Source organism: Anarhichas minor, unplaced genomic scaffold, assembly GCF_050575085.1.
Source record: "Anarhichas minor isolate MPS153535 unplaced genomic scaffold, ASM5057508v1 ptg000027l, whole genome shotgun sequence".
NCBI classification, from domain to species: Eukaryota; Metazoa; Chordata; class Actinopteri; order Perciformes; family Anarhichadidae; genus Anarhichas; species Anarhichas minor.
Genome location: NW_027466473.1, coordinates 2,113,438 through 2,185,526, shown reverse-complemented (window position 1 = coordinate 2,185,526; position 72,089 = coordinate 2,113,438). Strand labels below are relative to the sequence as shown.

Genomic DNA, 72,089 nt, shown 5'->3' with positions numbered 1-72,089 from the left:
AATTCGACAACAAGGCAATTTAAAGTGTTTTACAGAAGACAAAAGGCATTAAGACAACACATGACAATACAAAATGACACATTGAAATAGATTTTTAAAAGCGGAAAGTGAAATACAAAATACAATGTGCTAAAATAGAATAAGATATTAAGGGTGTCAATGGAGCATGTAGCAATACAACATTATGATGGTCCTTGATTCCCCTATGATGCCCTAGGCTTTCATATTCAGATTACTCAGAGGATTTACCATATGCCCAAAAAACAGTACTACGGTCCTGGAAGAATACTACCTGGCCTGTCTTAGTTGATATTGTGCTTATTTGGAGCAAATTTACAACATGTGTAACAAAGTTGTAAAAACCAAAAGCCAAATTAGACGCTGTGAATATTGGGTTCAGTCTTGGAAGCACAAATTCCCACTTTGCCTCGTCAGTAACTTATATATAATGCTAATGCACACTGTATGTTTTCACTCTGCCAGTAAAATGTATATTCGGAAAATATACAAACACTGACACAAATATTTGCATGAAGTACTGTTCTCACCATACATTCGAGTAGATTGGCCTACTTTTATTTTCATAACGTAAACCGGAAGTCATCTTAGTTATTCTGTGTACTTTGACAGTGGTACAGAAACGCAGTACTTCGCTTGATGATGAATTTTACTGTCGGCGAAGGCGATACATTAAACGACCTCAGCCCACTAAAGTACCACCACGAAGCGCTAACTATGGCATAAATACACACTTGTTCAGTCATAGAATGTGAGATAAAGCACTTTCGTTTTCCTCGAGGTGGGCGAAGATTCTCCTCTCAGCTCCATTCCCTCCCCTCCCCCGGTTCGCAAAGTGCTCTTAGCCTGACTAGCCTGTACTTGCTAACAACATCCCTGATTTAACTTCACCTTCCAGCATAGTCCGGTGACAAAGGTCCCAGAGAAGCTGCCGGCTGCTACAGAAAAGCCCAAGAAGGGTTTCCTAAACGGTGCTTACAATCTATCTCAGTTTAGTAACTACTTGTTTCCTGGGTGTTTGTGCGCGTGATAACTGATACAAATGGTTAGAGAAATGTGTACCGGTAGTTCAACAGTACCTACCTGTCAGCAGCAATGGAGGAAACGAGCAGCTTGCTGCTTAAATCTCCCGAAAAAGCTTTAGCCGAGAAATTATCAACAGTTTTGCAGCATACTGTACACATTGAACACATCCACCCCAAAATGTAATGCTGTCTGTGAGTGGATACTTCATTTGACGGACACTTTGACTTCACCAATGGAAAGCGACGTTATATTCTGCTGTTTTGAGATCAGTATAACGTACTCAAATGTAATGTTTAGGACACGTGTAGAAGATTTAGGCCTAAATAATAAAAAAATAAGGATAATATAAACTGAATGTTTGTCTGTAGAATTCGGCAGTGGAACTACATTGTGGTATTTCACGGTGTATTTTTAATCTCCTAAAGAATGCTACAATTGCCTGTCCAATCTCTTGAGCACGAGGGACTTAGGTTTTCTTTAGAAGATATAGTAAAGGGGACTTATTAACTAGTGACTGTCTTTGTACGTTTGATAGGCCTGAATGTCGTCAAAGTGCCTCTGAGCAGCCTGCTTGTTGATTGTATCAGTTAATAATCAGGAAGAGGTGATCAGCTGACTACCCTAAATGGAAAACGACTAGATGGTTACAATAAAGTGATATACTCAGAATATCCATGGCTACATAGGGTGCAGAACTTAAGTTAATACTGAATCTGCAGTAATAAAACAAACACTATATGTACACGAACAGCTCTGACTGACATTCAATTATTTAATACATTATTCTTCAGTTAGCACTCTAGCACAGTTACAATGTGCTTAATAGACAAAACAAAACTCTTTAGTACAATAAAATTAAATAACATCAGGATGAGGGGTCCTGACTTCAAAAGGCCGGTCACATTTAGTCTTAAATCGGGATTTAGGAACACAAGAGGGGCTCTGCTTGAGGATCTGAGGCTGTGCTCTGCTCAATGGTCCACTGAGCCACAGAGTCATATATATAAACACATACATACATACATATACACACACACATATATATATATATATATATATATATATATATATATATATAAAAGTGATCAGCAAAACCTTAAAATCTCTATTAGTTGACTGAGATAATACATCATTTGCAAATATCTTTTTTTCAATGCCGTTATCTTCAGCCCCATTGCAAAAATCATGAACAACTGAATATGTTTGACGTTAATCTTATCTGTTGCACCACTGTCAGCTGTACTTCAAATGGAATAAATATGGGTGTTAAGCACAACCTCATGATTACAACAATTTGCATTGTGACACCATGAACCTTCTTCATTACAGATATTCTGTCGTGTCCCTGGAGGAAAAGCACAGGTGAAAATAATGACTCTAATGATAACTGAATTCCATTTAGCTGCTTCAGTTTCAGGGTCCAGGTATTATGCTGGCCCACTGTCATGGCTTACTGGGACCCTTGAATAGAACATTGCTCTTCCCACAACAAGTCAAAATGTGTGCTGTTTGAGCCTAACAGTATAGCGACAGGACCTTAGTGAATACAGTGCATTAATTCACCAGCAGATGGCAAACAATGCACATGAAAAAGATGCAAACATGAATATTTCAGGTGAGACAGGAACTGTCAGTAGTCAACTGCCAGAGAAACAACACAGTTACATGAATGGGTTTTTGGAAAAGAGGAAATGAGGTTAAAGTGTAACATTCCAGAGGCTCTCTCACATCTTTCAGAGGCCATGGTTGTATGCTCCTGTTGGTCCAAAAAAGAGACACAGCAAGTAAGGCTTTAAAGGTGCAATCCTGCATTTCACAATTCTGAGAACAAAAGTGTGAAAAAACCTGAGTTGGGCACCCTGGTGTTCTTTCTAGCAGTCATTTCAAGCCTCTGCAGGCCTTTGTGTTCCACGGCGGTGCCGTTTCCAAAACACACAGTGGTGTAGCTGGTCGAGATGCAACCGTAGAAGCTGCTGAAAATCCTCTGTGATATGCTGGATTTCCTCAGTCTCCTTATAAAGTACAGCAGCTGTTGTGCTTTCTTGACCAGCTGGGTGATGTCACATGTCCAGGTGAGTTCCTCACTGAAGTGGACACCCAGGAATTTAAAACTGCTGACCCTCTCCACCTCAGACTTGCAGATTGTCAGAGGTTGATGTCGTCTCCTCTCCCTCCTCATGTACATCATCATCTCTTTGGTCTTAACTTTGTTGAGAGAGAGGTTGTTGTTTTCACACCATTTCACCGGACTTGTATGCTGTATACCTTAAATAATGTTTTGAAAATGTATAAAAAGGTACACAGATTTGTTTCTGAGCCAAGACAGAGTGGTATTTTCAAATTGAACCAAAGGTTTTATAATAGTAATCAAAATAATCAAATACGCAGAGAGGAGCTGCTTTAGAGGAAAGGATATTAATGGCCAAATGTAAATGAATTGGAATAACAATTATTTATTACAATCTTAACTAAAAGGCCTTACTTAACTTACTAAACACATCAAAACTTTTAATCCTCTAAAATTTCCTGTCCAATTAAAAGGCCACTGGTGGGGAGTGCCCAGGGGTGCTACTGCTTATTCACCTCAGGTGCAACAGGTGCAACTGGTGCCGTCTACACTCAAAACCCAGTATTTGTACATGCATGCATAAAGTGTAGGAACCTCACCACGGGTGCTAAACCTTCCAACAATGGCACTCTACTTCCCCTAAAGAAAAGGGAATTAGTGCAAAAAGAAGCAAAAACAAACAAACCCAGTTGGTTGAACAATATAACGCAAACAAAGCAATAGAAAAGTATTTTCAACTACATACCCGTAACACAAACACCACCAGCCACCACAGAGACAGCGAACAGGGGCCAAAAGAATGAACTTAGGCCAACAGGTACCTTTAATATTCTGGCCCTTATTAGGGAATTGGTTGGAGGAGGAGCCAGGCTTGGGCCTGAGTTCACCAACACTCATTACACCCTGCTGCATTCACTAGAGGAGCATTTTCTCCACCACATTTACAAAGTCCGTATGTACTGTTTGTCTAGTGGTGACTGTGATTATGTTTTGATGAATCTATTTGTATATCTAACTATCTACCTATCCACCTATCTATCCATCTATCCATCTATTTATTCATTCATTTATTTATTTAACTGGGCCTAAATAAATGAAATGTATTTGTTTGTTCAGGTAGGGAGATGGTGGTTTTGGTATAATGTCCGTGGTGGTGCCCTGTTAGTCAGTGATCTATTGTGGGCCCTGCCTGCCATCAGCAGTGGAGTAGTAGCCCTCCTGCTTCCGTTTGTATTGCCATTCTAAATAATTTCTGCAGTCTGTACTTTACTGTTTTGTATTCCAGCTCATTGCCTGATCCAAACACAAGAGAGCGAGCATCCAGCGTTTGTCGTATTGGCTGTTTATCCAGGGCTTCTGGTTTGGGCATTTTCTGACCTGTATCGTGGGTACTATAGTGTCAATGTAGGTGCTGACGTAGCCAGTTACACATCCAGCATCTCCTCTGTTTGTAGAAGAATCTTCTTTTGTGGCTGCAGCTTTAAGCACATCCCAGTCGGTGTGTGTGCAAATCAGTCCTGTATTCTGCTCTCAGTATCTGGACACCAAAGTTTGACTTGTTTCCTCACAGGGGTGGTCTGCTTGAATCTTTGGAGCTTTTAAGTCTCTGTACAGTAACAGTAGAAGTTAATATTAAACCATACAGTAACAGGGTTCAATGAAAACTAATCACTTCATTTTGTATAGGCGATGGGTCTCGCTACTCTTGCCATCTTTGTTTTTATATGACTAAAAAATGAGACCTCGGTCTCAATGGATTTTGTCTAAATAAAGGTTAATAGTAATAGAGCTGAAATACTGATAAATAAATTCGTTTTTTGCTTAAAGGGTTTCGGGTTCAGGTGCTTGTCACCTTTTTCACCTCTTATGAGTTTGCAGGTATGCCTTTCATTAGGGCCCGAGCAACCGACGTCGGGCCAGCGAAGGCCCTATTGAAATTGTACCCGTTTAGGTAAACATACGCATGGTTGGAGGACTTGCCATGCATGAAAACTCACCAAATTGTGGGGACTTGTCAGGCCTGGTAAAAGTAGCCATCTGAAGAAGAATGCATCTTTCTGTGTAAAAAAATGGCTCTCTAGCGCCCCCTACAAGTCGGACTGGCGACGCCCCTCGGCCAGTATGTCCGATTTACTTGAAATTTGACACACATGTCCACTTGAGCTAGATCTACAAAAAAGCCAATCAGACCTCTAAGCTCCGCCTACTTAGATTTTCCGCCATATTGAATTTAGTGTAAAACACATTTTTGCAAACTCCTCCTACATGCTGGGTCCGATTACTACCAAATTGGCTGTGGATCATTACTGAATATACGTCATGAAAAGTCATCAAAAGCTTTTTGATAACTCTTTTCGTTTACACGATATGGACCAATAAACTTCTTAGGGGCGTGGCTTAATATCAATACACATAACTTCTCAACCGTTTGTCCTAAAATTACAAAACCTGCAGCATATGTGCACGTCGTATCCTGTAACATACCCTGATCATTTTCTTATAAGTTGTTATAACTCCAAGGTACATTATCCAATCCGCACAAAACTTCTTATCCATGATGCTACTTCAAGCCTAAACATACTTCAATTGAAAACAATTCAATAACTCATAGTGCCGCCTACTGGCTAAAGGAAATGTCATATTCTATACTTTTATTTATACCTCCTAGCCAGGTGACTTGATGAGTCTCCAATTTGTTAAGGATAGCCTTAAGACATTGATGCATCATCATGAATATTTTGAGTTTTTGTTGAACGCTGTTGCCGTGGCGACGCATCGTTCGCCATGAAAAAGGAAGCTGATGGTTTAGTGGGTTGGGATGCTCAAAACTCATGGAACTTTGTACATGTGTCATAGGATCATTGGAAGAAATAGTTTATATGTTTTTTATTGGCCGTTTTAAATTTCCTCTATAGCGCCCCCTTCAATATTTCAAAAGAGCAGCCCCAGCGCTACGTTTAGGCTACATGTATGGAACTTGGTAGGCACATGTATCCCATGGAGACTTAAAAAAATGTCTCTTGGGACCATGCTCTAAACCCCACCGGAAGTTAGTCATTTTCAATTTTGTATGAATTTATACAATATTTCGACGATGCAGCCCTCGCAGTACATTTCACCTAGATATATAACATCTTAGATGTATATCATTTGGTAAACAGATGTATCACATGTAGACTTACAAAAAAGCCCCCGGAGCTCTAAGCTCTAAACCCAACCGGAAGTCAGCCATTTTGAATTTAGTGAAAAAAAACACATTTTTGTGAACTCCTACACGCTGGGTCCGATGTCTACGAAATTTGCTGTGGATCATAAGTGGATCTAGATCATCAAAGGTTATCAAAATCTTTTTGATATCTCTTTGCGTTTACAAGATATGGACCAATACACTTCTTAGGTGCGTGGCAAAATATCAATACATATAACTTCTCAATCATTTGTTCTAAATTCCCAAAATATTCAGCATATGTGCACATCGCATCCAGTAACATACCCTGAGAATTGTTTTGCATTCGACCACTAGGGGGTGCTACAGTAAACCCGTGAAGCCTACTGGCTAAAGGAAATGTTTGATGTAACTCAGCTGGACTTGTTCCAAATGGTCCCAAACTTCACATGCTTGATAACAGTCATGGCCTGAGGATGTCTACAAGCTGATTTTCAATAATACTCACAGCGCCACCTGCTGGCAAAAGGAAATCTGGATTTTGTGATAAACACCTCCGATTTACATGACTTTTACACGATGTGGTTTACATTTGACACAGAGCTACATGATGCATGTTTGCACGTGTTCTGTAGCGCCAGGCAGCGGATACAGGAAGCATCGGACTATTTGCAAAGCATCATTTCCAGCATCAGGCGGTCCACGCGGGATTAAAAACGCCTCGCTCGCGGACGCGCTGTCCGACGGTCGTGGACGTTCTCGGACGCACAGGACGGAGTCCCGCCGGCACCCCCGACGCGCTGCAGATTGCGAGGGCCCGTTCATCGCAGCTTTAATTGTGTTTTGTATGTCCTATACTAGGTACAACATGATTAAAGGTAACAAAATCAATAAATATGATAAGTTACGATTGTAAAAAAGAAAGAAAAAAGTTATAATTGTTAATAGTTGTAATGTAATAACAATAAATAACCACAAAGAAATAAGAATACAATTGAATATGATTGATTTGTTTTGTGTTTGTTTTTTGTTCAAAGAAACTAAGAAAACACTTTGAATCTATAGACTACTGCCTAATAGTCTTATTATTGTTTATTATTATTGTCACGGGGTGTGGAGGTGGACCCAAACGCAGGCACAGACCAGGGAGTATGGGTGTAAAGGTTTATTAACCAGGAAACCAAGGGGGGAAACAACCAGAGCACAGTGGGAAAATCCAGGGAGGGCGAGGGTGGAATCCAGGCAGGAGGAGGTAGGGCAGGGCAGGCAGACTGGGGAACCAGGAGGATGAACAAAACTGCGGGAACAGGGAGACAGGGTCAATGCAATGAAAAACACTTGGGAAAAAACTGAATTATTCTCAAAACAGAGCGGCCAAGAACGACTAACTACCACGTGAGCTGTAACAACGATCTGGCGAAGAGTCGATGAAGAACCAGGGTAGATCTACTGTCGAGTGATGAGTTGATGGAATGCAGCTGGTTTGACTGGGCAGGTGAGGTGAATTGTAATCAGGAAGCCGGGAGGAGACCAGATCGGAGCCCTGCCCATACCCCACACACACACACACAGGACAAGCAGGGGGCACGGCCTGGCCGTGACAATTATTGCCATTTGATGACAATTGCTCATATACTGTAAGCCTAAATAAGTATTTATTATTTTGAACAAAGGTTAGATGTTATTTCACAAGTTTCAAAAAGTGCCCCCAATTTTTTTTTAAATGCCCCTGGATTTCAGTTAGTGGGGGCAAAAATTGCCCCCTTAAAAATACGTAAATTTCCTACCCTATCCCCAGTTGTATTTTGCCGGTCTACGGCGGTCGGTTCGCAGCGGGGCTGGGATCCCACCTCCGCCGGCGCGGCCGCCGACCTGTTGTGGAGCTTCGTTTCCCTGCCAACATGTTCGTTGATCTGTAGATCCACTCGGGTTTCTCCAAAAGCCAGTGCTTTAGTGTCCTGCCGTGCTATGGCATCCTCAGGTTAGCATAGCATAGCTCCAAACACCAAGACGCTCAGTTTAAATGAAACACATTCCCAGCTATAAAATGTGCGACGTTGTCAGCCAGGAACACAGTTCATAAAAATCCTTTTCCTGGCTGAGTCAGGGCTGCTGTTATAATTTCTTCCATATCTTTCAATTTGAACTCTTACTACTCCAACTTTTCACGGGGCATGGTGGAGGACTCAAACGCAGACCAGGCAGAGTAGTGTGAAGCAGACGTTTTATTAAACACAAAAGGAATAATTACCAACACAACAGGGAATCCAAGCACAAGACGAGACGAGGGGGAAAATCCAGTGGGAAACGAGGCAGGGCAGGCAGACGGGGAAACCGGGAACAGGACGAGCAAACACGGGCAGGTAGACATGAACACAAACAATGACCTGGCAGTAAGTGACTGAGAGACAGGGGTTTATAAGGAGACTTGAACAGGTGAGGAGAGTTGTGCTGATGACGGAGTGCTTAATTACTGATCAGGGACAGGTGAAGGGAGTTGGACTGGTGCTGAGGGAGTGGCTGAGAGATAGGCCAAATCCCAATGTCCCCCCTTACGGACTCACGGACTTCGAGGCGCGCTCCCGCGAAGTCCGTGAGGGTTTAGGGCTGTCCCACTGTCAAATCATCAAGTGCTTGAGGGCTCTCTCGCAGACATTTTGAGCCCTTTATGAACCCTTTCCGTAAGTCAGCATGGTATGCTGACTTAGCCTTAGGGAATTACCCACAAATCATTGCAATGTGACGTTAAACACGGGGTAACCAGTGGACGCATGGAGACGTAAAAAAAAAAGGTAAACAAAGAGGACGGATCACGTGTGTTCAGCCTGTCATAATAAATTTACTCAGAAACATTAAGGGTTAAAGATGGAACAAAAAATAAACATGAAATCAGAAGATATTTATTTATTTATTCATCAAATATTTGATTTAGTCATTGAAGCTGTTTTGACAAAACGAGTAAATAAATTATATGAAATGACCTCATCTTGTGAGGAAAGAGCCTGAAGACATTCAAATCAAGGAGTACAAAGTATAAAATAAATACCCACAATTATACATCATATTTCTTGTCGTTTTCGTGGTAACGTGATATGTTGCAGTAAAGTGCTGTCCCATTCCTATTTACACCATTTCAAGCCCCCACAGTCTCTCACACTCAACCACTTACCAGGTGACGTCAGTAAGTCCTTGAGGGTTCAGGGTTTGAGGGTTTAGGGGGGACATTGGGATTTGGCCTAACTTCTGCCAGCTTCCTTAAATTTCACATTAGTCACGTGCTCGCCCACTGACCAATCACGGCGTACGTTAATGCAGACGTACTTAGCAGGCTACCTCGGTGCCAAAGGCACGTCAAAGAATACACCCAACATGTCAAACTAAAGATCTGATTGGTTGAAGACTATGACAATCAACAATATCGGCCCCATTTACTTTAAACTGCAAAGGCTTCCTAGAGGACCTCGGGCCTCTCTCCTTACATAGAGAAATAGGGGCTGAATCTGATTGGATAAAAGCTCTCCTTAAAACAAGCTGTGCTGGAAGCAGAGCAACAGAGGAAGACAGGAGCTGTGCAATGAGAAAATAAGCTAATGGGGAAAAAAAATTATAATACATGTAGTGTATTTATGAAAAATTATTAAATTATAGTATAGCTAGAACTTTGTGATTCTGTTTTGGCCAGCAGAGAAGGCTTAGCTGGCCCTGACGGCCCACCACTGCATTTTATACTACGTTATACTTCTAGTCCACTACATCTCAGAGGGAAATATTGTACTTTTAACTTCACTACATTTATTTGACTAAAGCGATGATGTATTATCAAGAGGTATACAGCCTAGTTATTAAATATATTAAGGAGTTAAACTGAGCTCCACCTTTACCAGCTGTAACATAAAAGTGATGAACACATTACTGCAGCAATAAGGATATACCAACGATATAGACCTACTGTAAGTATATTATTTGATGCTTGGTTGAATAAACATGAATGGTGATGACACAGCAAAAAAGTCACACTAACAAAGCAAAGCATTGTCAATGAGACGAACTAGAGCCAGTGGCTGCGCACCGCTGCGGAGGAAATGTTCATGGAGAGAGCCAGCCTCCCGTTGAGAAATGTAAAAACATTTTTGGTTAATTATAAAACTATGGCGGAGTAAAATCTCTCGAGTAAAACGACGGCCCGCCAAATTCTAGGTTATTAATGGGAAACACGGAAAGTGTCATATTTTGGTAGGGAAGAGGTGGTGCAATACCGACCATGTGTGTGTGAAGGAACATTTCTGTAGCCCGGACATTGAACTTCTAGCCGTGGATGCGTCCGTATCATTTGCAGAGGGAGTTCTCATCCGCAATTGTTGTCGCTGTGTACGTACCTCCATCAGCTGACGCAGAGGCAGTAGTGGACACCATCCACTTCACTGTGTCTAAACTGCAGATTCAACATCCTGGTGTATTTTTGGCAATTACTGGAGACTTTAACCACACCACACAGCACTGCCAACTTTTCACTGTTAACTGCCCCACACGCAGAGATGGGCAAAAATACATCAAAATGTATTTTGATACAAAATACAAAATACCCATCAAATAAATGTATTAAAATAAAATACAAAATACTGGTGCCAGAAAATGTAACAAAATACAATACATGTATTTCGTATTTAAAATATAGGAAATACTTTTGGGCTACATAATGTACACAAAGCTCTGGTGAAGCCCACAAAAAGGAAGAACAGTCACAGACATGTTGTCCACCTGGCCAACTGTAGAATGTATGAAATTATAAAACTAAGAATACTTTCATAATATGCCTTTTAAATAAAATAGATTTGATATTTAATGTTTTTTTTAGTTTTTTTTAAACAAATGGACATCTACTGTCATAGCCTGGCTAACTGTGAACTATATTATCTGCCAGTAATTGATATGGCATTATGACATTCACATTGAGAAGATACTCAATGTAGCATACAGCAATACTTGTATGCTACAAGTTATGCTGTAGATGGTCAGACGTTTCTTGATAAGGTTATCATGAACATACAAGCTCCCAATCTCCCTCTTCCTATAGCTAGCTACTCCACTGATAAGTTAGCTTGCTAAACACTGGCTATGCACTAGCCTAGACAGCTAGTTGACATCTGTCACACTCAGATAAAATATTTACCTTGACAGACAATCCGTTGAACTTGAAGATCTGAAGACTGAACTCGTGAACTGTTTTTTGATTCGTGGACAAAGTATTTTGAGTATTTTAAATACAAAACTACTCCACTCTAAAGTATTTTGTTACAAATTACGTTCGATTTTTTTGTCAGCCCTATCAAATACAAATGACAAAATACTCAAAAGTAATTGAAATATGTATTTCAAATACAAGTAATAGAAATACTGCCCATCTCTGCCCACATGGCACAATAAAACTCTGGACCTACTGCATGATATGATGTTTTCTCGCGGGCCGGATATAATTGTACAGATGGCCGCTGACAATTTAATGACGTCTCTCAATTTGTTGATCCTTACTAGGCTTTGAATCTGTATAATATATATCATATAATAATATTCAGTATAATATAAAACAAACACATAGCTACATATATAGATATATAGAAATAAGCTATGATGAGTTTTCACTGTTAATTTACCATCTCAATTAAATGTTGATGCCTCCATGAACAAGTTAAGCAGATGAGACTGAGGACAACTATGTAGAAGAAAAGATGTTCACTTTGCCTAATATGTAGCTTGACAGAGTTCTCCATGTGTGTCCTGGTGTTCTCATGTTTCCTTACCTCCTCATCCCTCACTCCCGTAACTGTCCATGCTGGATCTGTCCCCGTTGTTTTAAAAAGCTAAATACGTTATTAGCATGACTGCATCCAGCTAACCCAACCTGTCTGGTACAGCTAGAAGAGAAGCTTCGCATGTACTGCTTCCCTTTCCCGCTAGTCTGCTGTCTGATTGTGAGGTCAGGCTGATCTGGGATCAGCTCTTTGGCCTGCAGAATCTCCGCCAAAGTTCTCCTCTGAAGCGGGTCTTGGAGGAGTAGTGCTCGCGCTCGCCTGTAGAGACTTCTCCTGACGAGAACGCGCAGCTTGGGGCCAAACGACTTTGGCCCCAAGCTGAATCTATTTGAGGACGCTGATTGGCTAAGTTGTATGTCACTCATTTATATCTTTAATCAGCAATTGGCTAAACTGCTTCATAGACATTCTTTTGGGCCAAATTCGTTTGGCCCCAGTGGCGGGCCGTGCATTTTATACATGGGCCTTAGCTTCTGTCCTGCAGCTGAAACACAGCTACGGTTCTTATTTGTTTTGTGTAAAAGTGAAGCCAACACCTACAGATACACTAACTGCAGAGAATACGTTGAGAGTGCGTCTCCTCTCTGCTCTGACTGCAGCGCGAGGCTTCTCTGAGACTACCCGCCCGTGTGTGCTTTGGAGCGGCGGAGGGGCTCACGGCAGCACCCGCTGCTCGTTCACGACAGTCAAAACACCAGAAAAGTCTCCAACAACACCAGAAAAAGTCGCTAGATTTGTCGCTTGTAGCTTTTGACAAAAAAAGTCGCCATGAGGGTTTGGAAAGGCGCCAGATTTAGCGAGCAAGTTGCCAACACTGGCACCGGCTAAATATGTCCCCAGAGCAACAGTGGACGTAACAACAGTTCCTATCACAAATAAAACCAAACAAAAATCTATTAAAAACAAGTTGTACAAATAATGATCTATAAACAAGCATATTAAAGCTACTGCAGATGTAAAAACAAAAGCAGTTCACTTACCAGAGCTGCTGTTCACTATTTAAAGACAAAGTCTATCCTCCTTTCTATGTTAATAAAGAGTTTAATCTTACGGTTGTTCAGTACATCCGTGCGTTTGAGTTCCAGTAGGAAGTCCTTCTCTATTCATGGATGCCAGTGAAGACAGTCGAGCCTCCCCAGTTGTATTTCTTGAATACGTTTTAATGCGTTTGAGGGCTGAAAATGTCCCAGCAGATATTGGGATTGTCACCGCCCAACATGTCAGGGTAGCCCACTGACCAATCAGGCCAGCTAGCAGGCTCTGGCACGTCAAAAGAATACGCCCAAATCTGATTGGATAAAAGCTCTACTTAAAACAAGCTGCACTGGAAGCAGAGCAACTGAGGAAGACAGTAGCTGTGCAATGAGAAAATAAGATAATGGGAAAAATATTTTGATAAATTATAATACATTTAGTGTATTTAAGAAAAATTATTAAATTATGAAATAGCTATAACTTTGTGATTCTGTTTAGGCCAGCAGAGAAGGCTTTGCTGGCCCTGACGCCCCACCACTGGAAGTTTCAGGCTGGGAAGAGTTCAAAAGTGGATTTTGTGAAAGCAAACAGTTTCAGAGATTTTCTTCAAAAAAGTGGCTTAGGACAGTTGATTTCATAGTTTCATGTCACTTTCATGAAAGCACTTTACTGCCTAGAGATGCATTTTCACTTTTTATGCTCTTAAAAGACGTTTCAGGTTTGGAAGAGGCCAAAAGTGGATCTTGTGAAAGTAAACAGTTTAAAAGATTTTCTTCAAAAAAGTGGATTTTGTGAAAGTAAACATAGTTTCAAAGAATTTCTTCAAAAAAGTGGATTTTGTGAAAGTAAACAGTTTCAAAGATTTTCTTCAAAAAAGTGGATTTTGTGAAAGTAGGTGTGGCACCCTGGACATTTTAATGGCTAGTTATTTACAGGATTGTTATTGTATTAGTTTGTGTCATTACCTTGCCCCCTTACTATTATTTTCTGGTTATTATTATTTAAAACGCTTTTTGTGACTTATAAATTCACCTACTAAAATAGCTGCAGGGCGATGCTCATGTTTCGCCAATAGGTGGCAGTAGCGGGTTTTGGTTTGACTGGCACTGTAATATTATTGTCAAAGACAAGCGAGCTAGACCAGCAACTGACAGTTGAGATCGTAGATGCTGACATTCATCTGATACTGTCTGGTTGTTATTCACAGAATAAACTCATCTGGAAAAAACTGAATGGGCATTCATAATCATTCAGTGTGTAACAATTTGGCGAGCTAGCCAGGAGGACTGTATTGGACAACAGAGAGATGCAGTTCCTTCTTGAGAGACAAACCTAGATAAACCGAGATCAGCACAAGGTAAAGATGGAGCAACTCCAGGATGAGATCAATGCAGCGTTGTGGACACTTGAGAAACCAGAACTCATCAAGGTGTGTCAGAATCTGAAGTGCAGTGAACCAACAGGGGAGGGATTTAGAGGACAGTCCCATTGGGCCCTGATTCGGTTAACAGAGAGCACTTTGGAGGAAATTGAAGAGGGTGTGTTCCGGCAGTTTATCAGTCATCTCCATCTATTCAAACAGTCTTTACAAGAACATGTTATTGACAAAGCAGAAATACCTCAAACTGATCCTAGAGAAATAGAGAGACTGAAACAAGAGTATACACAGCTTCAACAGGCTCAGGCAGAGGCATGTCGTGTTCTAGAAGAGAAGATTGAAGCTTTGGGGACACAGTTTAGCACAACAGGGGTAAGAGAGAGGGAAGTCAAGCAGCTTGCAGCCCTCACAGCACCAGAAGTCATTCTGAGAAAAGATTTTCGGATCTGGGGTCAGATAGTTGAGGCCGGACAGAAGGACAAATTATCTTTCACTAGCCTGACAAATCAAATCGAGTCTGGGCTGAAGAAGGGCTACTCAGAGACTGAAATCATAGAGGCTGTGATTAAAGCAGTAAGCCCTGGCCTTCACCTTCGAGACTTGCTGGAAGTCAAGCGAGACCTCACACTTCCGCCATTAAGAACCATACTCAGAGGACATTATAGAGTGGACTCATCATCTGATATGCTCCATAGACTCATGAACATATTCCAAGATACTAAAGGAATCTGCTCAAGGTTTTTTGTTCAGGACAATGGAGCTCAGAGAGAAACTGCTCTGGAAGTCTAGTGACGAGGATGAAGGGAAACAGTTCAACCCAGATTTAATCCAGCGTAAATTCCTGCGCTCATTAGAGACTGGTTTGCTTGATGACGCAGTGAAGTTTGAGTTGAAACCTCACCTTAGCAACCCCAGAGTCACAGATGAGGTTCTGATAGAAAAGATAAATGAGGCTGCCAGTCTTGAGATAGAACGTCAAAACAAATTTAGGAGACACATTTCAGTTAATCCACCAAGAGTAAATGAGATACAATCCAACACCAGTCAGTTGCCTCTGAATAGTGAAAGAGAAATAGATGATGAAACACAGACGAAAGGGAGTGTGGCAGTCTCCACCAAGAAAAAACAAGGACAGGGTAAAGTACCTGATCCTGAAACTGTTAAGCTTATTGAAAGCCTCAAGGCTGATGTTCTCGAAGTGAAGAAAATGTTTGATAGAACATTAGAAGCAACCAAGTCAAGGCCCAGTACAGATCCCCGGCCATCACCAGCAGCAAGAATGGCTAGAGGATGCCAGGTATGCAGAGAGGCTCACATCGGTGACACATGTAGACACTGCTATCGCTGTGGGCAGGAAGGCCATCTTTCTCGTGGCTGTAGACAAAACAGATTCACGCCGGGAAATGGGAGGGGGCTGCTGAGCCAGGACCCACAGTAGCCCACCCACTCTCTAGGTCCCAAGTAAATTCAGTTTCTCTGCAAAACACCCCCTCACCTTCACAAAACCCATCAAGTGATCACACAGACACTCTCTCTGCCACCCCACAGCCAGACAGCAGCAAATCCAGAAGTGAACATCTACTGGCTATGTGCCCTCAAAACGCCAAACCAAGCTCATCAGTCTCATCGGGAGAAGATGTATGGTCCAATGCCACCTAGACAATGTTCCAGTTGAGGCTCTGTGGGACACGGGAGCTCAGGCAAGTCTCATCAATAATGACTGGCGGAAACAACATCTTCCACACAGCAAAGTCAGGCCACTAGTAGCACTAGCTGCAAATGGGAGTGAGATTCCATTTGATGGATGGGTAGAGATAGTTTTATTTGGACTGTGACACTCACCCAGAAAAGATACTCCTAGTCCCCATGTTAGTATCCAGTGATCATAACGTTGCAGAACATTATTGGATTCAATGTGATTGAAGAAGTAGTGGGTAAGTGGAACAAGCGGCAGCCAAAATCACACAACATACAGAAAATCAGCAGAATCTTCTCAGTGTCAGTGAAAACAGCCAAATCGATGCTAACATTACTACAAACACCAGACCCAAGCCAAAGTGTGGGGACAGTGCTGACAGGAAAGAGGGGGATACGCTTGGCTGCTGAACAGATAACCACAGCATATGTCCGTGCACATGTTGGAGACCAGTTTGCAGGACAAAGCCTTCTGTTTGTTCCAGATAAACTGTCGCAGCTACCAGAAGGTCTGGTCATCCAAGAGGGACTGGTTACTGTCAGTGAGGGAAGGTCAGTGTACATACCAGTCTCAGTTGCAAACACCAGCAAACTTGATGTCACTTTAATCCCTCGCACCATTCTGGGACACTTGGAAGAAATAAAAGCAGTGTATCCCATCACAGTGGAGTCCTCTGACGGGACACCAGGTACAGCTGGACAAAACACCTCGCAGCCTCCAATCCAGCTAAATGAGGTCACCAGCAACCCACAACACAGTCAAAAGCCATCTCAGTGGGATCCTCCTGTTAACCTAGACCATCTCAGCAAAGACCAGCAGCAAATGGTAAAACATCTGTTACGAGAGGAATGTCATGCTTTTTGTTATGATGACAAGGACATTGGATGCATTCCCACGTTAAGTATGCACATCACACTGCATGACAGTACACCAGTTCGAAAGACCTACATATCAGTACCAAAACTATTGCACCAAGAGGTAAAGGATTACCTTCAAGACCTGCTAAATCGTGGATGGATTTCAGAGTCACGGTCACCTTACTCCTCCCCGATTATCTGCGTGCAGAAAAAGTCTGGTGAATTGAGGCTGTCTATAGGACCTATATCCCAAACTTTTCAAAGGTTGCAAAACCGCTGTACCAGCTACTGACCCTGCCTCCAGACAGAGCACCACCACCTGTGTCCAGAACAAAAGGAAAAAAGGTTAGTTCAAAGCAAAAGGCCCGACCACCACCCAACACACCTATTAGTTGGACTCAGAGTCATCAGGATGCTTTAAATATGTTGACTGACTGCCGAACAGAGGCACCTATTTTAGGCTACCCTGATTTTGCAGAGCCATTCAGCAGAAACAAGCAGGCGAGATAAAGGTGATTGCATATGGTTCACGGACATTAACACCCCCAGAGAAAAATTATCATATGCATTCCGGAAAATTGGAATTTTTGGCCTTAAAGTGGTCAATTTGTGAGCGCTTTCGGGACTACCTTTATTATGCCCCACATTTTGTTGTCTACACAGACAATAACCCCCTAACCTATGTCCTCACAACAGCAAAACTGAATGCAACAGGTCATCGGTGGGTGGGTGAACTGTCTGACTTTAACTTCACAATCAGATACCGTCCAGGCAAGAGTAATGCAGATGCTGATGGGCTATCCAGGTTACCACTCAACATAAACCAGTACATGGCCCAGTGCACAGCGGAGGTAAAGCAGGATGTTATCAGTGCTGCTGTGGAGAGTGCAGTGCTACAGAAGGGGAGCACTTTCCATGAGACAACTGTAGTCAGCCAGAGTGCTATCAGGCTAGTGCAAGACACTACACCCCTGTCAGTTGGAAAGTTTCTCTCGCAAGAAACATCAGGGTGAGTCAGGAGCAAGATGCTGTGATTGGTCGCTTCCTAAAATACAAAACCAGAGACTATCTGCCAAAAGGTCGCGCCCTGAAAACAGAACCATCTGATGTCAACATCTTGCTGAGACAATGGCGAAAACTCCATTGTTTGTTAGCAAATCGAATTTGCTAACAAACTTTGCAGACCCCACCTGATCTATACAATCATCCATACATGGCAAAGGAAAAGAATCCGATTTTTTCACAGAATTCACTTTCCTCATCAGTACCGAATCTATGCGTGGCTCTCATACCACCCCATACCACCCACAGGGAAATGGACAGGTGGAGCGTTTCAATAGAACTCTCCTATCCATGCTGAGGATGCTGACTGACACTGAAAAGACAGATTGGAAGAACTCACTAGCAAAAGTGGTTCACGCCTACAACTGCACTAGGAGCGAGGCTTCTGGGTTCGCTCCCTACTATCTGATGTTCGGCCGCACTCCTCGACTCCCTGTAGATATTTTGTTCAACTTACCATTACAGGAGCAGCAAGTAAGCTATGAGGAGTATGTGGAAAAATGGCAGTCACGAATGAAAGAGGCTTATGAGATTGCTTCAACAACAGCTCAGAAAGAAGCCTCGAGAGGCAAAAGATACTATGACCAAAAGAGCTACGGAGCGCAACTCCACCCGGGCAACAGGCTCCTGCTCCGCAATCTCAAAGAAAGAGGAGGGCCTGGCAAGCTTCGTTCATACTGGGAAGATGCAGTGTATGTAGTGGTGAGTCAAAAGAGCCCTAACATTCCTGTTTTTGAGGTCAAACCAGAAAGAGGAGGCAAAAGCCGCACAGTACACAGAAATCTTTTGCTTCCATGTGACAACCTACCTGTGGAAGAACCAGAAAGAAAGGAGCAGGACAAAAGAAAGAGAAGTACGAGACAAAACAGAGGAAAATCCCCACAACAGCTACTACCTCAGGACTCAGATATGGAGAGTGACGATGAAGGTGAACTGGTGTGGAGGTTTTCACACCGAGGCAACCTTGACAGCAGGGTTACAACTCCTGACGCTGAGACCTGTAAACAACAGGTGTGGGAACGTCAATCAAGAGACTGTGAACCAGATCTACAGGATGTGGAAGCTGAGGAAGAACTGGAGCTGCGGACAACACATGATCATCACGACCCACAAGAGCAACAGAATGAGCAAACATCTGATGAAGAAGAACAACACGAACAAGGAGACAGAAACTCTGACACAGAACTGGCGTCATCATCTCTGGCAATGAATAATCACCCTCAGAGAGAGGCGATGGCCAACGAGGCTGATGTATGATGCACTGGGACAACCTACTGTCAGACAAGTTGGTATGAACAATATCGAGTGTGCAACCCAGCACTTTGCATTCAGAGACTGTGGAGATCTTGGGCTTCCACAGAGGTACAGACAATCTGCTAGAGACTATAACGAACTGATTAAGATAGAGGTTAAGGACAATTAAGATTCCAAAGGTGAAAAAAGGAAAACGTTTTTTTTCGTTACTGAACAGTTACTTGAAGAACATACTTTAGTGTCACAAATGGAAATTGGAGTGTGACAAACACATGCTATGGTGTCTTAATGTGTAAACAATGGAAGAGTGGTAACAGACTAAAGTGTTGGCTGACTTTTGAGTCTAGTTACAGTTGAGAATTCATCCTAGTGGGGTGAACAGGTTTATGAATCTTGAAGGTAAAATAACGGATACTCTCCACAAGACTTGGTATTGTGTATCAATTGAGCAGTACTAATTTATACTATGGGTTTAAATGTATGTAACCTAACATAGTGTAATGAATGTTTTTATTGGACAAGTAAATGCCATTAGTGATTGTAACCATGGCGATTATTCAAGTACAGACACCATCAGTACAGTAATAAGTGTTTATGGAGTTAGGAAAAAAAAAAAGTAACAGCATTTTTATTTTTATTGTAGGGGAGGGTGTGGCACCCTGGACATTTTAATGGATAGTTATTTGCAGGATTGTTATTGTATTAGTTTGTGTCATTACCTTGCCCCCTTACTATTATTTTCTGGTTATTATAATTTAAAACGCTTTGTGTGACTTATAAATTCACCTACTTTAACCTAAAATAGCTGCAGGGCGATGCACATAGTTTCAAAGATTTTCTTCAACAAAGTGGATCTTGTCAAAGTAAACAGTTTCAAAGATTGTCTTCAAAAAAGTGGATTTTGTGAAAGTAAACGGTTTCAAAGATTTTCTTTAAAAAAGTGGATTTTGTGAAAGTAAACGTAGTTTCAAAGATTTTCTTCTAAAAAGTGGCTCAGGACAGTTGATTTCACTGTTTTATGATGTTTTCAATAGAAATGTACCTGTTAAATGTACCACCTATTATATGTTTACCATATAATAGAGTTAAAAGATTGGTCATGTTGTAAAATGTGCTTCAAATGTGTGTTTTTGCCCTTTGAAGACAAAGGCTCCTCTATTCTGTCCTGCTATTGGATAATTATTGGTTGACTTAAGTGAGTTTTCAGTGCAAGTTACGCTTTGATGGACCAGGATGTGGAGCAACAATTTTTCTGATCGCAGATTATAGACTTTTTAGTTATAGCCAGCTTAAGTCAATGTTTTAGTACTCCAGTTATTACAAAAGGATTTTGTCTATTTTTTTACATGGAATAAAACTACTTTTAACTACGAGCTACGAGCCTCATCATTGGACAACTAGCCAGAAAAGTTTAGCCTGCAAGAGCACGTAAATTGGACATGGTAATCTACGCGAGTCAGAACCCTTTACATCCTGCAAGAAGTGGCCAAGAAGGACGGTAAAATAAGCTGCCACTACAACAAGTGAATATTTAACAGCACATTGAATTTGGCTCTTACACACCGGCCCCTAATTGTTCTCAAGATTTAACATTTGAAACAATTACCTAACTTAAATTAAGAGAGCCATGTACTGTAAAGGAACATTCTCACAAAATAACGATATAAGAGCCGGAGGCAGATAACAGACTCCTCACTGTTGCTCAGTCTTTAGCACTGTTCGTCTTCCAAAAGCAACACAGCTTTGTAATGGGCCTGTGTAAAACACTAGTCTTCGTCTTTATGTAGACCTGACGAACAAGTCCTTTGTGGTCTGGAAGTGCCTTAATGACCTTCCCCATGACCCAAGAGTTTCTCGGAGCAGAGTCATCCACTAGAAGAACGATGTCTCCCAGAGTGAAGTTTCTCGATGCTCTTGACCATCTTTGCCGTTCCTGGAGCTGTGGCAAGTATTCCCTGGTCCAACGTTTCCAAAATATATCGGACGTGTTTCCATCTCCATCGAGTGTAGAGGTCATCATGGTCGAATAGTCCAGGTGGTAATGCTGGTTTAGCCTTCATCAGTAAGAGATGATTTGGTGTCAAGGCTTCTAAATCGTTCACATCATTAGATGCTCTTGTGATTGGTCGGCTGTTTACTATTGCCTCCACTTCACAAAGTACAGTCTGAAGACTTTCCTCATCCAGAACTTGTTCCTTAACTGTAGAATTTAGAGCCTTTCTCACTGATCTGATGAGTCTTTCCCAAACTCCCCCATGGTGAGAGCCTGTCGGAGGGTTAAAGGTCCATTTGATTCCACGTTGATGAAGATAACCTTGAACCTTTGAGTGATTAATTTCATCAATAGCTGTTCTCAGCTCACGTTCCGTCCCAATGAAGTTTGTCCCGTTATCTGAGCGGATCTCCATCACTTGTCCTCTCCTGGCAATGAATCGACGTATAGCGTTGATACATGAGTTGGTATCCAAGGAAGAAGCAACTTCAAGGTGCACTGCCCGGATGACTAGGCAAGTAAAGATTACTCCATATCTCTTAACCAAGCTTCTTCCTCGTTTTACCTCGAATGGTCCAAAATAGTCAAAAACAACTCTGGAAAAGGGTGGATCATCAGGAAACACTATCCTGAGGAAGGTCTGCCATTTGTTGCTGTCCTGTGGACCCATGCAGTCGGCGACAGGTGACACATTCTGAGATGATTTTCCTAATTGCTGTGATGGCACTGAGAATCCAATACTTTTGGTGCACTTTAGAAAGCATGTGGTTCCTTCCAGCGTGCCCAATATCCTCGTGAATCTTGCGCAGGAGTATGTTGGTAACATGGTGGTCTTTGGGCAAGATGGCGGGCTGCTTACATTCTTCTGGCAAAGCAGCTCGACTGAGTCTTCCTCCAACACGCAAGACTCCATCCTGAAGCACAGGGTTTAGCTTAAGCAAATGACTGCTCTGTTTTACATTTTGCCCTTTGCTCAGAGATGAAATCTCTTCAGAAAATGTTGCCCTTTGACAGAGTCTGACGATTTCCAGCTCAGACCTTGCAAGATCCTCAACTGAGCAGGAAGATCCTTTTAATCCTGCTTTGAATTTCTTCATGGCTGTGTTCACTTGTTGAACCTGCTGACTGTTATCCAAGTCAGATTGACTGAAGGCTGCATAAAGCTGTTTTCTCTTCTGTGAGAAAGTCAACAGTAAGGTTTTGAACTTCAGGAACCACGCCACTGTGTATCCTAGCTTTGTCCATGAGGAGAAATGGTTCATCAGTTGGCTGATTGTGTTTCTGTCCTCATCCACGTTCACAAGGTTTGCTTTTACTTAATTTATCTCGGGATCATTTGACATAATCCTGTAGCCTTCAGGGTTTTTAGGCCACTCTTCTGTTGGTCCTTGGAGAAAGGCTGGGCCAGAGATCCATGTGTCGTTTTTCATAAAAGCCTCCACGCTTTGTCCTCTTGATGCACAATCTGCTATATTTGTGGCAGTGTTCACATATCTCCATTGATCTATGGTTGAGTGTTTCAGGATAGCAAAGATCCGATTAGCCACAAACGTACGGAATCTGGTGGTTTCATTTTGAAGATATCCAACCACAGCAGTGCTATCGATCCTAAATACAGAATCGGATAACTCCAACTGTAGCTCTTTTCTCAGCAGCTTGTCCATTTTCACAGCGACTGTTGCTGCCGTCAGCTCCATCCGTGGGATCGTAGGTTGCTTTAAAGGCGCCACTCTGGCCTTCCCCATCATGAATGTGCAGTGAACTTGATTTCTCTCGTTCCTTAACAGTAAGTAGCTAGCCGTGCCGTAAGCTTCCTCACTTGCATCCGCAAAGTGGTGCAACTGTGCGTATGTAAGATTTCCAAATCCTGGTGGCTTGATGCACCGGTTGACTTTGAAGTCCTTTAGATTGGTTGACAAAACTTCCCAACCAATCTGTCCACTGTTGTTTGACCTTTTCTGGTAAGTCCTCATCCCAGCCCACTTTCATCCGACTCAGTTCCTGAAGGATTTTCTTTGCTGGCAACACCACTGGTGTGAGAACTCCTAAGCGGTCATAGATTGAACTAACAACCGAAAGGAGACCTCTTCTGGTATAAGGACAGTCTTTGACAGTAATCTTAAACTGAAAGGTATCTGACTCAACACACCAGTGTGCACCCAGGGCTCTCTCAATTGGGAGTTTGTCTTGTTCGAGATCCAGGTTCTTCACCTCTTTGGCCAACTCACCACCTGGAATTGAGTTTAGGACTTTACAGCTGTTGCTGACCCATTTTGTGAGATGGAAACCTCCCTTGGAACAGATTGCTCTCAGATCCTGACACAGCACAACTGCCTTCTCTTCTGTTGCCACAGACTTGAGACAATCATCCACATAAACATTCTGAAGCACTGTGTCGGCCACTTCTGGGTCAAACTCTTTCCTATCCTCAGCACACTTCCTCAAGGCAAAACTGGCGCAGCTAGGTGAAGAAGTAGTGCCAAATATGTGCACCACCATTTTGTGTTCCACCAAACCTTGCGTGAGGTCTCCCCCAGGCCACCACAGGAACCTAAGAAGGTCAGAATCCTCTTCTGCCACCTTGACTTGGTGGAACATCAACTCCACATCTGCCATAAGTGCCACCGGTTCTTGTCTGAATCGTATTATGACACCTACAAGACTGCTGGTTAAGTCTGGTCCCTGTAGAAGTTGTTCGTTCAATGACGTGCCTTGGTATGATGCACCACAGTCGAACACCACCCTTAACTTCCGCTTCACAGGATGGTATACACCGTGGTGGGGTATATACCAGACTTTATCCATATTGCATTGAAGCTCATCATCTGATAGTTGCACAGCGTAGTCTTTTTCCATGAGGTTAGTCATGAAGGCAGTGTACTCTAGTTGATAGCTCGGATTTCTGTTGAACTTCCTCCGTAAGTTAAGTGCTCTCTGTTCAGCAACTTTACGGTTGTTTGGCATGCTCACCATCAATTTTTTTAGTGGTAGACACAGGCTGTAATGCCCATCCAGAAGCTTTGCTGATCTGGTGACCATGTCCATGAAGCAATGATCATCTCTGGACATCTCGACCTGTTCATCTTTTTCCCTCTCAGGGAAATCCACCTTAAATTGCTGCTGCCACAAGTCATCAAGTCTTGTTACTGAGATGCGGTTTGATGAAACCTTGCATTGTTTTCCCTGCTGGTGAGTGGTACTTTCTCTTAATGGTCCATTTACAGTCCATCCTAGCCTAGTTCTTGTGGCGTAGGGTCCGTCGTTGACGCTGTTCACAACCTGCCATGGCTCCATGGCCTTGTGGGCATTAGCTCCGATGAGCAGTCCCACGTCTGCATTGATTACAGGAATGCACACGTCTTTAAGGTGAGACCATCCTTTCAAATCCTCTTGACGTGGAATGTTCTCTTTGTTTACAGGAATGTTTTTCTACTGAAGGCAAACGCCTTCCAAACGGGAGCTCAAAGAAATTGTCCTCAGCCAGATCACTGACTTCTATGCCGGACACCTCATAAGTGTCAACAGGTCTTTCATCACCCATCGTTCTCAGTAAGATGCTTGTTCTCCTTCCACTGACTTTAAGTTGGTTCATTAACTTTTCTGTGCAGAAGCAGTCCGTACTTCCTGGATCAAGGAAGGCATACGTTTCCACTGTTTTATTTCCTTTTGTTGTTTTGACTCGGACAGGAACTATTGAGAGTATGCAGTCTTCTTCGCCGGCCCCAGTGACTCCACATACTTTATTTCCAGCACATACCATTGCACTAGTGACTGGAAGACCACCACTTCTCTCTGTATTGTCAATAGCTTTGCTTTCCTGTTTGGTTGCTTCATCTCGTCTTTTATGCAGGAGTGTGGGATGTGTTAAAGAACACACCTGACAGCAAAGCTTTTCGCTGCAGCTCCTGCTCATATGTCCATGCCTTAAACAGCTGAAACACAGTCCTTTGCCACGCAAACATTCAATTTTTTCTTTGTGTGGCTTCCCTCTCATCTTTTTACATGAGTCTATGCTGTGTTGTCCTTTACAAAACATCCATGAGTTTGTTGCTACAATGTCTGAGGGACCCTTTTGCATGCTTTGTTCAAAGTCTTTAACCTTGTGGTCAATGTGCATTGTGCTTGTAGTGAATGTTTTCTTGCTTCTCCAATCCTGTGTCTTTGCCTCTGCATGCACCTTTGTAGCTGATTTAACTGATTGGCTATCCCTTATATCGCCAAATATTGGATGCGTAGCGATTTTGGCTTGTCTATGTCACGGGGCATGATGAGGACTCAAGCGCAGACAGTCAGAGTAGGGGAAAAAAGGTATTTAATAGCTCACAAACAAAAACAGTTAATCCAAGGACAAGACAAAAGACGAGGGGGAAAATCCGGCAGGACAAGGCAGGGCAGACAGACTGGGAAACCGGGAACAGGATGAGCAAAACGGGCGGGTAGGTAGGAAACAAACAAAATGATCTGGCAGTGAGTGAGTGAAAGACAGGGGTTTAAATAGTGAACTAGGCAGAGTGAACAGGTGAGACTAATGAGCTGATGAGGTGAGTGTGACTGGCAGGTGCACTGAATGAACTGATTAGGTGAGTGAGGAGCTACAGAAAGAAACAAAGACACAGAACACACAGGGCAAAGCCTGATCGTGACAGTCTACAGATAAAGTCATCAAGGTCTTTAAAGTTAACTTTCCTGTCCTGCCGTTCCTGGATGTCACATGCGATTCCCCTCCATCTTTCTCTCAACTTGTAAGGTAGCTTTGTGACAACAGCTTTCATGTTGGCAGCATTGTTCATTTCTTCCAGGTAGCTAATGTCCATCATGGCATTGCAGCATCCAGTAAGGAAAAGTGAGTAGGCGTTTAAAGTCTCACCATCCTCAGGTTTGATGGGAGCCCAATTTAAGGCTTTATCAATGTAGGCCACAGCAAGTTTGTGCTCATTTCCGAACTGTTCCTTGAGAAGCTGCTTGGCTTTGTTGTATCCTCTCTCAGGATCCATGTGGAGGCAGCTTCTAATTAGCTCTCGGGGCTGACCACTAGTAAACTGCTCCATATGGTAGAGCCTATCCTTGGAATAACAGTGCGGTCCTCTACTCCATGCTCGAAGGCCCTTATGCACAGATGGTAATCAAGCAGGTCTCCTTTAAAGATGGGAATGTCCAACGGCGGCAAAGTCGATCCTTTTTGCTGCTTCATCATTAGCTCTGAGATATTAGCTTGCTGCTGCATAACACTGCACAATGTCTCCGCAACATTGCCACTGATTTCAGCGTTCCTGGGTGGCTGCACTGAACGACCGTAATCTCTTGGCTGTGGGTTAGGAAGATGAACTGGACCAGTTTCCACTTGGCTGCGATGCTCGTGCTTTTCTCTTGATGCTAAGTTTTCTCTTACATTGTTTATTCCTGGCGTTGAATGTACTATCGACATGCGTCCAATGCCAAAATCTTCCAACACTTTAAGCTTAGCATCTGAAGTTGCTAAAGCAATGTTCAACTCCAACTCCTCTATTTTAGCCTTTAATTCAGCTTCCTGCCTTTCCAATTCTTGTTTTCGTTTTAATGTGGCAGCCTTAGCTAGCAATGTAGCTCTCTCCACTTCTGCTTTAAGGGTTCAAACCAACAAAGCTGGTCATTCATATATTCCTCCTCAGTAAGGAACTGTTTCAAAGCATAGTTTTTCTCTTCAAAGTCTCTGAGTAACCCTTCATAGTCAACTCTCAGTTTTCATTTTATAGTGCTAACATCAGGATCCTCCTCCCGTAGTCACTCTATTTGCCTCAGTTTGCTCGTTAGCTGAACTAGCTTACTCCGTCTTTGCTGAAATAGCTTATTCCTTGTTTCATCTACAGCCTTCTCTGTCATTTTCACTTGCCTTTTCCCTATGACAAACTCTTATTCTTCCATGATAGCGGTTCAATCAGGTTCCTTTTGCTTCACAGTAATACTGTTAATGGTTTTTGTGTTAATATAAGAGCAGTTAAAACAGACCAGTCAAATTTGACCGGGAACACTAAAGTAAGGGGGAGAAACGAACACGACAGGAGGGTTTAGTAAGTTAGATCTCTTAAAATAGTTTGCTAACTGTCTAACATTAGCTATCAGCTCATATTAAGCTAGTTAGCTGAAGAACTGAGTTAGTGGTTAATGAGTCTGCTAGCTGATGTCGGATAGCTAACGTTAGCTAGCTTCTTTGTTTAACTGCCTGGGTTCTTAAATTATGTTCTGGCCATCATGATGAGCATTATGTCTTGTCAAGTTAGTTGATGTTAGCATTTGTGATCTAGCAAACACTCGGTTGGTCAAGTCTAGCTACCTATCGTTGTTATATTTAATTCATTGTTCCGTCAGAAGTGGCACGAAAGTGCGTAACGTTAACGTCAGTGTGTACGTGTTGAGGTATACGATAGAGAGAGTTAGATGCGCTTAGAGCAGACAGGTGTTAGCAATGTGCAGAGGAAAAGTAAGTGGTTAAGCTTAAGTGGTTATGTGACGGTTCACGGTTTACCGTGTGGGTTTAAGAGTGGATAAGAGACTCAGGCGCAGACTAAAACACAGGACACAAGGTGAGGAGAAAAACAAGGCTCTTTACTGGGCACTTAGACAAAAACAGAAACCAAAATCTACTCCAACCGGGAGCGAGGAAAATCCAGACTGAAAATAAAAAGGCAGTCACAAACCGTGGAACGCAGAGGGTCAACACGAGAGATGACCACAGGAGAGCAAAGTGTCCACGGGGAGGAAAAAGTCAAATGATAATCCGGCAACTGGAACACGGCAAGCAGGGGAGTATAAGTATGTGAGGGGTGATGAGCGGATTGCCGGCAGGTGAGTGGAAATGAGTGGGGTTTACAGAGGAAAAAACCAGGGGCAGGTGATTTGGCACAGGTGGAGAGAATGAGCATGATCAGGAGAGAGAGACACACACACACACACACAAACACCACACTCACACATAGCAAAACCCAACCGTGACAGGTTAAGCGGTAACATTATTAAATGTAAAGTTTGGGTTAACTGTGTTTGATTAGTTAAAGAAACTAAGTGTGCCATTAACCTACATGGAACTAATATTAGCTAGCTGTTTATAATTGGCTTGAACAGGGACTACAACAGGTTCTTTAATCACAGTTGACTTTGTAGCAGGGCTTTCCCTGCCGTTATATGGCTATAGGGTGAAGGACCTTTCTGCACATGGAGATAAAATCAATGTGGAGAGCTTCAAGGCTGTGAAAGTCCTCGCAACCACATTTAAGGATGATAGATGGTAAAGAATTGAAAATGAATATTGACAGTGTCCAAAGCACAAACCAATTTCTGGAAAAGACGAGCGAATTGGGATTTGTCCTTGAAAGGATTTTAAAATTTAACACAGATTTCCAAGAGTTTACTGATGTTGATAGTAGTGTACAGATAAGGAACCTTGACAGATTCCAAGTGCCCATTTTCAACCTGTTACAAGAGAAGTCTGTCTAACTCGGGTACATTTTCATTTATATTTTTTGGGGTTATGTGTACATCTTGTCAAATTTTGTTCCAAAAAATCTCATGGAAATTAGTCTAAATTTCGGCTTTGCTCTTAGATTCTCTTGTCCACAGAATGCTGTGTGGTAATCACATATTTACCTCCCATGCCAGATTTCACAACTGCCCTGGCCCTTGAGTATCAGGTGGAAGCAGCCACAACATATACAAAGGTTTTGTTAAAAATTCTTATGTACATCACGTTTCCTCGCATTACCTGCATTTCTACATTAAAGTCTGCGTGTAGCATTGACCAGGTAAAAATCACCGTACTTGCATTTAGGTGGCATTTGCCGACAATACAAGAATAGGACTTCTTACAATCAGCATCTATTTGATTTTGCTGTAAAAACAGTTTGCCCAATTATTATCTAAAAAGAGTTTGATCGTTGTATTACCTCGTAAATATGACCTGAAAAGACTGATGAGCTTGGTGGTTAACTAAATATTAACTTCCATTTGGTTGCTTTTCAGGGTTAATCCAGCAAATGCAGTGCCAAGGTCAAGAAAATAATGGAAAGTGGAAGACCAGTAAAGCGCAAGACATCAGATATGAACCAATGCGTCAAATCCTTCATGAGGGACTTCACTGCATTTGACTGGCAAAATAACCAGATGGAGGTGAGGCTCTTATAATAACGTGGCCTTTAATTAAAGAGTTCCCTCTTGTGGTATTTATCCATGAAGGTTTGGTTTATATTTGTCAAAGTTTTGAAATATTAGTCAATGTAATGTCAATTTCAAACTTCATAGCAGTAGGACCTGGGAATATTTTTGAACTGTGTGCAGGTATAGTAGATGTCTCTGTTTTCTGCCCTTCTAGTCACAAAAAATAACCAATATGGTATGAACGCAATCTGGCATTCAACAAAAACAATATCAAATGGACGTAAAACTTTTAGTGCTAATATATCACTTCAGATAGGAGGAGACGACAGGAATTTCCATCAACTCTCGTGGTACTGATCCACAGAAACTAAACGGACATGACATTCGACGGGATGGGGCTATGCTGCAAATTGCTTTCACAATAAATCCCTCTTGTTTTTCACATGCAGTCTAGTCTTGAAGAATTGAGTAACAACAATATGATTTAGTAGAACAAATTACATTTAACTGATCTATTCAGGTCTGATGTTGACCATCTGGGGTAGGATTGAAATTTTGATTGAAGTTTTCTTCCAAGTGTGGTTCTGAAAATACACAAGTTGATTCCAAAATCAAAAGATTTCAAAATGATGGCCATTCGTACAGTTTTTTAACCATGTATTTTGTATGTATATGTAGAGACATTATACCTAGCCCTAAAAAAACTAAAACTAGTCATTTCTGACAAACTGAAACTAAGCTAGAACCAGAAAATACTCTGAATGCTAACTAAAACTATGAAATTGAAAAGTCAAAACTAATATAAAATATACTTAATTAAAAAACTAAAAACTATTGCAACCTTGCTCCAGTTTTATTCTGTAACCTAAACATTTAAAACAAAACTATCGACCCTCACATTTCTCTGGCGTTCTTTATATATCCCCTCTCTTCTCTCTCATCCCTTCTTCGCGGTTCCCCTTTCTTCCCGCTTCTTTTCCGTTCTTTCTCTTAACCCCGCCCTCTCTTTCACCTACGACCAATTAACGTAGGTGGGGCTGAATGACACCCAGAGCAACCAATCAAAACACATTGCTCAAACTGAAAACACTATCAGTGGGTTTTTCCTTTTTATCTCTGGTTTAACCCATGGTTTGCCGTTAATATTGTTTTAAGTTGTTTTCTTCAAAACCTAACTTATTAACCCCAGGGCTACACTCTCCCTCTTCTAAAATATTTGATGTCCTCATCAAACTACAAGGTTTAGAGAAACATAATCTGTTCGTACGGACTACAGGGATTGAAACTAAAACACTCTGGACACAATGTCATAGGTGCACCACCATTTTGTGTTCCACCAAACCTTGCGTGAGGTCTCCCCAGGCCACCACAGGAACCTAAGAAGGTCAGAATCCTCTTCTGCCACCTTGACTTGGTGGAACATCGACTCCACATCTGCCATAAGTGCTACCGGTTCTTGTCTGAATCGTATTATGACACCTTCTTGTCTTGTCAGTCTTGTGACTGCTGGTTAAGTCTGGTCGCTGTAGAAGTTGTTGATTTCACTGTTTCATTATGTTTTCATTAGAATCTGATGCTTACACACCTTTACTGGTTTAAAGGTACATTTTCAGCTTTTTATGCTCTAAAAAGACGTGTCAGGCCTGGAAGAGGCCGAAAGTGAATATTGTGAAAGTAAACATAGTTTCAAAGATTTTCTTCAAAAAAGTGGGTTTTGTGAAAGTAAACAGTTTCAAAGAAGACATTTTGGTGACCTCGCCTGACCTCTAAAACCTCTAATTTTGTTCTGCTTCACTTTATCAAAGTCAAAATTTGCAGAGACAGTTCACATGAGCTATGATTTGGGAGAGGTTTAAACTTTCAGATGCATCACTCAAAAGGAGATAATCAGCTTTTCAATTTGAGCTGTGTGCCATCTTCATTTACTCCTAACCAGTAACATATACACTGATATTTACACATCTGAACAAATCTCACAACCTTTATTATAACATCAAAATTATTCAAATAGACCTTGTAGTTCCAGAAATACACTCTTTTTAGTATGGGTATGCAATTTTCGAGCAGAGGCCTACACATCTTGATATACACAGGATACTAATATTGGTATTGTGTATAGTTTATTTTTGTGTAACTTTTTCCAACTAATTTCAGCCCACACGGACACTGCTGATGAACACCTAACGTCTTCTGTTTCTGGGAACTCCTCTCCCCCTCCACCAATTGATCCTGCTGAGTGGTCATCAAATCTGTCTGACCAAGTAAGGACTGACTTGGTTTGCAGGTGTCCTGCACAGGTAGAGAGAGAATTCCCCAAGTCCCATTTAAATAGAAGCTTTCATACCATTACATCCTTAGAAACAACACAAATGGAGAGAAGTGATATGTAATTGGTTGACATACTCAAAGCAGAATGATGCAGTCTACTGCTTTTGCTGGAAGTTGCTTTCAAAAAAGTCCTCAAAACTCACCACAGAGGGACAGAATGACTGGGTCAATATCGGTGCAATATTAAAGTCTAATGGCATGGAGGAATTTGAACTTTGACTTAAAATGGGGTTAACAATTGACTAGACGGAGATGGCTCTCTTGAAAGCAGAACAGAATCGATGGAAAGAGATGCTCGCTTGTTTGATCGCCATAATTCAGTCATTAGCAGAGAGGAACCTTGCACTGAGAGGATCAGTAGACACCATCAACAACCCAAACAATGACATTTTTCTGAAAGAGGTAGAAAATTACACTACCTGCTTAGATAAAATGAACTCATTGCCTTGTATTACTGGGGAAATACTTAGCTCTATGGTGACTGAAATAAAACACAAAGTATTTTGCAATTATTTTAGACTGCACCCCAGGCATCAGCCACCAAGACCAAATGTCAACTGTTCTCAGAATTGTCAGCCTGACAAAACCCCCAGAGATTAAAGAGCACTTTATTGGGTTCCGACATGCCCCTGACTCCACTGGCCTTGGCTTGTCTTCAGTGATATTGAAAAAGCTGGAGAAGATGGGCATCCGTTTTCAAGACTGCAGGGGTCAGTCTTGGGACAATGACTGAAACATAAAGGGGAAAAATAAAGGAGTGCATGCCAGGCTGATTGAAAAAAATCGGCTTGCTCTTTATGTGCCATATGGAACACACACTGGTTGCAGACTAGGCAAAGCAGTGAGTAGATGCCATCAGCTTCTTTAGCAAAGTCCATAAGCTGTACAACTTGTTCTCTGCTGCTCCTCTGAGGTGGGCCATTCTAAAACAGCATGTGAATCTCAGCTCAAGTCATGGAGTGTGACAAGAGAGGAGAGCAGAATCAACAGCATTGAGCCTTTACGGTACCAAACTGACAAAGTCAGAGAGGCCTTGATTGATGACACGCCCCTCTCAGTTGATACCACGCCCCCCACGTTAGATCAGGGTCAAAAGTCTGAACTGAAAAAAAGATTTGAAACTGAAAAAAAAAAGATTTGAATCTGAAAATATAAAATCTGAAACTGAAAAATATAAGAACTCAAATATCAAAATATATATGAAAGTGAAAAATGAAAAAAAAAAAATGTATTCTGAATCAAAATTATATTCAACCCCAAAAAAACTTTTCATTCACTTATTTTTATTTTGAATACATTGCTGTATTTTTCAATGTTCAAGACCACAACTTGAACTTTCAGGTTCAAATTGTTTTTTCAAATGAACAAAACTTTTGACTTGGATTTAGCTCCATATTGACTGAGGTCAGAGACAAGGCAAATTATCCTACTCTGTTTGATATCTGTGACTGTTGTATTAAAGAAATGGAGGTAACTTTGGAGGTAAACATTTAATGTTGTAGTTGACACCCCCATCCAGTCTTTGGAGAATCGTTTCACGTTACTGAAGGGTGTAATGGACACATTTGGTGTTCTGCTCAGTTTCACTGACATGGATGACAAGTCACTCAGAGTGCACTGTGAGCTACTTGGGAGCACACTCACTAATGGATAGGACTGAAACAGAAATCCCTGGCTGGAAATTTGTGGTTTTGGTTTAAATTAAATTAATTTAATCTGTTAAAGATTCTTTCTTGATGATATGTTAGGGTTAATGTTAAAATCACCCATAATAATGACCTCTTCATTGAAATTACATTATTTTAATAGTTTCTCAAATTCCTCATGGAAACTAATATTGGAAGAGGGAGGCTGATAAATTAAATAAGTAAGAATGACATTTATGGTGATAAAATTGTATCTAGACCTATGCATTCCAATTCTTTACTGACAGTCCACTGGATTTCATTACACCGGATATTATCTCTCACAAAGATCATGACTCCGCCACCCTTTGAGCCTACCCTATCGCTCCTGTATATGTTAAAACCTGGCACTTTGCTGCTGATGGGTCATTTTTGTGAAGTCTCTAGATTGGAGTCAAGCAAAATATGATGGACTTGATCAGTTTTAGATGGAATACTTCTTATGTTCAGATGCCCACCTAAGAGACCTTTTTGGCTTAACTTTAGGATCCCACCTATTGTTGAATGATTGACAGTCCGGAAGACATCCCACTTCCTGTTCTTTGAGATCGCGGGATTACCAGTTTACATTTTGAGTATTCTTTTCGATTACACATGGACTACCTGAACAGATGTCAACAATGGTCGTACAACTCTGTGGCTCAGTCAGTGCAGTGACCACCTCGCTTCTTGATAATGTTGAGACAACCCCTGCGGTGCTCCTGGCTGTCACTCTGGTTTCAAGGCTCGCTTCCAATGCCGGTTGTCCGCCCAGGGCATGCTGCGGCTTGGCCTGCTGTCATCTGTAAAACCCTGTCTGGAAAGCTGGCGGTGGCTCGCAGGCCGTTGCACCAGCCGCACCATTTCATGGGGGAAGGACTATGTAACCAAACCAAAACAAATCAAAGGCAGTGAATGCATGTGTGTGTGTGTGTGTGATTGCGTGAGATACACAGACAAAATGGCGTTCTGGGTTAAAAATGGTGCCTGAGGCCGCATGGCCTACAAAATAAAATTATTGAAAACTACAGAGATGGCAGAAAACTACAGAGATGGCCACCTATTCTGGGATACCAGGCAGTTTTATTATGCTTATGCTTACTAGTTATTTTATTATAGTTTGTTTTAACTATGTTTTAACTCTGTTTTTTGCTATGTTTTTTACTATGTACTGGCTCTGTGGCACTCTGAGATTTTTTTTAATGAAAAGTGTGTTACAAATAAAATGCATTATTATTATTATTATTATAGTTCTGGCCATTGGATTAAGGATGGTAACCAGAGAAGAGACGGCTGGTGGCACCTAGCAAGAAGCAGAACGCCTTCCAAAACTGGGACACAAGCAAGCAACTGTTGTCCCCTCTTCCCTGTACTGCGTACCAGGATGGAATCTTTTAATGGTATGGAGTACTTGACTGTACCAGCCTACTTTCACGCCTGCCTGTTTCTTCCCTCACATCTCATTGCTTCTACTTTCCTTTGAAAACCCATCCTTTTCTGTCTTCCTCCCATTGCTTCTGCAACCTTTCCTTCAACCTATGTTTAATAATAATCTCTTTTTTCTTTCTGTTTTACTAAAGCTGACAGCCACATTAGTGAAGTTATTTTTTGCAGCCTTTTTATCAACTTTATCTGCCATTTCATCTCCTTTGACACCAATGTGCGCTGGTTCCCATAAAAATACTACTGTCAGACCCATCATTTGGATTCTGTATAATGTTTGTTGTATTTCAATCAGAATTTCTGGTCTACTGTCTAAAAGGCTTTCTTGTTATTTGGCTAATGATTAACTTGAATCTGAACTTAAACAGATGATTGCTCTTAATGATCTTGTGTCCTCTATCCCTTTGATGTCCTTGATGAGAGAGTGCAGTCACTTTGCTGCTTGCTCTTGCCTCTGCTTGCATTTTCTTGCATTTTCTTGCTTCAATTTGCCAGATATATCACATACAGGTGCTGGTCATATAATTAGAATATCATCAAAAAGTTGATTTATTTCACTAATTCCATTCAAAAAGTGAAACTTGTCTATTATATTCATTCATTACACACAAACTGATATATTTCAAATGTTTATTTCTTTTAATTTTGAAGATTATAACTTACAACTAAGGAAAATCCCAAATTCAGTATCTCAGAAAATTTGAATATTACTTAAGAAAGAAAGAAAGGATTTTTAGAAATCTTGGCCAACTGAAAAGTATGAACATGAAAAGTATGAGCATGTACAGCACTCAATACTTAGTTGGGGCTCCTTTTGCCTGAATTACTGCAGCAATGCGGCGTGGCATGGAGTCGATCAGTCTGTGGCACTGCTCAGGTGTTATGAGAGCCCAGGTTGCTCTGATAGTGGCCTTCAGCTCTTCTGCATTGTTGGGTCTGGCATTTCGCATCATCCTCTTCACAATACCCCATAGATTTTCTATGGGGTTAAGGTCAGGCGAGTTTGCTGGCCAATTAAGAACAGGGATACCATGGTCCTTAAACCAGGTACTGGTTGCTTTGGCACTGTGTGCAGGTGCCAAGTCCTGTTGGAAAATGAAATCTGCATCTCCATAAAGTTGGTCAGCAGCAGGAAGCATGAAGTGCTCTAAAACTTCCTGGTATACGGCTGCGTTGACCTTGGACCTCAGAAAACACAGTGGACCAACACCAGCAGATGACATGGCACCCCAAACCATCACTGACTGTGGAAACTTTACACTGGACCTCAAGCAACGTGGATTGTGTGTCTCTCCTCTCTTCCTCCAGACTCTGGGACCCTGATTTCCAAAGGAAATGCAAAATTTACTTTCATCAGAGAACATAACTTTGGACCACTCAGCAGCAGTCCAGTCCTTTTTGTCTTTAGCCCAGGCGAGACGCTTCTGACGCTGTCTGTTGCTCAAGAGTGGCTTGACACAAGGAATGCGACAGCTGAAACCCATGTCTTGCATACGTCTGTGCGTAGTGGTTCTTGAAGCACTGACTCCAGCTGCAGTCCACTCTTTCTGAATCTCCCCCACATTTTTGAATCGGTTTTGTTTCACAATCCTCTCCAGGGTGCGGTTATCCCAATTGCTTGTACACTTTTTTCTACCACATCTTTTCCTTCCCTTCGCCTCTCTATTAGTGTGCTTGGACACAGAGCTCTGTGAACAGCCAGCCTCTTTTGCAATGACCTTTTGTGTCTTGCCCTCCTTGTGCAAGGTGTCAATGGTCGTCTTTTGGACAACTGTCAAGTCAGCAGTCTTCCCCATGATTGTGTAGCCTACAGAACTAGACTGAGAGACCATTTAAAGGCCTTTGCAGGTGTTTTGAGTTCATTAGCTGATTAGAGTGTGGCACCAGGTCTCTTCAATATTGAACCTTTTCACAATATTCTAATTTTCTGAGATACTGAATTTGGGATTTTCCTTAGTTGTCAGTTATAATCATCAAAATTAAAAGAAATAAACATTTGAAATATATCAGTCTGTGTGTAATGAATGAATATAATAGACAAGTTTCACTTTTTGAATGGAATTAGTGAAATAAATCAACTTTTTGATGATATTCTAATTATATGACCAGCACCTGTATATCCTTTACTTTCTACACAATATATTAACCTTTCATTTATCATTGTTTTCATTATTTTGCAGATGTCAAAGCAATTGGTCTATAGTTCCATGAGTTTATGCAATATGTTTTGGGTTTTCAAATTGGGACTACAACAGCCTCCTTTCCAAACTTTAATTATATAGTTTGAGGAATAACACTTGTATGATTTACTTGTATGAGATTGTTTATCATTATATAGCTAATGTGATCCTTGCCTGATGTAACACATTTTGGTTTCCTTGAGACAGCGGCTCAGTTCTGTTTTTGTAAAAGACTTGTTTAGCAGATCATTGATCTTGCTGTAATAAATCTTAATCCTCGTCCGTTGTAGTTTTCCTTCCTCTTTTCCTGTCTTCACTAAAATTGTCATTGCTATGAATTTCAACAAAGGTTTTTGCTTGTTTCACCATCATTTAGGACTGGAGGCGCATACTAACTCTGGCATGTGTAGCAGAAAAACGGGGGAGGTATATAGGGCCTCACCGGAGAACTCATACATCTGAATTTGACTCTTTCAAGAAGTACGGACACCTGAAACTCAATAAGAACAGACAAGCTATCGACCCTTTCTATGTTTTGAGTAATGTCTTCATGATACTCACTTTGCCCCCATAAATGGGGGCAAATTTCTGTCCTTCGCCATGAATGTAACTTGACATGTTACATTCATCAAACATGTGAGATTTGGAAAAGTCCAAATCTCACATTTTGCCATTTCTCCTCGATTCTTCCCGCTTTGAGTCTCTCAGAATTAATTGATTGTCAGAGCTACCTGCGCAAACAGTCGGTTTTGAGACCTGCATTTTACTTTAACCATCTGTTGTGTTACAAACACTAAAGCGCATTCACACGTTCAGTTTTTTGTCGATCTTGACAGGCGTACATTTATGATTGTATTCAAAGCTATACTCAAATCATTTGAGGCTGAAGCCCTGGCAAAATGACCTGGCTACACCACTGGTCCACGCAGGAAATATTGTCTAACTCGTGCATGCAGTGTCTGATGATCAGGGAAATGCATGGCCTCGTCAACCAGAGTCCTGCCAGTACCCTCAACGTATGCAAAGGTGCAAGGGCCCAATCAATTAGGGCCCAATCAATGCTGCTTGCAGCTTTACTTTTTCTTAATTATACTTCTTTTATTAAATTGATATCAGCATTCATTGAATATGAGACTAAACTGCATACAGCAGACATGTCAAACTCAAGGCCCGCGGGCCAAATCCGGCCCTCGGTAAAATTATATCCGGCCCGTGAGAAAATATCGTATGTCTATCATAACTGGCCCGCCACACCACAGAGCTCTGGGACGAAACGTGACGATGTGAGCTGGCCTTTTTGTCCGGCATAACGAAGCATCTCACTGAGCTTAACCTCCAGCTTCAGGGATGTGTGATCACAGACATGTATGATGCAGTGAAAGCTTTCCAAGCCAAGCTGCGCCTGTGGGAAACTTGGGTCACTTTCAGTGCCAAACACTGACAAACCGTGTCTCCACCGCTGTGTTCCCGAATGCACATTTTGCTGATAATGCTGTTAAACAGTAGCAAAACCGAAGCCCTTCTTGTTGGCACTCCACACCAGGTTCAGTCATCCTCCATAACTCATCTCACCTTCGACGGTCAGGTCATCCCCCTCTCCTCCACAGTCACTAATCTGGGAGTTAGGTTCGACCCATACCTGACCTTTAATGACCATATAAAACACCTGTGCAAAACCTCATTTTATCATCTCAAAAACATCTCCAAACTTCGCCCCACTTTAACCCTGTCAGATGCAGAGAAGCTCGTGCACGCCTTTATCTCCTCAAGACTGGACTACTGTAACTCACTATTCACTGGGATCACTGCCAAGAACATCCAGAAGCTGCAATACATTCAAAACAGCGCTGCCAGGATCCTGATGAGAGTCCGGAAGTATGAGCACATAACACCCATTCTGCACTCACTACACTGGCTCCCTGTCTCATTCCGGATTGACTACAAAGTCCTACTACTCACTAGGGGTGGAAATCACCAGAGGTCCCGCGATACGATATTATCACGATACTTAGGTCACGATACGATATTATCACGATACTGCGATATTATCACGATACTGCGATATTCTAAGTATTGCGATACCTATAGGCTACGTAGAACTTACAGAACGTGCAGGAAGGTGAATGGATGTTGAAAGTTTGAGAAGACTCTTCGATCAAATAGTTTTTTATTTTATTATTTAGGCCTATATTGCGATTTATTACTTTTTTCAACTTCAAATTATGTCCCCAAAGGAAAACTGTCAACATGTTTTATTTAATAAGATAAAGTTTTCAGTCTGTTCATCTCACTTCAATCATTTTTATTGCAGCAAAATAGGATTGTCAAGCAGACAGACTGACCAACAATGTCAATAAATGTTGCATGAACCTGACAAACTGAACTGTTTGTATTACTACATAGTCCAACTTAACTAAATGCAAACATGTGGACTCAGTATATGAACTATAACTTATATAAGTAGGATATAAGAGTTATATAACTCAGTATAACTTGCGATGCGTGGACGTCAAGGGCAGAGAGACAGTTATGCACTGCACTCTCCCCATGAGCCTGGCTACTGTTGGCAGATTTAACCCAGTTGTGAGGCCAGATGTCTATCTTTGTTTTGACCAACTTCCTACCAATCACGCTGACCCGGGACCTCTGCCGACCTCACCAGAAAATAACTCAGCACCATCTAGTGGACTGAAAAAGTAATTGATTTGAATTTTTTTTTCTTTTTTTTCTAGTTTATATCATAAAAGATCGATACTTGGCGTCCGTGTATCGATACAATATCGGCACGCAAAATATCGCGATACTATGCTGTATCGATTTTTTCTCCCACCCCTACTACTCACACATAAATGCATAAATGGACATGCACCTCCCTACCTACAAGACCTCATCACACCCCAAATCTCCACCCGCACCCTCAGATCTTCAAACAGCTCGCTTCTCCGGGTCCCCAACACTAAGCTCCGCACCATGCCTTTGGCTCGGCAGCTCCACGCCTATGGAACAGTCTCCCTGACCACCTAAGGGCAACACAGACACTGGTGTCTTTTAAAACTGGCCCACAAACCTTTCTATTCAGGAAGGTGTTTCTGACATAAATCACTGTCAGTTATTTCTGTTGTGTTTCTGTTCATTCACTGTTTTTTTTATGCTTACTAGTTATTTTATTATAGTTTGTTTTAACTATGTTTTTTACTATGTTTTTACTATGTACTGGCTCTGTGGCACTCTGAGATTTTTCTTAAATGAAAAGTGCGTCACAAATAAAATGCATTATTATTATTATTCATTATTATAAACTGGGCGCACTTGGCACATTGTTCACTCTGCGATTTGCTGACTTTGCAGCTCAGAAATTTAAATTTGAACTGCTCAGCAATCCGTTAGCAGTTAATGTGGAAAGAGCACCAAATCCAAATTGAGCTGATAGACGATGCCTCAACTCCGCCTACATGCTGCTCAAATGCTCTGCATGTTTGGAAGCACATACCTGTGTGAGCAGCTTTTCTCTGTGTTGAAGATGAATAAAAACCCACAGGAGTCGTCTCACTGATGCACACCTTCACTCCATCTTGAGGGTTTCCACAGCACAGAACCTAACCCCAAACAATAATGAACCGACAGCCAAAATAAATGCCAAACATTGTGGCTCTTATGCATAAAATAATGTAGCTTATTTCTTTTTGCACTTTCTCCAATATCCATTCTATCCTGTTTATTAAATGTTGACTCTATTTGGCCCTCAACATAGTCACAATTTTAAATGTTGGCCCTCTCTGTGATTGAGTTTGACACCCCTGCCTTACAGGCTCCACAAACAGCTGCCCGAAAGAGACTGCACGTCCGAGATTGTGATGAAGTTAGTTTTAGATTGGATATTCGACAGACGGTCACTCCGGACCGAGTGGCGTCAGTTTCACTCCATGTAGGCAGTATTAGGGCATTCAGTTACCTCACCTCCCAGCCCCCCGGTTTAGCTGCCGGGAGCTGGGAGCTGGTTCATCAATACATTACTGTTGAAATAACACAGAGTCAATGTTTTTTTCAATACCTCATGCTAACTTGCCGATATATGTGAATGTTATGATTGACCATTTTAAATTAAACTGAATTAGTCCTGAAGCACAATTATTTTGATCAGGTCTACTAATATGTAGTTCATTTATTTTAAATAAATATTTTAATAGAAAACAATGCAATTTTTTTCAAGAACTACAGTCACAAACGCTATGGACACCCACCTCTTCAAATGGGATTTTAGTGCTTCTATTCATTTGAATAAATACTTTAATGGAAAATGTCAACGTATTTAATGTTTCACATAAAATATCATCAGTATGGAACTACACAGGCTGTGTGCTGCTAACAAGAAGTTTTAGACCATTTCACATCTTAAATACACGACAGAAAGCGAGTGGGGCTATACAGTTGGGATGAGGAGGAAGTGAGTAAAATAATGCTATGTGCAAACAAGAAGAGTGTCTAAACATTGTTGTTTGGCATACAGCAACATACAAACAGTGTAATATCCCAGTGAGCATTTTTACGTTGAAGAGACATTTAAAAAACAACGATGTTCACTGGTGAAAAGACGTTCAAAACTGGTTCAAAAGTAAAAAAAAAAATTCTAATACCATATATATTATATGTGCCTATATTTTATTTACAGATGTCCACCTTAACTATGGCAGACCATCTGAAACCAACTTCTGGTTGGCTTTGACAACAACATTTAAAGAAGGAATGAGAGATGTTGTTATTGTTTTTACTGTCAACAATCATGTACTTTCTATTTGATTGTAGTTAGAACATTGATAATGTTATATTTCAATTATTGTTGCCTGTGTCACATGGTTTTCTTTGTCCTTTAAGTGGACACTGTTGACGGGTTAGTATATGTAAATTGCTACAATTTTAACAGTGAGCATTTTTAAGTTAAAAGGCATTTAATAGTTATGGTGAAAAGATATTTCACCGGGATTTGCAATAGCTTTTACCTGAGATATGTGGATGTGGTTCCTTAGGCTCTAACGAAATGCTGTTATTAGCATATTGTAGTGGATGAAAAAATTCACTAATTCAAATAGAAGTGAACTATGGGCTAAATGTGAACATTTTATCAATGTCTTAAAATAACAATAATAATCTGTTTTTCTATCTATTTTTTACAATTTTTACTGGTGACAATAGTCGTTTTTTAAAACGTCGTTTCAATGTAAAAATGCTCTTTGGCCGCTGGGTCCATATAAAGTCTATGGTCCGGGGTGAATGCCCGTCCAATATCCAAATGAAAACTAACTTCACTACGATACTTGGGAGCTCAGGCTAAAGGAGGGGAATGGGTCCGAATCAGACAGCGGTTAATTCAGCAGCTGAAACCTCCAGCCTCTACTGCTCCGTTGTGGGTCTCCAGAGAATAAGAATAGTGGATTAACATTGCAGCAGATTCATTTTGTCTCCCTGAAGAGACCAAACGGGAAGTTAGGATCTGAACCAAAGCTGCAGGCTCTTTTTAGTCATGTTCCTAGCGTACTCTCTGCCCATGAAAGCGAAGCGCAGACGGAATAAGGAGCGTCTGGAGGCCAGCTTGGCCGGCTTGTGTGAGCTGGAACTGCTCAAACAGAGGCAAGAATGCCGGGTGCTGAGCGCTCTGTGCCTCGGGGATTCTCCGGTTGCCGGCCGTCCACCTTGGGGAGCTCTACGTTGCGCCCTGGACGCACCAAACGCCAACGCCTCGGATGACTATAGCCGCAGGCTCCAAACTGTAAGTTATGTTTGTCTGATAATGGTTCTTTTAAATTGCGATGACTTTATAATCGAAGTCGTAAAAGTAAAGTTTACTTAAGAGTTGTGTCGCGATTCGTAAATTTAGATGATCATATGAAGGGCACCGCTAGGATCCTTTTAGATTACAGACCCACAATTTCATGAGATTCAGTCTTGTCAGAAGGGTTTTTGGAGTCAGATGTCACCATAAATCAGCTATAGTCTGCAGAGATGTGTGCACAGTGGATGTAGTGTTCTTTATACATTTACTATACTGCCTTGTGTCATGGCTTTGACACATTTATCTGTTGTGAGAGTCTCTTCTTGGAACACTGGAGGTCCCTTAACCTTCCCGTGGTAACTACTGGATTCGATTACCAAGCACTGATTACATATGTATAGAGAATCCCCTAAGCTCTAATGACCTCAGTGTGCAGATATGAAAAACGCCATCTCAGAAGGCTCCTAAAGTCAGACATTACCATTTAAAGGCAAATTCGGGGGTAGTTTATTCATTTCACGCGGAAGACAATGCATTATCCAGACGTCTCTATCCCTATAGTGCTGCTTAATCATCACTCAAATGGAATAAATAATCACATTAGAGCTAACTTTTCATGAAGACTGCCTTACTCCATATTTGGTCTTGATTGCATCAAACTCTTCAGAAGTCTTTGAAATACATTCTAAAAATAACAGTCACGAAAAAGGTAAACAATTGTATGGCATCTATATAGGGCCCGTTTTGCAAGTGCTAAATTTGATGAAAAACATGCTACAGGATATAACAATTCAAAATCTTTGAAATCAGGATTTCAACAGTTTGAAATGCCAAATATGTAGCATCCAATGACACATTGTTGGCAGAATTGCAACAATATATCAGTATAATTCACACTGTAGCAGTTTGAGACGTCAAAACAAAATTCAGACTTGCAAGCATGACTTGACCGTTTTTTTGAAGATGTTGATGTTCACGTTAAGACCAGATTTCTGTTTCTGTTTCGACGTACAGGACAAAGAAGACCATGTGACACAGGCAACAATTAATTTGTATCTATTAGCAACAACATAAATATAACATGCACAGTGTTCTTTAAATACAATTAATGAAACTGAAAATACTCGATTGTTAAACAAAATCTCCCTTTCCTTCTTTAAATATCATTGTCAAAGCCACCAAGGAGCCGGAATCAGATGGTCTGCCATATTTACAAGGTGGACATCTGTAAATAAAGAGTAAAAAATAAGTATTATAAAAAAATATTCACTTTTGAACCGTCTTTTCACCGGTGATCTCTTTTCAACGGACAGATGCTAACTTGGATATTACATAGTATAATACTTTATATTGTTTGTACATTGCTGTTTGCCAAACAACAATGTTTTGACCGTCTTCTTATTTGTACATCACTTTTTTTTACTTACTTCCTCCCCATTTAACTGAACTGCGTACTGTCCCACTCGCTTTCTGTCGTGTATTTTAAATGTAAAATGGCCTAAAAGTTTTTATAACGTTAGGTTACAGCGACAGCACATGAAGACAGTCTCCAACATTAACTCACACATGTTTATGTTTACTGTTGGCCCATGTGGCTGTAGCTAAAAGCTAACACTACCAGCTAACATCAACTACATTATTGGAATAAAGTAGTTCAAGTACTTACAAAGTATGTAGTTAGTGTGAAGACTCACGTTTATTCCGTCAGCTCGTTCACTTCCCTTTGCAAGTCCCATGCCAAGTTTCCAGACCTGTGCATCTTTCAACGTTGTAGAAGCACTCTGAGCCAACGTTCCTGCGCATGTTCCCGCAGTAAACACACACTAGTATGTTCATGTAAAAACATGAACATACAGACAGAATGTACACTGCTCTCATTACGATGTCCTGGGAGCATCTTGTTGGCAGGATACAGTCTATAGTTCCATATTCATGACGTTTTGTATGAAACATTAAATGCGTTTAAATCACGTCTTCGTGTAATATGACTTCGGAAAATTACGTTTACAGTAACCAATAATGTGTCTCTTCAACCTACAACTGAACACACCATCAACATTTATGAACAAATTGGTGAATTGACGCGTTGATTTTGTAACCGCAATTTAGCAGGTTGAAAACATGGCGAAAATAGGTCTTAGACGTTCAGACCAAATTTTAACCAGTTTTCAACTATCAATGTTGAAATCCCAGTTGGTGCTCACTGGGTGGCTTGATCTTCAATTACAAAAATGAAAATGTAACAAATTGTGTGTTTATTGGTTTGTGTCTGCTAGAGCCATACAGCCCCAAGCTGTAGCAAACACTCATATTTGGAAGACAGGAACATTCTATGAGTGTCATTTCACTCCTGTGTGAAGTTTTTAGCTGTATCTGAAATGAACTAATTTGTCTGGGATTGTTCCTAAATCCTCTTTTACTGTGGTGTGTACACCTACAGTAGGTGTATTGATGTACTTTTTTTAGTTTTTTACATTTGTGAGCCTATAAGCCTATATAAGCCTACATTTTTGTCGAAATTTGTCATCTTTTTGTCTTCACTGATTACTGATACTAATGGTATATGAAAAAATACACTTATGAACATCAAAGAAGGACGTGTGGGTATTGGATTAAGTGCAGTGGACCGATCACCGTCCACGGTTGACGACCCAGCCAGCCCTACCGGACCGAACGCCACTAAAAGCTGTGTCGACTGCCCCAGGGAGGAGAGCCGAGATGGAAGCTAAGCTAACCCAGCTAGAACCTAAGACTACTCCACTACCCAGCCTGCTCCTGGCTGTCTGATGTCCGGTCGCAGAAAAATTTGATGAATGAAATAAGACTTCAGGCAAACCCAGCAACAGGAGGTTAATGACTGTTGTGTCCACATGTTGACAGGCCCATACGAGCTGCACTTGATGGGGGGACCATCGGACAGAGTAGGGGAGAGGAGGTGGACTCTGTCAATGACATTTGGTGCTCAAACATAGCCAAAGTTGATCTACAATGTCCCCTGGATGTTGATGCTGGCCATATTATCTGCCCAGATCCATTTTTGTATTGCTGTTTCTCCTAATGCTAATTCAAAAAATGCACTACAAGAATCCATGGGGGCCGGGATCACACCATCAGCCCATCTCGCCCGCACCGTCGGGGAGGTAAAGCGTGTGCGATAGGACCGGAAAGATGGTGAACTATGCCTGGGCAGGGAGAAGCCAGAGGAAACTCTGGGGAGGCCTGTAGTAGTCCTGACGTGCAAATCGTCGTCCGACCTGGGTATAGGGGTGAAAGACTAATCGAATCAGTAGCTGGTTCCCTCCGAAGTTTCAATCAGGATAGCTGTTTTTTTTTCACTGCATTCACGTGAATATGGTGTATAGAAAGTCAACATGGTTGAGGAAGGTCCTTAGCCTTCTATGTTATACTGTCAATCATGATTACACTCCCCTCTCAGTTGATGCCACGCCCCCATGCCAGATCAAGGCCATAAGTCTGAAACGGAAAAAAATACACCAGTGAAAAAAAAGATCTGAAACTATTAGAAAATAGGATCTGAATCTGAAAAATATAGGACCTCAAATATCAAAATATATATGAAAGTGAAAAATTAAAATAAATATTTTATTCAAAACAATTTTATTTAACCCCCAAAAAGCTTTTCCTTCACGTATTTGAATACATTATTGTATTTTTCAAAGTTAAAGACAAAACTATTGGCCTGGATTTGGCTCGATGGCAGCTCTGCTTGTGTTTGTCCCAGAACCAGCTTGCTGAAGGGGCATCTTTCTAAAGTCTCTCTCTCTCTCTCTCTCTCTCTCTCTCAAAAACATTTTCACTCTGGCCATAAATCTGTTTGCTCTCGCGCTATTGGTTTTCTGGTCCTTTGAAATCCTGTCACCATCGTTCACAGTGAGCCTATCCCAGTGTTTCAGGCACCTTGTGACAAGGACAGACACATTGAATCTTTCCCACCTAGAAGTCCTCCGACGTCTCTCAACATAGGACAGAACACGAGAGAGAGTTCTATCCTCCAACTACTTATCACGGAGGTCCTTCTTGGTGTAGGCAGGTAAGACATCCTATCTAGTCGGGACTAACTGAGGTGTGTATTGAATCCCACTCAATGTGTGACAGCAGACATGTCCTCCATTGCAAAAGACTGAGTGTGTACAGTGGACTGCATGCAGACTGGGCACTGTTACTCAGAGGAGACGTTTCCCTGTGACGACTGGATGACTGAAAGGCATTTTGGACAGAATAATTTGACATCTTTGACCTCTGTGAGAAGACCTGCATCGGTTTCAGCGAGCAGCCTGTGACCGACACATGCCTTGACAAACAGTACACGGCTCAGGGCATCAGCCACGATGTTCTGCTGACCTGGAACAGACTTGATAGCAAAGTCATAACTCGCCAACTTGACTACCCAGCATTGCTCATAACAATCTAGCTTCGACTTTGTCAGGATGTGAGTCAACGAGTTGCTGTCTGTCCAGACTCTGAATTTGTGGTCTGTGGCTGAACTTTTAACAGACAGACCGTTTCAAGACCAGAAACTCTAACCGATGAGCTGGGTAGTTCTTTTTGGACTGAGATAACGACTTGCTGGGGAAAGCTCATTGAAAAAGAACCGCACCTATGCCATCCAAGGATGCATCAGTTGACAGCATGAAGGGACGGGTGAAATCAGGATGAGCCAAGACAACACCGTGAACCAGTGAAGCTTTCAGGCTTTCAAAAAACTGTCCCTTCTCCGGTGTCCAGTCAGACACACAACTTCCTGCTAGCTCACCGACACTTCACACGACTCAATATCAACAGCACCGAGCCCAATTGGACCAAGCTGGTCTTTGTCAGAATCTGCAGCAACAGTAGGGGTTACGGCTGATTGGGTGCAACTGGCCAGGGGAACCTCTGTGTTCAGCAACATCCATGTCCTCAAGAGCTACACATGTGTAGACATCAGCCAGCTTTGCATTGCGCCTCAACAGCACAGGTCTGTCAGATGTATTGAAGAGCTTTAGCAGGACCTGGCTTTCTCCCCACAGTGTAGTTACAATCTATAGGAGCTAGGAGCTGAGCAGGACGACGTGGGCTCTGTCTGACGATGCTACCTGGGGAAATAGCAGTGTTCTTGGGCAGTTTTCCCCAGATGAGATATTTACGGCCAGGCTCGAGGCAGGTGGCTGAGTTTCATCTGACTCTACCGACCTTGTCAGGAACATATCCACCTCTCCGGGGGTTCAGACCTGAGAACATAGACAGGAAATGTCTTCCAATAGGACTCACATAGCTTAGACTGATGCAGGATGTGTTTTATAACATTTGTCCTTAGAATCAACTCATCATGCTGTCTCGGTGAGTTGAACAAACATCCTACAGCCATACCCATCTCTAACACGCCTAACACGAAGTCCGCCACATCCATCTGTTTTTGGTCAGTTATCACTCAAGCATCTCTTAGTTTAATCTCAGCTGTTTCACTAATGCTACATGCCATGGAGCCACTGTCCAACATGCCACCTATTGTGATTCGTCACCACCCCACCCATCACCACAGGCGTGTAGAAAAGACTGTCACTACTGCCAACTCTGTAAATATTTTGATAAACAACAACCTCAGATTCATCCCATGAATCTCGCAGACGTGTAAACAGTCTCAGCATCAGACATGTCATCTGTTTAGGAGTTTGTTGCGTGACCTGTACTGCCTCCCTCTGAATACAGGTCAGCTAGTTTCCCTCAGTCTGGGATTGGGTGGAGTTTTTGGCAGGGCAGTTCAGTCTGGTGTGGCCAGGGGCATAGCAGGCAAAACACAGTCTCTTGGACATACAATGTGAAATGGTGGTGTGGTCTTTACAGTCATTACAAACTGCCTCTCTGGGGCGTTTTTCGCGATAGGCAAGCTGGAACCTCCCACCTTGAATTGGATGCGAAGTGTTGCGCAACTGCATTTTCTCCATTATCTCCTGAAACATGTCGACCACACGAGTGAGAAGTTGGAGAGAGGAAGTTGAGGTACTCGGAGTAAGTCACTGCATAGACACCGCCTAGCTTGTCGATGGCTGACTGGGCTGCTCAGAGGCGACTGCGGTGTTGTCGTTTTTCAGTTGTGCAGTACAAGCGGCTCCGCCACGAGCCCTCAACTATCTCTGATAATCATCAATCCTCAGCTGAACATTTTGTTGCCCTTGTTTTATTTTTTATATATTTTTTTCTTGTTTATTATAAATTTGTATATGTACATTGAGAGCAAAGTGGAAACCGGAGTCAAATTCCATGTATGAGTATGCATACATGGCCAATAAAGCTGATTCTGATCCTGATAAAAACACACAATTTAAATTAAGGATATAAAAGTTTGTATTTTTATTGATCGACTTCTGCTCATGCTCGCTTAAGGTGGACTGACCTTTTAAGGAGGAACAGCAAATCTCATTTTTGTGAAAAGCTGCTCCTCTGAGGTCTAAACAGCCCACCCTCCCAAAGATAGATGCTTTGCCGGCAGGTCAAATTGATGAATTAGAAGTTTATACATATCATGTTTTGCAATGAGGTAATCTAAATAACAGCATGAGGTAAAAAGGATGTGTTGGTTGAGCGGAATGAAAGGAGTGAAAATGGAGGCAGGATTAGTATAACAGGATTATGAATGTGGAGTTGCTTAATTAAACAGCAGTGCAGCTGGCAAAACACGATGAGGAGAGTGAGCAGAAACACTCCCTTCCACAAAAGCTGCTTTTGAATTGCCGCCGACTGTCCCAGTGGCCAACAGTGGAACACTGTGGGTTTCCTGGACTGAGTGCATGTGTATACTTAGTACGGTGATGTAAGTGGTTACACTGTGTGTGTGTTTGTGCTGTCATTTAATATAAATGTCTCAAATTGAGACCTTTGTAGTTGTGTGACCAACTTGTCACTGAAGCCAACACAAACATTCTCAACTGTAATGGATGTGTTTTGCTTACGTTTCACACCTTGCTGTGTTGAGCAAACACAGCAAGCTGTTTAAGCTAGTGGGGTAGAGAGATGGGACTGGGGGGTCTTCTCTGAGCTGGCTGGTCACTTGTGAGGTCTCGAAAACAAACACTACCACTTGGTTACTTTAAGTGACAGCTTTGCAGCTTCAAGGTTGTGAATGGCACAAAAAAAGAATTACAAGCCAAAACACAATAGACACAGATTGTAAGCTTTGATGACAACCCATTCTCAAATTTCTTGTTCAAGGTTAAGATTGTAAAGGTAAACCAAGACAAAAATCATGCAGTCCCAATATATAATTTAAACAAAAACACAAGAAAGCTGAAAGCTTATTTCTACAATGGTCCTCATCGTAAATGACAAAATTTCAAGTTAGGCGAGAAAGAAGAAATGGTCTGAGGAATAATCAAAAGCTATTTACAAACAGCAAAGAGGAATGTAAAGATAATGTAGGAAACTTAGCTAAACAGAAAATTCAACTTGAAAAGTGGCATACAGACTGCTTGGCAATTGGGTCTGTACACACCATTGTTGTATAAACAGAACTCTCAATGTTATTACTCTGACACATTCTATATTGAGTACAGTTCACCCAGAAACTCACGAGAGTGTTAACTATGTGAAATATCTTCTTCAAGTAAACATAGCTCATGTAGAGGATTAACCACCTGATCCACATAATGTGAGCAACAATATCCAGTAATGAAGTAGCCAATAAAATATAGCATGTTAGAGGTTTGGAAATGTCTTGATTTTAAGATGCATCGCGATGCGGACATGAGCGATTCTGCATTGATGCAGTGACAGGACATAATTGGGAGTTTGGTTTAAATTCAGCTCTTTGGGAGTCTAAACTGCATTTTGCTGTCCTTAGCAGTTAACTGTTAATTCTCTTCTCTCTCCTCTTTCTCACCTCTCTGTTGGTGTTTCACTGAGGGTAGAGGTTTACAAAGAAATACTCAAAGAAACACATGTGCAGAGCATTCAAACTCTTTCACATATATGTCACAGCACAATGCAATCAATGTGTAATTCAAGAAACATGTTTACACAATCAATACGTCATACAGTAAGCCTAAATAGGCTATGTGTTCTGACTTTAATAAAGTCAAAGGAAATTACCATGATCTCCCTGGGACACTGTGGTAATCAATATTTATTTCAGAAAAGGGATCAACTCATTTCAGTGGATGGATGAAGAAACCATCTCTTAAACAGCCCCATCTGGGTCTAATAAACACAGAGCAGTCAGTTGAAAAACTGATTGGATCCTTGGCAGTGTTCGTCCTGAGCTTTACAGCTCCAGCAGATAATTGGCCTTCACATCCTCGGCCGAACGCAGGGTTTTACAAATACTGTGTTCCAAATACTGAGCTTGCTAGGGGGGTTCAAAGGCATATGATCTACCTGTAAGCATTTTAAGACTGTTGAAAAGCAAAAATTGGATGACGATAGTTTGAAAGCCGTGTCAGTGGCCAATAGCAAAAATTATCTCTCATGCCTGAGAATCAGGTTAAATGTTGCACTTAATGATTCATCTCTCTTACGGTGGAAAAATGTCTTTCGCACTAACTATTACAATAAATGTTTTGCAGTTTGAATAATAAAAACTGCTAAGCATAAGTAAGCTTTTAAAATACATTTTAGTGACAATTGTAAGTGACAAATATTGGTTTTATGATTTTAGAGACCCCACAAATTGTTGCTACTGAGGCTCTCAGGGGGTCTGGAGTGTCAATCAAGGGGTCTTGGACCCCCTCAAGACCCCCCCGTATTTCGCACACTGCTCTTTTCTCTCTGCCTTCAACATTACATTCTTCGTCACTATAAGCTTTACATGGTGGTTCTTTGATCAACAATTTGAGGACAGGCAGCTAAATCCATGCAAAGCATAATTCAGGAAACTAAAGAATTTTACATTCACCTAGCCGTCATGGTACGTTTAACAGTGGCCATGCATCATGATGCCGGCTTGTTAGTGTTGGGGTCTGACCGTGTGGCCTCGACACGTGTTCTGAAACAAAGATAAATCGGGCCTTCCCTTTCTGCAAGGCAAAGGTTCATCCTGATTTGAGGTTGATAAAAACCAAGACCCCCACTAGCAAGAAGTTCACATTAAGTCATGAACTCGTCACGCAAAGCAACACTGCGGTCTAATTGGACGAGACCAGGGATGCCGAGGCAGGACTTCCGGTTTCACGGCCGGAAGCAGCTCTCTTACAAAACTACCGAGCCCCCTTGAACGCACCACTTTTTCCTCGACCACCTCGGTCGGTGCACAAAAGCATGCACGCAACGTTTGCTATTTAAAAGAAAATCCTAGGTTTAACAGTTTTAGATTCGCTGGATGTATCTACTGGACTGTTTGTTTTTGTTTTGTTCGCATCCTGGACGAGGAAGCGAACCATTTCCCTGCAGAAGTGAAGAGGCCGACTCTTCAGAGAGTCGGCCATTTCTCCTCTCCACATTTCTCCTCTCCACCCAAGTCGACTTTGTGCTAGCTGTAAGGACGTGAACTCCCTTTACTGAGCCGAAGAAATTCTCTGCCATCGAGAGAATCTATCGCGCCGCACGGAGCCGCGCTGCCTGAGTCGTGCTGCCTGAGTCGTGCTGCCTGAGTTCCACCGACAAACTCAGAAGGAACGCCCCACGAACCCACCTCATAGTAAGGCAAATACAGTCTGGGCAGAGTTAGGATTGTGTTTATTATTAGGGCCCGAGCACCGACGTAGTCGGAGCGGAGGACCTATTGTTATTCTAATGTTTTTTATTATTAGGGCCCGACCACCGACGTAGTCGGAGCGGAGGACCTATTGTTTTTCTAATGTTTATTATTAGGGCCCGAGCACCGACAAAGTCGGGCCGCGAGGTCCCTATTGAAACTGTAGGAGTTATTATTATTTTCTCAAATGAAACGCCTTTTTGGGGGCTTTATCATGTCCCCAACATCCCCATATTTGGCGAGAATATCAGGACTGCTGAAAAATTTGATATTTTATGGGTCCCATGCTCGAACATGAAAAAATTGCTCGCTAGCGCCCCCTAGAATTTAGCCCCCTCATCCAGTATGTCCAATTAACTTGAAATTTTACACAGGCATGCCACCAAATGAGGTCTACAAAAAAGCCTCTTGGACCCCTAAGCTCCGCCTACCAAAATTTTCCGCCATTTTGAATTTTGTGAAAAACACATTTGTGCATCCTCCTCCTACACGCTGAGTCTGATTGCTACTAAATTTGCTGTGGATCAGTATTGGATCAGTATTGGATCTATATAATAACATTTTATCAATAGATGTCAATAGATGTTTGATATCTCATTACGTTTAGAAGATATGGACCAATGAACTTCATAAGGCGTGGCTTTGTTTTTCAACACTCATAACTTCAAAACCATCTAACCTATAATCGCAAAATTTGTCTCATATGTGCACATCGTATATTGTTACGTACCCTACAATTTTTATTCCATTCAACCACTTGGGAGCGATACAGTAGTTAAGCCATTTTTGGCTTTTTTGTCAATTTTCATTGTTTTCAGACGTTGTACTTTAACGAACTCCTCCCACAAAATTCATGCGCTCGACTTCAAATTTGGATATGACGATCTAAAGATATTAATGATGAAAAGTTACTAAAATGGTCTACTGACATTGAACGACCTTCATTTTATGTGGCGCCCATTGCCGTGGCAACGTGTCATTCACCATGAAAAATGAAGCAAATTTTTCTGTGGCTTAGGATGTTCAGCAAGCCTTGGAACTTTGCACTGGTGTCATAAGTGATGTAAATAAATATTTAATATGGCTTTTTGGCTTGACCGTTGAAAATTGCCTCGATAGCGCCCCCTACAAATATTCAAAAACGCAGCCCCAGCGCTACGTTTGACATACATATATGATATTTGGTAAGGACATGTATCACATGAAGACTTAAAAATAAGTGTCTTGGGACCATGCTCTAAAATAAACGGGAGGTCGGCCATTTTGATTTTTGTGTGAATTTTCCCATGATTTCTAGTCGCTATACTTTAACGAACTCCTCCTAGGGACTTTGTCATATCCACTTCAAATTTGGTCAGTAAAATCTAAAGACATTTGCTATTAAAAGTTACTCAAAGCTTTATGTTTGATGGAATGGCATAGCCGTGGTGTGGCGGCCATTTTACGTGGTTCGCCGTTAAACAACAACCAGGATGTAACTCCACAAAACGCAGCCCCAGCACTACGTTTGACCTACATGTATGAAATTTGGTAGGAACATGTATCTCATGAAGACTTAAAAAAAAGTGTCTTGGGATAATGCTCTAAAATTAACAAGAAGTCGGCCATTTTCATTTTTGTGTGAATTTTCCCTTGATTTCTAGTCACTATACTTTGGCGAACTCGTCCTAGAGACTTTGTCAGATCCTTTTCAAATTTGGTCAGTATAATCTAAAGACCTTTGCAATTAAAACTTACTCAAAGCTTTACGTTTGATGGAATGGCGTAGCCGTGGCATGGCGGCCATTGTACATAATTCGCCATTAAACAACAAGCTGATGTAACTCCACTGGACTTGCTCAAATCTGTCCCAAACTTGCCATACTTGATAACAGTCATGGCCTGAGGATGTCTACAAGCCAATTTTCACTCAAAGTCATAGCGCCACTTACTGGCAACAGGAAGACAGCATTATGTGACAAACTGAATCCGATTTACATGACATTTACATGATGTGGTCTATACTTGATGTAGAGCAACATAATGCATGTTTGCGGATGTTCTCTAGCACCACATAGTGGGTACAGGAACTGGTTGAATATTTGCACTGCATAATTTCCAGCGTCACACGGTCCAAGTATTAAAAATACGTCTAACTTGTGGGCACTTGTCGCAGATATTTATGGCCGCTTCTGCCGGCGTCCCGCCAGTGCCCCCGAGACGCGGGAAGGTGCTCGGGCCCGTACATCGCTGCTTGCAGCTTTAATTAGGGCCCGAGAACCGACGTAGTCGGAGCGGAGAACCTATTGTTTTTCTAATGTTTTTTTATTATTATTAGGGCCCGAGCACTGACGTAGTCGGAGCGGAGGACCTATTGTTTTTCTAATGTTTTTTATTAGGGCCCGAGCACCGACGTAGTCGGAGCGGAGGACCTATTGTTTTTCTAATGTTTTTTTATGAGGGCCCGAGCACCGACGTAGTCGGAGCGGAGGACCTATTGTTTTTCGTATGTTTATTATTATTATTATTTTTAGGGTTTCGTCGCAAAAAGGAGGTGCTTGGGATACTGGAAAACTTCTGAAATTTGGCACGCAAGCCAGAATTTGCGAAAATTGCAGTCTGATTAGGGTGTCCAGCTGCGGAATGAAATATTGGCTCGATAGCCACCTAGTGGCAACTGGAAGTTGTAAGTTGTGTACTTTGACATCCTGCTCCTCACAGATTAATCAGATCCCTCTAAAATGTTGTCAGAACAGCCTTAAGACCTTGATAATGCTTCATTGTGAAAATTGTAAGAAGTTGTTGAAGGGCGGCGACGTGGCGGCTCGGCGAATTTCGATCCTTCGTCATGAAGAAATAAACTAATGTAACTCGACTCCACATCATCAGATCTTTACCAGATTTCACATGTTTGATTAGACTCCAGTCGTGAAGACATTTGCAGGCCAATTTTGAATCATAGTCATAGCGCCACCTACTGGTAACAGTCAGTTAAAGTCTTTATACTTTGGCTTGTTTCTCTTAGTAGGTAAATCAGATCAACATCAAATTAGTTCCATACAAATATAACAAGTTCATAATGCCAGTTCATGAAGATTTTGATGTTTCGTCAAACGCCGTTGCCGTGGCGACACAGTCTTCACCGTGAAAAACGAAGGTAATTTTGAGAGGCTAGAAATGCTCGAAACATAAGCAAACTTGGCATACACATTTAAAGTCCAAAATGTAGTTATATAATATGATTTTATTGGTTCAGAGTGGCAAATCGGCTCAATAGCGCCCCCTACAAAATTGACGAAGCAGCCCTCGCAGTATGTTTGACCTAGATGTATGAAATTTGGTAGGAACATGTATCACATATGGACTTAAATAAAAGTCTCTTGGGGCCATGCTCTAAACCCAACCGGAAGTCAGCCATTTTACATTTTTTTATGAATTTCTAGTGTCGTTTTTGTCATTTCCAGGCGCTGCACTTTAACTCCTCCTCCTAGGAAATTAATCAGATCAACTTCAAATTTGGTCGGTACAGTCTAAAGACCTTTGTGATGAAAAGTTACTCAAAGCTTGTTGTTTCGTGAAAGGATGTTGCCGTGGCGACGCATTCTTCGCCATGAAAGATTAAGGTGTTTTTGAGGGGCTAAAAATGCTCAGAACATAACCAAACTTGTCACACACATTTAAAATCCTGAATGTAGTTATCTGATATGCTTTTAATGCTTCAGAGTGGCAAGTCGGCTCGATAGCGCCCCCTACAATATTTCGACGATGCAGCCCTCGCAGTACGTTTCACCTAGATGTATAAAATTTGGTAAGCTGATGTATCACATGTAGACTTAAAAAAAAGTCTTAGGGGTCCATGCTCTAAACCCAACCGGAAGTCAGCCATTTTGAATTTTGTATGAATTTCTCGTGTTTTTTTCCATTTCCAGGTGCTGTACTACGAACTCCTCCTAGGGAATTAATCCGATCAGTTTAGAATTTGGTCAGAACAATCTAAAGAACCTTAGCGATTAAAAGTTACTAAAAGCTTGAGGTTTCATTGAACAACATGGACGTGGTGTGGCAGCCATTTTACATGGTTCACCATCATCCATCAAGCTGTTGTAACTCAACTGTACTTTGTCAAAACTCTCCCAAACTTGACATGCTTGATTACGGTCATGATTTTAGAACTTCTGCATGCCAATATTAACTCATAGTCATAGCGCCACCTACTGATGACCATGGCTGTAAGCAGGATTCTATAATTACAGCGGCCCACACACTGAACTTATTGAAAGGGTTTGTGGGCACACCATGAGAAAAAGACTTCTCTGATCTAAATATGTGCAAACTAAGATGCTTGGAGAGCAAAAGTTAGATAACAGTGGATTTTCAAACCATGTCAGTGGGCATTAGTATAAATGATCTGTCCAGAGCTTCTTCATGACAAATCAGGTTAAACGTTACAATGAATGCTTCACACTACAATCTAAAGTTACAGAAGAACTTAACATGAAAACAGTGTTAAATTAAAGTGTTCAAGTAACAGCAAACGGCACTACTGTTTTGTTAACTTTCATGTAAGTCCAAATACAATCAGCAGGACACTGCAGGGAGTTGAACCCCATCCCAGTAAACTGACAGTCTGTTATGTTACAAACACTGAAGCACATTCACACACATTTATTTTGTTAATGATCTTTAAAGGCTTACATTTATGATTGTATCGAATGTACACTCAAAACATTTGAGGATCAAGACCTGGCAACATGATCTTGCTACGCTGCTGGTTTACGCAGGAAATATCTCACTCGTGCACGCAGAGTGTGATGGTCACAGAAATTCATAGCCGCGTCACCCAGAGTCCTGCCAGTACCAGGAAATACCGTTTAACTCGTGCACGCAGTGTATGACGGTCACAGAAATGCATGGCCAGAGTCCTGCTAGTACCCTCGACGTGCGTGAAGTTGCGAGGGCCCGATCAATGCTGCTCGCAGCTTTAATTATTATTGGAACTTAATAAACTCTGTTATATTTTAAAAGAGCAGCTGTCTGTGATTACTCTGTGCATGTATTGTGATAATAGCTGGATAAATGGTATGTTGCTCGAACTTAAACCTTAACTTTCACTCTGAATGTGTAATAGTACCACGACTATTGACATCGTGAGTGAACAATAATTATGAGACTTAGTTTATTGTTTGGTTATTGGTCCCTGTTCACAGGGTGGTGCCCCGTTATTATTAATAATCAATAATTTTACTGACATTAATAATTCTATTGATGTCAAAAATTTAGTTTTCTTAAATGCTTATAACTCAAACACTCTCCTTTTCGTTCCCAACATTAGTTTCACTTGAGTGACGTTATTACGGGACACTATTGAATATATTCTTTTTATTAATAGAAAGCTGTATGGGGCGCAATGCATCACCCAAAACACAATATGGCACTTTAGCATTGTTTTATTGTTAGATACAAAAGTGCTGTGTTAAACAAAGTTGGCTTTTGCGTTTTAATAATAGAGTGTTACTTTTCCCCCAGGTTGGAGCTCTATCTCCGGAGTGGCCATCTTGTCTCCTATCGGCTGCAGTCTCTTAGCTGAGAGAGCAGGGTCCCAGCTCTGGCTGCCGCTGGCCACCAGCCCACTGTTGCGCTCATTTGTATCTTGATTAGTGGTGCAACAGATCATAAAACTCATGGTTCGGATCGTATCACGGATCAGAGTCACAGATCGGATCAAAAATTGGATCAGCACAAAACAAAAAAGGGAGCAAATATAACTTTTAGAGATCCCTGATCATGTTTTTTTGCCGCTGATACTAATTGCAGATCATTGATGATCCATATGGGCAGATAAAGATCCATTTGTTGTTTGATTATAACAGCTGGTATACAAGGTTTCAGGCTTTTTTGCCACTGTCCCAAATCATTTCAACCACTCTTAAGTCAGTAAACAATGTTATCCTTTTACTTTGTTAGTCATTTATAATGTTTTTTTCATAAAGGCAGACAATTCAAATGATTAGAAAATAAAACATTGTATTTTCATTGATTAAAACAAATCTTGTCATTAGTAGTTTTAATTATGCATTATGAGCTGCTAGAGGTATTGTAAACACATCATAATTCATCTCTAATATCTATTTATTTTGGTATGAAAACATCTCGTTCAAACATCTGGTCTCATTCAAGTTTCTCACAAACGTTACATTTTACGAGATTACAACATCATGATAACGTTATAATTTACCTTCGTCCAATACTCATTTTCACCAAACAGAGCCTGAACGCATCATAATGTAAGTGAACGGAACCTTCGGTCGTTGTCCATTACCCACTTTACTAGCTCTCCTAACGTAATTTTCAACACAAATTGGTTGTTTACAATGTAACATTATCAGAGATTGACGACTAGAAAAGCATAAATGCAGATGTCCTGATCGCATTTTTTACTAAATATTGGTGGATAACGATCATCAGTACAACTTTATTTCACATTGTGATGTTAAAGTAAAACTGTGTAATTAATCTGCGGTTCACGTGTGCCGAACCGTGAGGGGTGATCCATACGGATCACGGCTCGACAATGATCCGTTACACTACTAATCTTGATGTACATAAAAACGAGGGCCCAGCTTTCTAGTGGATTTTACTAAATATAATTTGTCCTCACAGTTGAATGCAGTTAAAAAACCTCAAGACTGGTAAATTGGGTCAGAAATATTCAGGTTTTACTTTTCAAGTCCATATGGATTATTTGGTATGCACAGGCGCAGGTGTACAAGCAATTGCAGTGTACTATAATTCATTTCATACCTAGCTAACTGTACCATAACGACAATGTTAGATGATCATTTATCTGTTCGTATGAGTGGAGTGAATAAGATCGATATGCTTGGTATGGAATGAATAATTAAATAGGTAAATGTAAACTAATATGCAAAGCTCCTGGTTAGCTCCAGTTGTACATTTACAAATATTTTATATCCAGCCATGTTCTCCTGAAGGAGAATCTGTTTGTTTGTTTCTTACATGAATGAATAAATGCCTGAGAGGTTTGTATTTAAGAGTATATTGTTTGCATCTTGCAATAAATATTGATATGTTCTTGATCACTTTGTGTTGTGTCTATTTGCCTTTTCTGTTGAAAAGATATGGGTTTTGAGGCACTGATGGCCTTTCAATGTCATTAATAATTGCTTTGTAAGGCATAGATAGTCCTCACTTTATGATGAGGTCACGCAAAACACTTTACTAACAAGTTAATTAATCATGAATTAACCATGAATTGCAGTATTAATACGCATTTATAAAGAATATATTAACATAGTCCCTAACCATTAGTGCATATCTAAATCATTATATATATAAATGGATGAATAATGTACATCTAAATACATTCTTAATCATTTACTTACACTTCATAAATTATCTTATTAATCATCCACAACTCCTTAATAATTGGTTTGTAATAAATATAATACTTAATTTACAAATGGGGAATCCATAATTTATAAAGTATGGAAACACAATCATGAAACACAATAGACGAGCTTATTCATCAAAAATAAAACATTTATAACTGTTGTTATGAATTGTTCCTACATGAGTGTTAATGTAGGAACAATGCTTTATAAAGGATGAATTAAGTGTTTACTCATACTTAACTAATGCTTCATGTAACTAAATGTGTAACTACATTTGCAAGTGTTTAGTGTCTCTGACAATAAACACTCTGGGTAACACTTTATAATAACTATTACAAAGTGTTACCCAGAGTGTTTATTGTCAGAGACACAGTTGTACCAATGCTTTAGAGTTTTACACCTGTAAAACCACTGAAAGTGCGTTTGTCAGCATTACCGCTCAAGTTGCCAATGGTACTGAAGATGTGTGCAAGCATGCATGTCTGCATTTATTCATGACTGCGTGTTTGTCTAGACATGACATGAGCATGTGTGCGTAAGCATGCACTCACATGAGAACAAGCAACCATTGAGCCAGCATGGTCTCACATAAATAGCTGCTTAAAACCACACACAACCCCTTTTATGCAGTGCATGCCTGACATAAACCCAGCTTAATATAGCATGCACAGGCATACACAAACACACACACAGACACACACTGAATCTTAAGCCTGCATGTGTTGGAGAGTCTTGTGATGCACAGACTAAGTTAATAAATGATTTGAATCTTCAAGAAGAGAAGGTGGCATGTTGTGGAAATTCTTCTGTTTATACTTTGCAGTGACAATTCTTATAGTGGAATCTGCAAAAAACGACATCTTGATTAGATTTGTGAGATTCTTATAACTTAAAGCTTCTTATGATGAGAAGTGGATGAAATGATTCTGATGCAGGAGATTTTGGTGATATCATGAGCATGGATTTGTTCCAAAATTAGCATGCACCCCTGGTTTCCTAGTTACTATGCTCTCTATGTATACCACTCATCAATTTGTAGCTCTGATGTCAGCTAAGGTGTCATATATTGTTGAAAATGATGAGTGTATATGAAGACAAAGAGTACTGCGTGATTCTACATTCTCATTACAGGTCATGTAACAGGTAACTAAATTAACAGCACCCTCACAGGTTAAGCCCTGTATCGTTTTAATTGGCTTATTATCTATTTAACATAAACAATTAAGCAATGTTAATTTCAACTCGCTACGAACATGAAGTCAGTATGCTACCTGTAATGTAACAATATTAATTCATCTATACATATCTCCACCTTCTGTAATTTACAGTGAATAGTGTTTTGGAGGTTTGATCATTGTCTATCAAAGCCTGATGTTGGGTGCTGGCACCAACAGAGTAGTGTCTACTGGTTCACTTGTAGATGCAGAGAAGTTTTCCTGATTGGCACTGTTCGCTTCTGGAAAACTGTCCTCTGCTATTTAGCAGCTAAATAGCAGGTATCACCTTTTTCTCTAAAATAAACGGTTTTCAGGTGTTTGGATCACAAAAGACCATGGCTGAATATGGTAATGTTTCACAACACCTTGCTGCAATGTAATGTCAACTCCGACAATGTAATGTCAACAGTCGCTCTCTCCTGAAGTTTAGGCAAGTTTCTAAAATAGTTTTAGTTTCAACTGTGTAAGTGACCCAATTTGTGTTTGGCAATCAATTTGTTGCCTTTGTTACATGTTTTTGCCTGTTTCCTAAATTTGTCATGTTTTTACTGTTTTAAGAAGAAATGCTTTTACTGTGAAGGCGGCTTTCCTAAAAAGGAAGTTGAACTGTGCGCACAGGCAGAGAGAAAAAAGTACGAACAAGATTGCGGTTTTGAATGTAAATGGTTAAGGTATTAGTCTCCTCATCTCCCTTGTGCCTTTCTTGAGAAGTTATTTTATAGTCTGGATTGCTCGTTTGCTTTGATCATTGGAATCCTGGGCTTGATGTTGTGTGCTCCCACTCCTCTGCAAATTGTCTGAACTTACTCGCCTGGGGCAATTTGGCAGTATCGGGATACTTTGAGATTCTAACTTTGATCAAAATGGAAAAAGAATCCACACCCGTATTAGCCCTGAAAGTGTTACAGATGGCACACTTCAACACACTGTCCTCAATTTATTTGGAAAATGCTTGCTCCCACTTTTGCATTTCACGATTCCCAAGATGGGCTCATGGATTTTCTGAAGCATTTCTGCTCTGTCTTTGAGGATCAACAACTCTGGAGTTCTTCAAAAACAATTCCTTCTGAGCAACAGAGTTCCTCTCTGAGCTTCCAGTGCGATTTTAATTCAGTTGAAACTTAATCTATCTCCATGACCCCGCAGACGAAACTGACTCAGTTTTTCCTCTGAGATTGGAAGGTGTGCTGATAGAAAATGTACTTGTAATGCCTCCTCTAGTAGTCGTTCTGTCTGTTCTTGCAGATAAGCTGTGCTGAGTGTGTGCAAGTCTTTTCCTGGTTTGTAGGCTACACGCAAGTCAAAAGGCTGCAATTTCATCAGCATCTTCTATGGTCTGAGAGGAGCTTTGTGTAATCTTTTCGCTACATCAATAGCAAGCCATTCTTTCTCTATCTGTGGATATCTTTTCTGTGTGTCGGTAAGAAACCTTGAGCAGGTTGTCCATCCTGCCTTATTACAACTCCCATTCCTTCAGAGCGTGCATCCACTCACAATGTGACTTCCTTGTTTACATAATAGAACTTGACCACTGCGGCATTGCTTACCAGTTTCTTCAGAAACTCCAAAAGCTTTCTGAGTGGTGGACTCACATCAGACAGGTTCGGATTGACTTTTGAGAGGTACTGCACCATGCCTTAGAACTTCATCAGTACAGATCTGCCATGTGGTTTTGGCATGTTCATTATTGCTCTGATCTTTATCTGGCTTCAGGCCTTCTGCACTCAGATAGTTCAATATATTGTATGTCTGTCATTCCAATCTTACACTTGTCTTCATTAAACTTGAGATGTATGCTTCTTTTATTGTCAAGAAGCTGTCTCAGCTTGACAGCTTCTTGGAAAGCTGATTACACACCAAACGGAAGTCGTTTAAATCAGTGCAACAGATCATAAAACTCACGGATCAGATCATGGATCGGATCAGCACAAAAGATAAAAGTGAGCCAATATTACTTTTAGAGATCCCTGACCATGTTTTTTTTCCCGCCGATACTAATTCATGATCCATATTTGCAGATACAGAACCCTTTGTTGTTTGACTATAGCAGCTGGTCTACAAGGCTCCATACTATTTTTTTTGCCACCGTCCCAAAATTAATTTCAACCACTCTGAAGTCTGTCAACCATCAACAATTCTAAATGTTATCCCTTTACTTTGTTATAGTTATCTATATTGCTTTTTTTTCTTCATAAATACACAATTCAAATTATAAAGAAAAAAGATTGTATTTTGTATAAAATCTTGTCAGTAGTTTTAATGATGCATTTGCTGCCTTGAGGTATTGTAAACAGGTCGTAATTCCCTCTCTAATATCTATTTATGTTGTTGTGAAAAAATCTCCTTCAAACAACTATTTATTCAAGTTTCTCACAAAAACTACATTTTATGAGATTACAAGTGAACATATCACGATAACGTTATAATTTACATTCGCCTAATACTCATTTTCACTGAACAGATTCTGAATGCATCAGAATCAAAAAATACAGGACATGATGTTTGTCTTCTCCTTTGTGCCAAGGTGGTGAGCACTTCCAGGAAATTAACCTTGTTTTGAGTGGTTGACGATCCACAACTGGGGGTTTTCCAGCTTGTGTGGGGTGTATCTTGGTTTGGTTTAGGTTGTAGAATTTTGGGACAGTTGGGCCCAGAACACATCATCGGTAATGTTCCCTTGTGTCATTGAGTGTTTCGGCCTTTCAACACTATACACCCTCCCCAAGGGTGGCCAGCTGCAGGATGTTCAGCCCTCAGCTTGTGTGCCATGCCCAACTGTCTCGAAATTGGCAACATTGAGAATGGTAGACGCTTGAATGGTTAACAGGTGGGGATTCTCAAGTGTGTTATGCTGACATATTTGGAGCCCAGCATGGGTCATTCCGCTTGATAATGTAACTGAACTGAACCTTCGTTCATAGGCCATTAGCGGTGTTGCCATCGTTACTAGCTCATCTCCTGTCAATGTAAACACATATTGGTTGTTTATAATGTAACACTATCAGAGATTCGCGACTAGAAAAGCATAAATGCAGATGTCCTGATTGCGTATTTTACTGAATATTGGCGCATAACGATTATCACTAAAACTTTATTTCACACTTTGATGGTTAAAGTAAAACTGTGGAATTAATCTGAGGTTCACATGCGTGCCGAACCACAAGGATAACGGATCACGTATCGATCCGTTACACCACGGTACACAACTTGGGACTGTCCTCATCTAGTTGTATTTGCCAGAGTCCATGGTTTGCTTCCAATACCAACAAAAACTCATGTTTGTATCCTTATTCACTGCATTCACTTTTATCAAACACTGCTATTCTTGGGCTTTTTTGTTAGCTTCATTTTACTTAGCCTGTTCACCACTCCATCATTTTGTTCATGTAATGCTTTCGGGTGGCTTTGTGTGGCTTAGTTAGCTCTGCTGATATCAATAGCTTTAGGCCCAAATCACACAGAGAAATGCATCGCCCGTTTTCTTATGGTACGGCCTGGTGTGCACGTCACATTTTTCTAGGATTTTTTAGAAATGGTTATAACGATTACATTTCCATAATTAATAAAAATGACGACATGATTGCTTTAATTGTGTATGTAACAGTTATTTACCTATTTATTTTAAGCAATTTGATTGCTCTATAGACTTGACTTGGCTAATATTATCGAAAATATCTTACCACTGCTACGAGTCCTGTGCCGAAGTGTCCCTGAGCAAGACACTGAACCCCTAACTGCTCCAGGCGCTTCTCAGCAGCCCACTGCTCCCAATAAGCTAGGGATGGGTTAAATGCAGAAGTTAGATTTCATGTATGTGTATATGACGACTCTCTAATAAAATCTCGTTGCGGGGGCAGGAGATTTAGGAGGGTATTCCAGACATCCCATCCCCAGCAATATTTTCCCGCTCTTCCAGGGGAAAAGCTGAGGCGTTCCCAGACCAGACGAGATATATGGTCTCTCCAACGAGTTCTGGGTCTACCCCGGGATCTCTTACTAGTTGGAAATGCCCGGAAAACCTATAAAGACAGGCGTTCAGGAGGCATCCTGATCAGATACCTAAACCACCTCAGCTGGTCCCTTTCGACGCGAAGGACCAGCGTCTCTACTCCCTAGCTCCCTCCGGATGTGTGAGCTCCTCACCCAATATTGAAGGCTGAGCTTCTCACCCTATCCCGAAGGCTGAGCTCAGCCACCCTACGAAGGAAGTTTATTTCTGCCGCTTTTATCCGCAATCTCCTTCTTTCGGTCACTATACCCAAAGCTCATGACCATAGGTGAGAGAATCCGTATTGCTCCTCCTGGATCTAAGGTTCAACAAGCCTCCTTTCCAGCACTCCCGGCGAGGCTGAGCAGTATGATACCCTCATAATTGGAGCACATTCTCTGGTCCCCCCATTTTTAAATGGGAACCACCACCCCGGCATGCGACTCCACAAGCATTGTCCCCTACCTCCTCGGACACTGAAGATAGACAGCAAAACAAAGTCCAAAAGATGTCCAAGGTTTTCAGCATCTCAGGGCGAATCTCATCCACCCCTGGCGCCTTGCCACTGAGGAGCTTTTTGACTACCGCAACAACCTCTGCCAGGCGAATGGATGGGTCTTCCCCCGAGTCTCTCTCTGCCTCCTCCACAGAGGATGTGTTGGTTGGGTACAGAATCAACAAACTCACCAGACAGACCACTATACTGAAACATTCCTTCAGCAAAAGTTATCAATTTTATGGTTTTATATCAATAAATGTTTGACACAGTAGTACACACACACAGTATTGTTTAACAGTGATGTAATTACTGTAAATATACAAAATCATGCCCCACAAAATTACCAGCCTAGAGCCCATTGGCCTCTCCTCTGTATAATGAATGTGAGTCAGATCAGATTTGGAGGAAAATCTGCTGAGTTGCTTTACAGCAAAAACATGAAGAGGTGTTGTTCTAAGAGATTAACCAAAACTCAAGTCTTCAATGTGAAGCTATATTGAAAGTTGGAGAGAGAGTGAAGTGCGAATTTAAAAATCACTTGTTCATTAAAATGGATAATGCCAGAAAAAGTCCATAGGACATCAACCAAAATATTTATGGAAAATTACCTTAAAAATAGTAATAGTAGTTGATTTTGCACATGAGAAAATAGGGATACATATTTTAATATATTGGTTTTGCAAATATATTGAATCTAAGTTTTGTCTAAAGCAACTGTTATTCAAAAATGTGATTTGCCAATCTCCCTCCGCTCCCTCAGTAAATTATTTAGAACACACCCAACCGCAACCAACGAGCAGTTCAGAAGACATGGATTTTGTGGCACATGCTGTTTGGAATACTTTTATGCAAACGCAATATACCAGTCACCTTAAAGATAAGAAGGCTGCAGGAACAGACTGCTTTAGCTCAGATTCTGTCTTTTGACAAAAATGTATGTGAAGAGATGATGAAAAATGACATCTGACATCGGATTGATGACCTCTGATTTACATTCCAGAGTTTTATAGATGGCCTCTACATGGCAAAAATAAGTACTACAAGCGTTTCCTCACTGACTATACAACTTTTAGTTTTTGATCTTTTTATCTCCTGTACTACAGGGATTCCTGAGGTGTATAATTTTGACAGAATCATTTTGTGCAGAATTATTTGACTGTTTTTAGCATTTAAAACAGTCGGAATACACAGACTGTATTGATCCAGATGGCGGCATTTGCTGCAGTAAGCAGAATTTGGAATTTTTAAAAGTATCTCAAATTTGAAACGTGGATTTGGTTGAACATGTGAGGGCATCTATGGAAATCAGCAGACCAACTGCTGTGTCTGAGGAGTTATCTGATGTTGTTTGTGTCATTGTTGACACAAGTTGTTTTTATTTAATGGATGGTCAACTTTTATTTTATTTATGCAGTGAAACGTTTCATGAATGGGAGTGTTTTAGAACCAATATTTATCTTTAGTGATGTTGATCTCTCTGCACTGTTTTTTGATAATATGTGGTTGTGGCCATAGCCGTCTGTGAATGTGAAGGTTGTTGCTCTCTGTATCTCTACCAATCCTCTTGGAAGAGGGACAGGGGTTTGATATGCACACTCCATATGACAAAAAATGGACTATTTTAAGTTTATTCACATATTTGTCATGATGCAGTTTGGGTTGTGGATTTGAGAGTGTTCCCCTAACCTTATCCAAATTCATCGATAAGGACAAAAAAAAGAAAAACTTTCCACATTTGACTGTCATTTTCTAACAAAGTTACTGTATAGTGTCACCGGGGTGAGTTTGGTGTTTGGGTTGAGTTAAAATAATGCACAGATCTTTGGAAAACATCCTGCTTCCAGTTGAATTGTTGCTCTTCATACTTTAACAGTAATAAGACTGAACACAGTATGTGGTAAAGTGTTCAAGCATGGAGCACTGGAATGAATTAGGGGTCAGAACATAAATGTCAGAACATAAACGTGTTTCTCTTTTGTGTGCATGCTCCGTAGAGTGTTTTGATTGTGCTTTTGAGAGTATTATTATTAGGTACAATTTTGTGACTGACTATGTCTCACTGTGTGCATTTCAGAGCAGTCTCCAGTGTATGCCCTGTGCTATGAAGGCGTCTTTGGAACAGCAAGTGGCAGAGCTAAAGGTGAACACTGAGGTCCAATCAGCAGATTCCCCAACTGATCTAGAGGACTGCAAAATAATTTCAGGTAAAATAATCTTCCTCCCAAAAACAAAATTCCACTGCAAAACACATGCAAATGTTAAGGTGGACCCAATGTGTAGATTTTAGGTTTTAGTACTTTTAGTACTTTTTTTGTAAATATGTCTAAATTTTTTTCGGAATACAAATACTGAACAAATCATCTCCAGCGACTTAATAGATTAATCACTGATTATAATATTTTATAATACTAACTTAATTTAAAAGTCTTGCTGAGGTTCATGATGCATGAAAGGATAATTAGCTATTGTGTGCTTTAGTTGCTTCAAAACATCCACCATGTGACACACAATCATTATCAATAGCAATGGATTCTTTCTCTCTTCTCTAAGGTGTAGGGTCTGGAAAACAAACAGACAAACATCAAGCAGACAAATCTATTACACATCCTCAGTGGCTAAGCATCCTTCATATTTGAAGTGTCAACACATCTAAGCCCATACTTCATGTTTATAAAGCAGAGTAGACACAAATGTGTGCATACTGGGATTTAAAAATTACAAACAGTCCTGTATGTTGCACCACAGAGGCAGTCATTTCATGGTGCTGATTATATATTATGTTACATTATACTATATTATATTTTACATTATTACTGTAAGAGTACTACAAGTAATGAATGCACTTCCATCAATGTCTTCCCAAAGGTATGTTGTTATTGTTTGTTGTAAGAATTTAAGGTTAACTTCTCTTGGTAATGTTAGTGTAAGTAAAGTGTTTTTTTTTTTTAATGTTGGTCTTTTAGCTATATAATGTCCAGTGCAATGAGAAGTGTCCAGTGTTTCTCACAGAATTCTACCTGTGCTCTTCATGAGTGGAGCGCAGCAGCACGTCAGGCCATCGCATGTCCAGCCTGGACAGCTCAGTCAGAGAGATCCGAGGCTGAGCCGTCAGAGATCTCCCTCGGCCACGTTATCTCTGAAAAAATAAAATAAAAAATGCAAAAATGGCTCGCCAAATATGCTTTTGCGGCCATTAATATACCAGGGCGGCTTGCCAAAGTAAAGGCTATGTGTGGAAAACTGTGGTGTCATTACATTACAGTCATTTAGCAGACGCTTTTATCCAAAGCGACTTACAATTCAGATTCTATCACAATTCTACACCGTAGGCACAGCTACGGGAGCAATTTTGGGGTTAAGTGTCTTGCTCAAGGACACATCGACATGCGACTAGTGGAGCCTGAGCTGGGGATCGAACCGCCAATCCTCTGATTGAAGGACGGCACTTCGCCACAGTCGTCAGTGTCACATTAATGCAGTCTTTTTCTTTTCTTTGAAAATGGTCAAGATTTGTAGACTCAGAATGTGTTTTGTACATCTGTGGAAAGTGGAATAATTGTACTGAAGTAGTAACAGCAAGAATGATTCTGATCACTTTCCTTGTCTTAACTGTATTTGTCAGGAGAGGTCCTTGCAACCAAAAATGGATCTCCTGAGTCAAATTACCAACCTTTGGTCCATTCTTCTCTCTCAGCATCTGATGGGACGGGAGAGACAAAGACAGGAGAAACAGACCTACCAAGAGGGGCCACGGTTACTGGTGCTTTGGGGGAGATGGAGGATGTTGACCCCAGTCAGGAAGATTCTCAACAAACCCACAAAGTTAAGACTTATATATTTCGATTGATCCAACGCCAAGCTCTACCCACACACTCCTCAAAGCTCCGTACCAGCCTGGCACATGATGCCAGAGCTGTCAATGTGGTGAGGCAGAGTAGTATATGCCGCATGGTGAAGCAACATTCACCGAAGCAGGTGTCTGTTCAGGAGATCTCTACTCCATCCCAGGGTTCACAAGGAACTGCTCCACAGGCTTGCCATGAACTTGATCAGGACCCTTACATGGGGACAGGGTTTACTGAAGATGTCCCACCCCTGTACCACCAGAATCTCCAGCAAAGTATCCAACATCAACCAGGGCTTTATCACAGGCCCAGGCAGGCTTCCATGATTAACACCTCCCGGTCAACATTGCTGGACTATCCATCTTGCAGAGGGCTGCAAGCCCACCCAGACTCATGTAATGGCGAGCTTGATTCACCTCAACATTTCCACAACTACCCTTCCTCTCCAGGTCTGTCAAAGCCTCACCAACCACTTTCACCTGAAGAGCATCTGTTTAAAGCAGAGTATATTCCAGCCCATCCTTGCCGAGCCTTGGCCAGAGTTTATGCCCATCACCACTCCAACCCCTACAAGGGGCCTGGGGTGCCCAACCGAACCACATATTCTCCAGAAAGAAACCATCACCAACAAGAGCAGCAGTCCACAGCATCTCAGATCCAATCTTCCAGATCCCGAGGGGGGCCAAAGAAGTGTCACTCGAATGAAGACAGAAATGGGTTCAGCAGGAAGCCGGGAAAGAAGGCATGTAGGTCTCAGTCAGAGAATAGCCTGCAAAGGGTTCCAGATCGCAAGTACAATACAGTAGAGAGGGATGGTGGAGGAAGTGGAAGCGGAAGCCGTAGTAGTCAATCCAAGAGCAAGAAACAACAGCATGGTAGCTGTCGACGCTGGCAGTCCACCCTGGAGCTCAGCCAAGATGAGACTGACCAGCCGCCTGTGCAGACACACATGCGAGGCTCTGCAGCTTCAAACCAAAGGGACCATTGTACAAGGCGCACATGCAAATCTCGCGCTACACATGTATCGCATGCCGACCCACACCATCACCACTCCCACCATCATCAGCACTTTGAGTACCAGTTAGAGAGGGAACAAGTGCCACTGTGTCAGCCTAGTGAGGAATACCCCAAACTACGTCAGGGTGAGTCTGAGTCAAGCATGAGCGAAGCAGACTCTCTAGAGTCCAGCTCTTTGTCCAGTGATTCAGATGAGAGTGGTGGTCTCGTTTGGCCCCCTCAACTATCCCTCCCTTCACCATCTGCCCCACCTGGGCCACCTCTGCAGCCCAAGGCTTTTGTCAAGATTAAGGCTTCACATGCTCTTAAGAAGAAGATCCTGCGCTTCCGCACTGGTTCACTTAAAGTAATGACCACTGTATGAAGTGGAATACTGGCCAAACTAAAATGGAGAGCAGATCTTTGGACAACATAGAACTATAGACCACAAACTACAGTGAATATAAAAAACAATGTGTATATGAAAGTTATATGTTCTAGGTTAAAATAATTGACTGGATGGCTTTAGAAGCATTGGCGGAAATGGGCATCACCATATCAGCTGTTTCAAAAATGGGATGTAAAATTGTATATGAAGTGTTACATTTGACTAAATATCTGAAATGGATGACTCATGTTTCATCAAAGGATACCATAATTGACCACATTTGGCCCCTAAATATCCCTACCCTCAACATGCACACAGCCAGCAATAGCTGGTTGGCATTGTCTTTAAGGTCACACAGAACAGACTCCAATACACCCTATGCAAGAACATTTCCGTACTCTTATCCTAAACTTTCATATGAGTGTCAGATTCATCAAACTGTCTTAACCGCACAAATTATTTTGTTTCAACCTGACTAATGCCACCGGTTAATGGGTAGCTGTGCGTTTGTGAATTTTATTATTACCATAACCAACACTTTGCTATATACAGATTATTTAAAAAGTATGTTTTGATTGCTAGGTTGACTGTCACCATTTAATAGGACATGTCTCCAAGTTTAACATTCTGGTTTCTATCTTGTTCTTGCTAATTCTACAAAGATAGCAGCCTACAATGCTAACACAGACTACAGTGTCGGTCTTATATTTGGATTGTTTTGTTGCTAAAGTGATGCGTACCTGTTATTTCAATTTTTAAGTCATACTTTATTTAAACAGGATGATAACTCAAGGCAACATCCATAAGTTAGTACGTTTTACATGTTTTTCTGCATAAACATACAGCTATTAAATATATTGTTGTTGGAAATAAATGTAGGACTTGGGAAAATGTGGCCGTATATAAATTCATGTGAAGGAGTAGATTGTTAGTACAGTTCAAATGTATTGCCAGCTATTTTGTCTGGAATTTGTGGATGAGATAGTATTATTGGTGAAAGAACCGACTTTTAACCAGCTTCTAGCAGCAGACACAAACCAGCAGAATACCGCAGAATCAAGATTTACATTTAATCATCTTTTTTAAGTTTTGGAGAGATCAAATGTCTCACTCACAAAGTTAAGTATTCTTAAAATACTTGAATGTTAATAGTAGGCTACTTGCAGACTAATAAAAATGTGTCTGCCCAAAGAATGCATCATTACAATGTCACTTGAGTATTTAACAGTATTATCAATTAAAGTACACTGGCCAACCAACTATTTGCT

General features: G+C 41.2%; 2 protein-coding genes across 3 annotated transcripts in view; one reads left to right on the top strand and one right to left on the bottom strand.

Annotated features, from left to right (window-relative positions):
* Positions 1 to 1,217, bottom strand: part of bbx (BBX high mobility group box domain containing) — a 24,472-nt gene extending 23,255 nt beyond the window's left edge. Inside the window, exon 1 of one of the 2 annotated variants that reach the window (XM_076102218.1) lies at positions 1,102 to 1,217. The gene's annotated coding sequence lies outside the window, so the exon portion shown is untranslated. The remainder of the gene's footprint in view (positions 1 to 1,101) is intronic. The other variant, XM_076102217.1, reaches the window with a different exon arrangement.
* Positions 1,218 to 42,563: 41,346 nt separating this feature from the next.
* On the top strand, positions 42,564 to 70,818 carry LOC142960081 (uncharacterized). Its single transcript, XM_076101687.1, has 3 exons — positions 42,564 to 42,809; positions 67,667 to 67,796; positions 69,215 to 70,818. The coding sequence occupies exons 1-3, from the start codon at positions 42,564 to 42,566 to the stop codon at positions 70,816 to 70,818; spliced, it is 1,980 nt and encodes a 659-aa protein (XP_075957802.1).
* The last annotated feature ends 1,271 nt before the right edge of the window (positions 70,819 to 72,089 follow it).

Bases quoted from the DNA above. Each gene is read 5' to 3' on its own strand.
- LOC142960081 (XM_076101687.1), top strand. From the start codon at position 42,564: ATGTTCCTAGCGTACTCTCTGCCCATGAAAGCGAAGCGCAGACGGAAT. The intron at 42,810-67,666 runs GTAAGTTATGTT...TGTGCATTTCAG, and splicing joins ATAGCCGCAGGCTCCAAACT to AGCAGTCTCCAGTGTATGCC. The intron at 67,797-69,214 runs GTAAAATAATCT...TGTATTTGTCAG, and splicing joins GGACTGCAAAATAATTTCAG to GAGAGGTCCTTGCAACCAAA.